This window comes from Somniosus microcephalus, chromosome 5, assembly GCF_052327205.1.
Source record: "Somniosus microcephalus isolate GS21.2 chromosome 5, FLI_Smic_1.0, whole genome shotgun sequence".
NCBI lineage: Eukaryota > Metazoa > Chordata > Chondrichthyes > Squaliformes > Somniosidae > Somniosus > Somniosus microcephalus.
This window is the reverse complement of record NC_140991.1, coordinates 273,253,308-273,325,396: the sequence shown is the minus strand read 5'-3', so window position 1 is coordinate 273,325,396 and position 72,089 is coordinate 273,253,308.

Below are 72,089 nucleotides of genomic sequence, written 5' to 3'. Positions count from 1 at the left end.
GCTGCAAAGTACTTTGGGAAGCCCTGACGAACTGTTAAGATGCTCTATAAATGCAATTATTTTCTTTCCTTCTTTCTTTTCCCAGCGTTCTGTAAATGATGTGCATGAGCACGTTATGGGATGCAACCTGACAGTCCTTAAGGGCTGCTGGGAAAAATTACAGGGATGCAGACATCTAGAAGTGAAATAGCCATATGGGGGAGATTCTTTTCATTCTTTTTAATGCTTTTAAACATCTTTTAATTTTTTTTAAAAATCTTTTAATTATTCTTGGCCTTTCTAAAGGCTGCATGGAATGGGTAGCAAAGAAGTGGGTGGTGAGTGTGGGGGGGTCGTCGTTGTACGTGTCTTCACACTGTTCCCTTTGGGGAACTATATGAAGTGGTGGAAGGATTTCTGGCCGCGATTAACGCTCCTTCCGTGACCGTTACCATCTTCGTACCAGCCATTAGGGTGGTTAGTCCTATGGCGGGAGGGTTTTACGGGCTCCCACAACCCATACGGGGGGGGGGGGGGCCACCCACACCCACGGACGCAAATATCCCGCTGGATGTCAACCCAGAATTTAGAGCCGGAGCTCCGACTCCACTTGCCGGGACTGTCTGGAGCGGGGTTCGAAACCCTACGCCTTGTGGCCCAGCGGCGGGGATGCTACCGCTATGCCAAAGGCCCACTCTGGTGGGGGGGTGAATAGTGAGAAACCAAAAGCAACCCAATATTGAGGTACAAAATGAAGTGAATAAATTGAACATTAGCTTGCATTTCTTTTGCAACAAAGATATTTTACACCATCTGAAAAATAGTTAACTGATACCTCTCGTTCTCCATTAGCTAGTAGCATAGGTGCTTGCTTATATGGTAGTTATGCTTATATGGCAGACTTGTTATGGAGTGACATAGATCCCCAACTCAGGTTTGATGACTGCCAAAGTGGATGTGATGCTGAATGAGGAGAATGAGAGGGGGCACTCCAGGGCACCTTTCCCACAAGGTGGCAATGCACCATGTCTGGTAGAAGGTGGCAGGCAGGCTCAGCAGCGTGCACAGCAGCTGTAGGACCTAGGAACAGATGTGGGAGGAGATGACATACTATAAGGAACCTGGTAAAGGTAAAATTACTCAACAGCACCATGTACTTGGTGTTGAATCACATGCTACAAAATGTTGTTTTTCAGCTTTTCCCCACAAATAACACTCATCCATAACAAAGCATTACAGCTCTTTCATTGTATGCCATGCATGCATACCCATACTTCAGAAGGGCATACATTCAAGCTGCAACTTACAATGGAAAGCCTTTTCACTCTCACATCTTTCAAACCACTGTACTTTCTAAATGGTAAAAAGCTAAAAACAGCAGAGGTCCAAAGAGACTTGGGGGTCCAGGTACATAGGTCATTAAAATGTCATGAACAGGTACAGAAAATAATCAAAAAGGCTAATGGAATGCTGGCCTTTATATCTAGAGGACTAGAATACAAGGGGGTAGAAGTTATGTTACAGCTGTACAAAACCCTGGTTAGACCACACCTGGAGTACTGTGAGCAGTTCTGAGCACCACACCTTAGGAAGGATGTATTGACCTTGGAGGGAGTGCAGCGTAGGTTTACCAGAATGATACCCAGGCTCCAAGGGTTAAATTATGAGGAAAGATTACACAAATTAGGGTTGTATTCCCTAGAATTTAGAAAGTTAAGGTGATTTGATCAAAGTTTTCAAGATATTAAGGGGAACAGATAGAGAGAAACTATTTTTGCTGGTTGGGGAGTCTAGGACTAGGGGATATAGTCTAAAAGTTAGAGCCAGACCTTTCAGGAGTGAAATTAGGAAACACAAAGGGTGGTAGAAGTTTGGAACCCTCTTCCACAAATGGCAACTGATACTAGATCAATTGTTAATTGTAAATCTGAGATTGATAGATTTTTGTTAACCAAAGGTATAAAGGGATAAGAGTTAGGTCGCAGATCAGCCATGATCTCATTGAATGGCAGAACAGGCTCGAGGGACTAAATGGCCTACTCCTGCTCCTATGTACCTATGTAACACAAATGTGGTCACTTGCTGAAACCAAGGATGGGCTTCAAGTTGGTCATATGGCAGACCAAAATTTACCTTCTGTAGTTTGGAAAATACAGCAGTGTTCCAAATGGGTGCTGAAGAAAAAAGTGCCAAAAACGACTATGGGAGTGGGAACCAGCATTATCTGCAGAGCCAAGAGCAGCAGCAACATGGTGATTGGGAGTGGTGCCGAGAGAGGAGCAGCCAGTAAAGGGGTGAGTGGGAGCAGCACCGAGAGAGGAGCAGCCAGTAAAGGGGTGAGTGGGAGCGGCACCGAGAGAGGAGCAGCCAGTAAAGGGGTGAGTGCGAGCGGCACCGAGAGAGGACCAGCCAGTAAAGGGGTGAGTGGGAGCGGCACCGAGAGAGGACCAGCCAGTAAAGGGGTGAGAGGGAGCAGCACCGAGAGAGGACCAGCCAGTAAAGGGGTGAGTGGGAGCAGCACCGAGAGAGGAGCAGCCAGTAAAGGGGTGAGTGGGAGCAGCACCGAGAGAGGAGCAGCCAGTAAAGGGGTGAGTGGGAGCAGCACTGAGAGAGGAGCAGCCAGTAAAGGGGCAATTGGGAGCAGCACCGAGAGAGGAGCAGCCAGTAAAGGGGTGAGTGGGAGCAGCACCGAGAGGAGCAGCCTGAAAAGGGGCGAGTGGGAGCAGCAGCGAGAGAGGAGCAGCCAGTAAAGGGGCGAGTGGGAGCGACACCGAGACAGGAGCAGCCAGTAAAGGGGTGAGTGGGAGCAGCACCGCGAGAGGAGCAGCCAGTAAAGGGGTGAGTGTGAGCGACACCGAGAGAGGAGCAGCCAATAAAGGGGCGAGTGGGAGCAGCACCGAGAGAGGAGCAGCCAGTAAAGGGGTGAGTGGGAGCAGCACCTGTAATGATATCAGCAAATAGTGATGTTATTTGCCTGTTCGATTATGATGCCTTAATAGCATGTTTGCAGGTATTAATTACTTATGCCTGACCAGCAGAGGTCATGTGACCGAGAGAAGCAAGGCAGTTACTTTAGTTTCAGTTTCGTGCTAGATGCATCACAGCATCGTTTCTCCTGTAAAAGCTGTATAAAAGAGTTGAACAGACTTTAGATTAAAACTCATTCTCTTTCATAAATGTCTCATCATTGAACCCACAAAGAAATCAATACATGGTGTCAGAAGTGACTGAAAGAGATGAAGAGAAAACATCTGAAGTTAAATCAGCTCTCCACAAATTAGCAAGCCAAAAGAGAACATCGTTGCTTACCATTAGAGAATAGCTAACGAAGTGAAAAATGGAAGGTTTACTCCCACCGGCGACGCTTCAGTTGACAGGTAATGTGGCTGAAAATTGGAGGAGATTCAAACAACGTGTGGGGTTGTATTTATCAGCAATCGGAGCTGATGAGAAAAGTAATAAAAGGAAATCGTCACTGTTCTTACATGTCGTGGGTGATGAAGCGCTGGAGGTGTATAATAACTTCACATTCGCTGCTGATGGAGACAAAATGAAGCTAGATAAAATAATGGAACAATTTGAGGCCTACTGCATACCTAAACGTAACGTGACGTTTGAGAGGCACAGATTTTTCACATGTGTACAGAAAATGGGTGAGACTATTGATCAGTATGTGACTGAACTGAGAAACAGAAGCAAATCATGTGAATTTGGGGGACTGACAGACTCTCTGATAAAAGACAGACTGGTGTGTGGTATTCCAGATAATGGTCTAAGGGAAAGACTGCTAAGAGAGCAAAATCTAGACCTGGGAAAAGCCATAGCACTGTGTAGGGCTACAGAGACTGTGAAGTTGCAGGCAAAGGTGCTGTTCAGTGACAATAGCTGCAACGTGGCTGCAGTGAGTAAGAACGGACACAAACCGTTTAACAAAAAGAGCGCCAATGTGAAAAAAGAGGCGTGGCCAGCGAACGAAAATGAAAGGGACAATCGAAAGTCATGTAGTCGCTGCGGTACACAGCATCCACCAAAAAAGTGTCCAGCATATGGTAAAACATGCAATAGTTGCAACAAAAACAACCATTATGCCCGTTGCTGCAAGAACCAAGTGCAACAAAGCAAGGTCCATGCAGTAGATGAAAGCGACATAGATGAGTTCTATGTAGATGTTGTGTCTGAAAACAAACAAGAAGAAAGAGACTGGATGTTGACACTAAAAGTGAATGACATACACATTCCATTTAAATTGGATACTGGAGCACAAGTTAATGTGATATCAGAGACTGATTTTAAGAAAATTAGACCCAGACCAAAGATACATGGAATCAAAGTGAAAGTGACAGGATACTCAGGTACTGAAATATCAGTGAAAGGAAGATGCATTGTCAAAGTGACACACAAGGACAGAGAGCACACGTTAGCATTAATCGTGGTGCCAAAGGATGTGCAAGCCATACTAGGTTTAAAAGCCTGTGAGAGACTGAACCTGGTAAAGAGAGTCCTCGTTGTGGAAAGCGAAGGAGAGACAGTCTATGATGAACTGAATGTTGCGTACACACCGGGTAAGCTGATGTATACAGCAGACACGTTGTCCAGAGCTGTAGACCCAAGTGAGCCCGCAAACACCACAATGGATGACAAAGTGAACGCCTACGTGGACATGATCACAAGTGCACTGCCCATAGCAGATGCAAAAATGGAGCTCATAAAGACTGAGATAAACAAAGATGAAACAATGAGACGACTGAGAAAAAGCATCTTGGATGGATGGCCCAACATGAAGCAAGACTGCTCACCTGATATAGCAGAGTACTGGAACTGCAGGGTGGAACTATCAGTGGTCGAATACATCATCTACAAAGGAAGTAAAATAGTTATCCCAAAGAGTCTGAGAAGAGAGATGCTAAAAAAGATACATGGAGGACATCTGGGAATCGTAAAGTGTAAGAAAAGAGCACGAGAGGTGATGTACTGGCCACGAATCAACCAAGATGTGACAAATGAGGTGTCAAACTGCACAATATGCCTGAAATATCGAGCAAGCAATCCGATAGAACCACTATAGCCACACCCAGCACCAGACAGACATTACCAGAAGGTAGGCGCTGACCTATTCGTATGTCAAGGGAAGGACTATCTTGTAGTCACAGACTATTACTCCCTGTATCCAGAGGTTTGTAGACTGCACACCACCACTGCAGATGCTGTGATAACATGTATGAAAGCCATATTCTCCAGACATGGCGTGGCAAGCGAGGTCTTCACAGATAATGGACCTCAGTTTTACAATGCAAGTTTCCAACACTTTGCCAAAGAGTGGGACTTTGTCCACACAACGCCAAGTCCTCACTTTCCACAGTCCAATGGACTAGTGGAAAAATCGGTCCAGACAGTGAAAAGACTGATGTACAAGGCAACAGACAGTGGAACTGACTTCTACCAGAGCATGCTTGTATACCGCACAACGCCGCTCGAGTGTGGTATGTCACCAGCCCAACTGCTGATGGGACGTTGGCTAAGGTCAAACCTACCCATCCCGGAGAACCTCCTGAAAACAAAAGAGGGGGAGAAAGTGAGGAAGTTCAAAGAACAACAGAAAGAAAAGCAAAAGTACTACTATGACAGGGGAACACAAAACCCATCTGAACTCCACACTGGTGACCAAGTAAGGTTCAAAGACAAAACAAACACATGGACTCAGAAGGGAACTGTCCTGAGTGAAGTTCAACCAAGATCATACACCATTCAGACAGATGAGGGTGCTGTTCTGAGAAGAAATCGTAGGGATCTTCTCATGGGGCCAGCCACAGCAGGTCAAGAGACTGATACTGTTGAACAACCTGATCACACAGCTGAGAACACATCATCTGAGGCAACAACTCAGATTCAAGGACAATCAATCAGAAAATCCTCAAGACACGTGAAGCCTCCTGAGAGACTCATTGAGCAAATTTAAGGACTATTGTTATAGAAGGAAGTAATGTTATCTTATTTTTTCTTCAAGTTCTAGTGTATTGACATATTTCATGTGAACACACAAAGCAAGGTTAAAAAACCTTGATCATGATAATGATAATGTAAGTTCATTAAGTGTTACAGTTAAAATGCAGATTAATACAAAGAAAACATGTTGTTAGTTAAATGTAAAATACTTTTGTTTTAAGGAAAGGAGATGTAATGAAATCAGCAAATAGTGATGTTATTTGCCTGTTTGATTATGATGCCTTAATAGCATGTTTGCAGGTATTGATTACTTATGCCTGACCAGCAGAGGTCATGTGACCGAGAGAAGCAAGGCAGTTAGTTTAGTTTCAGTTTCGTGCTAGATGCATCACAGCATCGTTTCTCCTGTAAAAGCTGTATAAAAGAGTTGAACAGACTTTTGATTAAAACTCACTCTCTTTCATAAATGTCTCAGCATTGAACCCACAAAGAAATCAATACAGCACCGAGAGAGGAGCAGCCAGTAAAGGGGCGAGTGGGAGCGGCACTCAGAGAGGAGCAGCTAGTAAAGGGGCGAGTGGGAGCAGCACTCAGAGAGGAGCAGCCAGTAAAGGGGCGAGTGGGAGCAGCACCGAGAGAGGAGCAGCCAGTAAAGGGGCGAGTGGGAGCGGCACTGAGAGAGGAGCAGCCAGTAAACGGGCGAGTGGGAGCAGCACCGAGAGAGGAGCAGCCAGTAAAGGGGCGAGTGGGAGCGGCACCGAGAGAGGAGCAGCCAGTAAAGGGGCGAGTGGGAGTGACACCGAGAGAGGAGCAGCCAGTAAAGGGGTGAGTGGGAGCAGCACTGAGAGAGGAGCAGCCAGTAAAGGGGTGAGTGGGAGCGGAACTGAGAGAGGAGCAGCCAGTAAAGGGGTGAGTGGGAGCAACATCGAGAGAGGAGCAGCCAGTAAAGGGGTGAGTGGGAGCAGCACCGAGAGAGGAGCAGCCAGTAAAGGAGCGAGTGGGCGCGGCACCGAGAGAGGAGCAGCCAGTAAAGGGGCGAGTGGGAGCGGCACCGAGAGAGGAGCAGCCAGTAAAGGGGTGAGTGGGAGCAGCACCAAGAGAGGAGCAGCCAGTAAAGGGGCGAGTGGGAGCAGCACCGAGAGAGGAGCAGCCAGTAAAGGGGTGAGTGGGAGCAGCACCGAGAGAGGAGCAGCCAGTAAAGGGGTGAGTGAGAGCGGCACCGAGAGAGGAGCAACCAGTAAAGGGGCGAGTGGGAGCGGCCCCGACAGAGGAGCAGCCAGTAAAGGGGTGAGTGGGAGCAGCACTGAGAGAGGAGCAGCCAGTAAAGGGGTGAGTGGGAGCAGCACCGAGAGAGGAGCAGCCAGTAAAGGGGTGAGTGGGACCAGCACTGAGAGAGGAGCAGCCAGTAAAGGGGCGAGTGGGAGCAGCACTGACAGTGGAGCAGCCAGTAAAGGGGCGAGTGGGAGCAGCACTGAGAGAGGAGCAGCCAGTAAAGGGGCGAGTGGGAGCAGCACTGAGAGAGGAGCAGCCAGTAAAGGGGTGAGTGGGAGCGGCACTGAGAGAGGAGCAGCCAGTAAAGGGGCGAGTGGGAGTGGCACCGAGAGAGGAGCAGCCAATAAAGGGGCGAGTGGGAGCGGCACCGAGAGAGGAGCAGCCAGTAAAGGGGCGAGTAGGAGCGGCACTGAGAGAGGAGCAGCCTGTAAAGGGGAGAGTGGGAGCGGCACCGAGAGAGAAGCAGCCAGTAAAGGGGTGAGTGGGAGCGGCACCGAGAGAGGAGCAGCCAGTAAAGGGGCGAGAGGGAGCAGCACCGAGAGAGGAGCAGCCAGTAAAGGGGCGAGTGGGAGCGGCACCGAGAGAGGAGCAGCCAGTAAAGGGGTGAGTGGGAGCAGCACCAAGAGAGGAGCAGCCAGTAAAGGGGCGAGTGGGAGCAGCACCGAGAGAGGAGCAGCCAGTAAAGGGGTGAGTGGGAGCAGCACCGAGAGAGGAGCAGCCAGTAAAGGGGTGAGTGAGAGCGGCACCGAGAGAGGAGCAACCAGTAAAGGGGCGAGTGGGAGCGGCCCCGACAGAGGAGCAGCCAGTAAAGGGGTGAGTGGGAGCAGCACTGAGAGAGGAGCAGCCAGTAAAGGGGTGAGTGGGAGCAGCACCGAGAGAGGAGCAGCCAGTAAAGGGGTGAGTGGGACCAGCACTGAGAGAGGAGCAGCCAGTAAAGGGGCGAGTGGGAGCAGCACTGACAGTGGAGCAGCCAGTAAAGGGGCGAGTGGGAGCAGCACTGAGAGAGGAGCAGCCAGTAAAGGGGCGAGTGGGAGCAGCACTGAGAGAGGAGCAGCCAGTAAAGGGGTGAGTGGGAGCGGCACTGAGAGAGGAGCAGCCAGTAAAGGGGCGAGTGGGAGTGGCACCGAGAGAGGAGCAGCCAATAAAGGGGCGAGTGGGAGCGGCACCGAGAGAGGAGCAGCCAGTAAAGGGGCGAGTAGGAGCGGCACTGAGAGAGGAGCAGCCTGTAAAGGGGAGAGTGGGAGCAGCACCGAGAGAGAAGCAGCCAGTAAAGGGGTGAGTGGGAGCGGCACCGAGAGAGGAGCAGCCAGTAAAGGGGCGAGAGGGAGCAGCACCGAGAGAGGAGCAGCCAGTAAAGGGGCGAGTGGGAGCGGCACCGAGAGAGGAGCAGCCAGTAAAGAGGTGAGTGGGAGCGACACCGAGAGAGGAGCAGCCAGTAAAGACATGAGTGGGAGCAGCACCGAGAGAGTAGCAGCCAGTAGAGGGGCGAGTGGGAGCAGCACCGAGAGAGGAGCAGCCAGTAAAGGGGCGAGTGGGAGCAGCACCGCGAGAGGAGCAGCCAGTAAAGGGGCGAGTGGGAGCGGCACCGAGAGAGGAGCAGCCAGTAAAGGGGCGAGTGGGAGCAGCACTGAGAGAGGAGCAGCCAGTAAAGGGGTGAGTGGGAGCAGCACCTGTAATGATATCAGCAAATAGTGATGTTATTTGCCTGTTCGATTATGATGCCTTAATAGCATGTTTGCAGGTATTAATTACTTATGCCTGACCAGCAGAGGTCATGTGACCGAGAGAAGCAAGGCAGTTACTTTAGTTTCAGTTTCGTGCTAGATGCATCACAGCATCGTTTCTCCTGTAAATGCTGTACAAAAGAGTTGAACAGACTTCAGATTAAAACTCATTCTCTTTCATAAATGTCTCATCATTGAACCCACAAAGAAATCAATACATGGTGTCAGAAGTGACTGAAAGAGATGAAGAGAAAACATCTGAAGTTAAATCAGCTCTCCACAAATTAGCAAGCCAAAAGAGAACATCGTTGCTTACCATTAGAGAATAGCTAACGAAGTGAAAAATGGAAGGTTTACTCCCACCGGCGACGCTTCAGTTGACAGGTAATGTGGCTGAAAATTGGAGGAGATTCAAACAACGTGTGGGGTTGTATTTATCAGCAATCGGAGCTGACGAGAAAAGTAATAAAAGGAAATCGTCACTGTTCTTATATGTCGTGGGTGATGAAGCGCTGGAGGTGTATAATAACTTCACATTCGCTGCTGATGGAGACAAAATGAAGCTAGATAAAATAATGGAACAATTTGAGGCCTACTGCATACCTAAACGTAACGTGACGTTTGAGAGGCACAGATTTTTCACATGTGTACAGAAAACGGGTGAGACTATTGATCAGTATGTGACTGAACTGAGAAACAGAAGCAAATCGTGTGAATTTGGGGGATTGACAGACTCGCTGATAAAAGACAGACTGGTGTGTGGTATTCCAGATAATGGTCTAAGGGAAAGACTGCTAAGAGAGCAAAATCTAGACCTGGGAAAAGCCATAGCACTGTGTAGGGCTACAGAGGCTGTGAAGTTGCAGGCAAAGGAGCTGTTCAGTGACAATAGCTGCAACGTGGATGCAGCGAGTAAGAACGGACACAAACCGTTTTACAAAAAGAGCGCCAATGTGAAAAAAGAGGCGTGGCCAGCGACCGAAAATGAAAGGGACAATCGAAAGTCATGTAGTCGATGCGGTACACACCATCCACCAAAAAAGTGTCCAGCATATGGTAAAACATGCAATAGTTGCAACAAAAACAACCATTATGCCCGTTGCTGCAAGAACCAAGTGCAACAAAGCAAGGTCCATGCAATAGATGAAAGCGACATAGAGGAGTTCTATGTAGATGTTGTATCTGAAAACAAACAAGAAGAAAGAGACTGGATGTTGACACTAAAAGTGAATGACATACACATTCCATTTAAATTGGATACTGGAGCACAAGTTAATGTGATATCAGAGACTGATTTTAAGAAAATTAGACCCAGACCAAAGATACATGGAATCAAAGTGAAAGTGACAGGATACTCAGGTACTGAAATACCAGTGAAAGGAAGATGCATTGTCAAAGTGACACACAAGGACAGAGAGCACACGTTAGCATTAATCGTGGTGCCAAAGGATGTGCAAGCCATACTAGGTTTAAAAGCCTGTGAGAGACTAAACCTGGTAAAGAGAGTCCTCGTTGTGGAAAGCGAAGGAGAGACAGTCTATGATGAACTGAATGTTGCGTACACACCGGGTAAGCTGATGTATACAGCAGACACGTTGTCCAGAGCTGTAGACCCAAGTGAGCCCGCAAACACCACAATGAATGACAAAGTGAACGCCTACGTGGACATGATCACAAGTGCACTGCCCATAGCAGATGCAAAAATGGAGCTCATGAAGACTGAGACAAACAAAGATGAAACAATGAGACGACTGAGAAAAAGCATCTTGGATGGATGGCCCAACATGAAGCAAGACTGCTCACCTGATATAGCAGAGTACTGGAACTGCAGGGTGGAACTATCAGTGGTCGAATACATCATCTACAAAGGAAGTAAAATAGTTATCCCAAAGAGTCTGAGAAGAGAGATGCTAAAAAAGATCCATGGAGGACATCTGGGAATCGAAAAGTGTAAGAAAAGAGCACGAGAGGTGATGTACTGGCCACAAATCAACCAAGATGTGACAAATGAGGTGTCAAACTGCACAATATGCCTGAAATATCGAGCAAGCAATCTGGTAGAACCACTATAGCCACACCCAGCACCAGACAGACCTTACCAGAAGGTAGGCGCTGACCTATTCGTATGTCAAGGGAAGGACTATCTTGTAGTCACAGACTATTACTCCCTGTATCCAGAGGTTTGTAGACTGCACACCACCACTGCAGATGCTGTGATAACATGTATGAAAGCCATATTCTCCAGACATGGCGTGGCAAGCGAGGTCTTCACAGATAACGGACCTCAGTTTTACAATGCAAGTTTCTGACACTTTGCCAAAGAGTGGGACTTTGTCCACACAACGTCAAGTCCTCACTTTCCACAGTCCAATGGACTAGTGGAAAAATCGGTCCAGACAGTGAAAAGACTGATGTACAAGGCAACAGACAGTGGAACTGACTTCTACCAGAGCATGCTTGTATACCGCACAACGCCGCTCGAGTGTGGTATGTCACCAGCCCAACTCCTGATGGGACGTCGGCTAAGGTCAAACCTACCCATCCCGGAGAACCTCCTGAAAACAAAAGAGGGGGAGAAAGTGAGGAAGTTCAAAGAACAACAGAAAGAAAAGCAAAAGTACTACTATGACAGAGGAACACAAAACCTACCTGAACTCCACACTGGTGACCAAGTAAGGTTCAAAGACAAAACAAACACATGGACTCAGAAGGGAACTGTCCTGAGTGAAGTTCAACCAAGATCATACACCATTCAGACAGATGAGGGTGCTGTTCTGAGAAGAAATCGTAGGGATCTTCTCATGGGGCCAGCCACAGCAGGTCAAGAGACTGATACTGTTGAACAACCTGATCACACAGCTGAGAACACATCATCTGAGGCAACAACTCAGATTCAAGGACAATCAATCAGAAAATCCTTAAGACACGTGAAGCCTCCTGAGAGACACATTGAGCAAATTTAAGGACTATTGTTACAGAAGGAAGTAATGTTATCTTATTTTTTCTTCAAGTTCTAGTGTATTGACATATTTCATGTGAACACACAAAGCAAGGTTAAAAAACCTTGATCATGATAATGATAATGTAAGTTCATTAAGTGTTACAGTTAAAATGCAGATTAATACAAAGAAAACATGTTGTTAGTTAAATGTAAAATACTTTTGTTTTAAGGAAAGGAGATGTAATGAAATCAGCAAATAGTGATGTTATTTGCCTGTTCGATTATGATGCCTTAATAGCATGTTTGCAGGTATTGATTACTTATGCCTGACCAGCAGAGGTCATGTGACCGAGAGAAGCAAGGCAGTTAGTTTAGTTTCAGTTTCGTGCTAGATGCATCACAGCATCGTTTCTCCTGTAAAAGCTGTATAAAAGAGTTGAACAGACTTTTGATTAAAACTCACTCTCTTTCATAAATGTCTCAGCATTGAACCCACAAAGAAATCAATACAGCACCGAGAGAGGAGCAGCCAGTAAAGGGGCGAGTGGGAGCGACACCGAGAGAGGAGCAGCCAGGAAAGGGGTGAGTGGGAGCAGCACTGAGAGAGGAGCAGCCAGTAAAGGGGTGAGTGGGAGCAGCACCGAGAGAGGAGCAGCCAGTAAAGGAGCGAGTGGGCGCGGCACCGAGAGAGGAGCAGCCAGTAAAGGGGTGAGTGGGAGCGGCACCGAGAGAGGAGCAGCCAGTAAAGGGGCGAGTGGGAGCAGCACCGAGAGAGGAGCAGCCTGTAAAGGGGTGAGTGGGAGCGGAACTGAGATAGGAGCAGCCAGTAAAGGGGTGAGTGGGAGCAACATCGAGAGAGGAGCAGCCAGTAAAGGGGCGAGTGGGAGCGGAACTGAGATAGGAGCAGCCAGTAAAGGGGTGAGTGGGAGCAACATCGAGAGAGGAGCAGCCAGTAAAGGGGTGAGTGGGAGCAGCACCGAGAGAGGAGCAGCCAGTAAAGGAGCGAGTGGGCGCGGCACCGAGAGAGGAGCAGCCAGTAAAGGGGTGAGTGGGAGCAGCACCGAGAGAGGAGCAGCCTGTAAAGGGGTGAGTGGGAGCGGCACCGAGAGAGGAGCAGCCAGTAAAGGGGCGAGTGGGAGCGACACCGAGAGAGGAGCAGCCAGTAAAGGGGTGAGTGGGAGCAGCACTGAGAGAGGAGCAGCCAGTAAAGGGGTGAGTGGGAGCGGCACCGAGAGAGGAGCAGCCAGTAAAGGGGTGAGTGGGAGCGGCACAGAGAGAGGAGCAGCCAGTAAAGGGGTGAGTGGGACCAGCACTGAGAGAGGAGCAGCCAGTAAAGGGGTGAGTCGGAGCGGCACCGAGAGAGGAGCAGCCAGTAAAGGGGTGAGTGGGCGCAGCACTGAGAGAGGAGCAGCTAGTAAAGGGGCGAGTGGGAGCGGCACCGAGAGAGGAGCAGCCAGTAAAGGGGTGAGTGGGAGCAGCACCGGGAGAGGAGCAGCCAGTAAAGGGGTGAGTGGGAGCAGCACCGAGAGAGGAGCAGCCAGTAAAGGGGTGAGTGGGAGCAGCACTGAGAGAGGAGCAGCCAGTAAAGGGGCGAGTGGGAGCGGCACCGAGAGAGAAGCAGCCAGTAAAGGGGTGAGTGGGAGCAGCACCGAGAGAGGAGCAGCCAGTAAAGGGACGAGTGGGAGCAGCACCGAGAGAGGAGCAGCCAGTAAAGGGGTGAGTGGGAGCAGCACTGAGAGAGGAGCAGCCAGTAAAGGGGCGAGTGGGAGCGGCACCGAGAGAGGAGCAGCCAGTAAAGCGGCGAGTGGGAGCGGCACTGAGAGAGGAGCAGCCAGTAAAGGGGTGAGTGGGAGTAGCACCGCGAGAGGAGCAGCCAGTAAAGAGGTGAGTGGGAGCAGCACCGAGAGAGGAGCAGCCAGTAAAGGGGCGAGTGGGAGCAGCACCGAGAGAGGAGCGGCCAGTAAAGGGGAGAGTAGGAGCAGCACTGAGAGAGGGGCAGCCAGTAAAGGGGCGAGTGGGAGCAGCACTGAGCGAGGAGCAGCCAGTAAAGGGGCGAGTGGGAGCGGCACCGAGAGAGGAGCAGCCAGTAAAGGGGTGAGTGGAAGCAGCACCGAGAGAGGAGCAGCCAGTACAGGGGTGAGTGGGGGCAGCACCAAGAGAGGAGCAGCCAGTAGAGGGGCGAGTGGGAGCAGCACCGAGAGAGGAGCAGCCAGTAAAGGGGCGAGTGGGAGCGACACCGAGAGAGGAGCAGCCAGTAAAGGGGCAAGTGGGAGCAGCACTGAGAGAGGAGCAGCCAGTAAAGGGGGGAGTGGGAGCAGCACCGAGAGAGGAGCAGCCAGTAAAGGTGGGAGTGGGAGCGGCACCGAGAGAGGAGCAGCCAGTAAAGGGGCGAGTGGGAGTGGCACCGAGAGAGGAGCAGCCAGTAAAGGGATGATTGGGAGCAGCACCGAGAGAGGAGCAGCCAGTAAAGGGGCGAGTGGGAGCGGCACCGCGAGAGGAGCAGCCAGTAAAGGGGCGAGTGGGAGCGACACCGAGAGAGGAGCAGCCAGTAAAGGGGCGAGTGGGAGCAGCACCGAGAGAGCAGCAGCCAGTAAAGGGGCGAGTGGGAGCAGCACCGAGAGAGGAGCAGCCAGTAAAGGGGTGAGTGGGAGTGGCACCGAGAGAGGAGCAGCCAGTAAAGGGGCAAGTGGGAGCAGCACTGAGAGAGGAGCAGCCAGTAAAGGGGTGAGTGGGAGCGACACCAAGAGAGGAGCAGCCAGTAAAGGGGCGAGTGGGAGCGGCACCGAGAGAGGAGCAGCCAGTAAAGGGGCGAGTGGGAGCAGCACTGAGAGAGGAGCAGCCAGTAAAGGGGTGAGTGGGAGCAGCACCGAGAGAGGAGCAGCCAGTAAAGGGACGAGTGGGAGCAGCACCGAGAGAGGAGCAACCAGCAAAGGGGTGAGTGGGAGCGGCACCGATAGAGGAGCAGCTAGTAAAGGGGCGAGAGGGAGCGGCACCGAGAGAGGAGCAGCCAGTAAAGGGGCGAGTGGGAGCAGCACCGAGAGAGGAGCAGCCAGTAAAGGGGCGAGTGGGAGTGGCACCGAGAGAGGAGCAGCCAGTAAAGGGGCGAGTGGGAGCGGCACCGATAGAGGAGCAGCTAGTAAAGGGGCGAGTGGGAGCGGCACCGAGAGAGGAGCAGCCAGTTAAGGGGCGAGTGGGAGCAGCACCGAGAGAGGAGCAACCAGCAAAGGGGTGAGTGGGAGCGGCACCGATAGAGGAGCAGCTCGTAAAGGGGCGAGTGGGAGCGGCACCGAGAGAGGAGCAGCCAGTAAGGGGGCGAGTGGGAGCAGCACCGAGAGAGGAGCAGCCAGTAAAGGGGCGAGTGGGAGTGGCACCGAGAGAGGAGCAGCCAGTAAAGGGGCGAGTGGGAGCGGCACCGATAGAGGAGCAGCTAGTAAAGGGGCGAGTGGGAGCGGCACCGAGAGAGGAGCAGCCAGTAAAGGGGCGAGTGGGAGTGGCACCGAGAGAGGAGCAGCCAGTAAAGGGGCGAGTGGGAGTGGCACCGAGAGAGGAGCAGCCAGTAAAGGGGCGAGTGGGAGCGGCACCGAGAGAGGAGCAGCCAGTAAAGGGGCGAGTGGGAGCAGCACCGAGAGAGGAGCAGCCAGTAAAGGGGCGAGTGGGAGTGGCACCGAGAGAGGAGCAGCCAGTAAAGGGGCGAGTGGGAGCGGCACTGAGAGAGGAGCAGCCATTAAAGGCGTGAGTGGGAGCGGCACCGAGAGAGGAGCAGCCAGTAAAGGGGCGAGTGGGAGCGGCACCGAGAGAGGAGCAGCCAGTAAAGGGGCGAGTGGGAGTGGCACCGAGAGAGGAGCAGCCAGTAAAGGGGTGAGTGGTGTAAAGTCTGTGGGTTGTGCAGTTAATAAATACACAGACTTCAGAAGTAACAAACAAACAGGTCTTTACTATTCGAAGGTCCGGGCGAATCTGCCCCAGTTATCCTGTCACAACACTTATATACTGGTGTGGTCACTGTCGGTATTACAGTATACAGAAGCCAAACAAGTAGTGCCACACTTAAAGTAGTTCCCTTAAAGGTGAACGGTTACATACAATAATTTCCTTAAGGGTAGACGGGTACATACACTACAATCCTCCCTTTTTAGCTTTCAACATACTGAGTCCATAGTGGACATACATTATCACATATATATATATACAGATTTATTTAAGACAGTTCATAGATTCAGTCTTTCGGGAGGTTTCCGGACTCTGTCCGGGTAACGCCGCAGTGGTGTCGTCATTCCAAGCGGGCTAGTAGGTGTTTCTGGTAAAGTTGAATCGGCTCGAAGCACAGTGTCAGGTTCCTCTGACTCCAGAACTACCAGATCGGATGTAGGTGTTCTGGGTAACTCAGTCTCAACCTTATCCGGGTAAGGTGGTGAAGTCGGGGGCCCATTTGTGGCGGACCCTATGATCTGGTCAACATGGCGCCTTATTATATTGTCTCCAATGTCCACAGTGTACATCAACAGGCCTAGCCTTTTTCCAATCGTTCCAGGCTGCCATTTCTCAGTACGATAGTCCCGGGCCAAAACTCGTTGACCGGTCTGGAAGGATCTAGTGGCCCTTTCGTTCATGCCCTGGAATTGCCGGTTCTCTACGTCCCTTCTGACGTTTGGTTTGAGTAAATCCAGCCGACATCGTAGGCATCTATTACAAAACATCATCGCGGGAGTTTGATTTGTGACCGCATGGGTTGCATTTCGGTATGCCAACAAAAAACTATCCACCTTATGCTGTAAACTTATGTCTTCATTACTCATGGCCTTTACGGCCTTCTTGAAGGTCTGGACAAACCTTTCAGCCAATCCATTGGAGGCGGGATGGTATGGGGCTGACGTGTAATGTTTAACCCCATTGCTCTTTAAGAATTTCTTAAATTCCTCAGATACAAATTGCGGTCCATTGTCAGAACAGATCTGTTCTGGCAGGCCATTCCGAGCAAACATAGTCCTTAACACCGTGATGGTTTTTTCCGTCGTGGTGGTGGTCATCTTAATTACTTCTGGCCACTTGGAGTGGGCATCTACCGCTATTAGGAACATCGAGTCCATAAATGGACCAGCAAAGTCGATGTGTACTCTTTGCCAGGGAGATGAGGGCCACTCCCATGGGTGCAGAGGAGCCTGTGGTGGCGCATTCTGAACCCTCTGACATCCTAGGCAATTCTTCGTGATCTCCTCTATGTCCCCATCGATGCCTGGCCACCACACAAACGCCCTTGCTAGATTCTTCATCTTTACGCCACCCAGGTGTCCTTCATGCAGCTCCTTGAGTACCTTCTTTTGGAGTTTGGGTGGAATCACCACTCTAGACCCACACATCAGGGTTCCTCAACACACTGACAGTTGTTCTTTCCTCTGTGAGAATGCTTGCAGTGTTGGTTCGCACTGTGCTGGCCATCCCTCCACCGTTAAATCATAGACTCGTGAAAGAGTCGGGTCATTCCTTGTCTCATTCTCAATCATTGAGTTTGTTATCGGCAGACACTCCACTATTGATGAGTGGAACAACTCTACTGGGTCCACTGTCCTCGCTTCTTCTACCATCGGCAATGGCAAGCGTGATAGCCCATCAGCGTTTCCATGCTGTTTGGACCGTTTGTATTCAATATCATACTGGTGTGCCCCAAGTAAGACTGACCATCTTTGCAACCTTTGTGCCGTCATGGTAGAAACGGCCTTGTTTGGGTTGAATATGGACGCCAACGGCTGGTGGTCCGTCAGCAATGTGAACCTCTTACACTGCAGGTAATGGTTGAATTTCTTCACGCCCCACACAAGACTGAGGGCCTCCCTATCTATCTGGGCGTAATTTCGTTCCGGTGGTGTCAATGATCGGGACGCGAATGCCACTGGCCTTTCCGAGCCATTTGGTAGTCTGTGCGAAAGTACTGCCCCAATTCCGTACGGGGAAGCATCACAAGCTAGCCGAAGGGGTAATGCTGGGTTGAAATGAGCCAACACTTCTTCAGAGGTAATCAACTCCTTGCTCCTGCGAAAAGCCTTTTTGCATTCTTCACTCCACCTCCATGGTGTTTCTTTCCGCAACAGCTCATTTAGCGGATGCAGCACCGTAGATAAATTTGGCAGAAACTTGTGATAATAATTAATCAACCCCAAGAATGACCTTAGCTGTGACACGTTTCCTGGAGCGGGGGCCTTCACGACCGCTTCTATCTTTTCCGGTGACTTATGTAGTCCCTCTCGGTCAATGACATGACCGCAGTATGAGATCCGTTTTTGGAAGAACTCACACTTCTTGCGATTAACCCGAAGGCCATACTCCTTCAACCTGGTGAGTACCAGTTTCAAATTCGTGAGGTGTTCTTCCTCATCTTTTCCCGTGATTAGAATCTCATCTAAGTAGCACTACGTGCTTGGAATTCCTTGTAACACCTGTTCCATGGCCCTCTGCCAAATTGCTGGCGCCGAAGCTACTCCAAAGACCAGTCTATTATAGCGATACAAGCCTCTGTGAGTGTTGATGGTGAGGTATTGGCGTGACTCTTCCTCAACCTCCATCTGTAAATATGCCTGAGCCAAGTCTATCTTCGTGAAGTGCTTCCCACCAGCCAATGAAGCAAAAATATCTTCAATCCGCGGAAGCGGGTATTGTACCGTGTGAAGTACCGGATTCACTGTGATCTTGAAATCTCCGCAGATACGGACCTTCCCCGGTCCCCCTGGCTTATTACTTGGTGAGGATTTCATGACGGGAACAATGGGCGTGGCCCACTCACTCCAGTCTACTTTTGACAGAACCCCTGATCGTTCAAGTTCTTCTAGTTCTGCCTCTACTGCTGGTCGTATTGCGTACGGTACCGATCTGGCCTTAAAAAACTTTGGGCTTGCATGTTCTGCAATCTTGACCTTTGCTTTAATACCTCGCAGCGTTCCCAGTCCTTGCTGGAATACCTCTTTAGCTTCGTCTAATATTCTGGACAACCGTTCAGGTTTGACATCCTCTTTTTCGGACTCCACCGTCATGGTGTTTAGTGCATGCCAGTCCATCTTTATTTTTCGGATCCACTCTCGTCCCAGAAGTGGTGGACCTCCCTCAGGCAACACATACAGATCTAACCGGTGGTGAACTTTATCCTGGTATCTCACCTTAACCTCTAGTTTTCCGATGGGGAATACTTTGTGCCCCGTGTATGTCTGCAGCACTAGATCCGTATTCCGTAGTGGAATATGCTTGAAAAACTTTTTATAGTCATGCTTATTCATGACAGTCAACGCCGATCCGGTGTCTACTTCCATTTTTACTTGGACCTTCTCAATCTGTAACGTTATCCAAATAGTTTGTCGGTCGGCTTCATTGCTCACGTTGTGGATTCTCAGACTGTCCAGTCCTTTGTGTTTGGAGTGTGCGTCCGACTTCTGTTCCTTCAGACTCTTCCTAGTCGCCTCTTGTACCTTTCTGTACCATTTTTGTGAGGACTCGTTATTGTTGTACGTCGTTCCTGACCGGCACACTTTAGCTATGTGCCCGATCTTGCCACATTTCCGGCATTCTTGGTTTTTACCCCAGCAACGCTTCTGGTCGTGTGTTGTCTTCCCACAACGATAGCATTTCATAGTCCTCGAGGTGATGTGGTCCACCCCTAGTGCCACCGCCTTCCGCTGCATTACCGCCGTTCCTTTTGCTGCGGCTTCGTATGATGCGGCTATAAGGACAGCCCTGTCAAGTGTGAGGTTGTTCTCTTCCAGTAGTCGCTTTTGCGTCCCTTCTTTGGACAATCCACATACGAACTTGTCTCGCAGTGCCTCTGTCAGATTCCCTCCGAACTGGCAGTGTTTCGCTAGCCTCCGCAGTTCGACCAAGTATTCCGCGTTGCTTTCGTCTTTCTTCTGCGTTCTCGCATAGAATCTGAATCGTTCAGCCAGCTTCAACGGTGTGGGGTTCAAGTGATCCTTCAGCACTGCTACTATATCCTCGAAAGTCTGATCCGCCGGTTTAGCTGGAGAGAGATGTTTCAACAACCCGAATGTTTTCGCACCCATCATGTTAAGTAAGGTTACAGCTTTTTCCTCCTTAGCTATTTTGTTAGCCTTACAATGTATCTCAATACGTTCCACGTACGTGGGCCAGTCTTCTATTTCGGAGTTAAAATCGTTGCTGTCCCCACACTTAGGCATCTTCCTTTCTTTGGGTACAACACAAATATTTCTTTAAATTCTTATGTATTTTTTTTTTTCCTAAGATGGCGGCTTTTCCCGCGAATTTGGCGGTTTCCCGCTCTTCCTTTCTCTCCCCGCCCACTTCAATGGCGGTTTCCCGCTTCTGTCGGCTCCTCCGCCTACTGGCGGCTTCCCGCGTTTCTCCCTGGTGGAAGGGGTACGCTTTCCCCGCAGCGGACAGGTTCAGCCGCTGGGCTGGCTCTCGCACAGCTCCCCCGACTCAGCTCTGTCTTCTCCTCCCGCCCGCACGGCTCTACCGGCGCTGGGTACACCCCGTTAACGGAGGACAGTTCAGCCGCTGGACTGGCTCTCGCGCAGTCTCTCACCCCGTTTTCGGCTGTGTCTCTCTCCCACTCCCGCACGTTCGGTTTTGCCGGCTCTGAGTACCCCGTTGGTGGGGAACAGCTCAGCCACTGGACTGGCTCCTCGCAGTCTCTCTCTCCGCACCCGGCTCTCACCCGCACGGTTCTCGTTCGCCTCCCCAGCCCTCTCGCAGACCGGTGTTTCCCTCCCCGGCTGCGGCTGGGTTTCTCTTCCCGCGCCTACTCGCAGGCTCAGCGCTTCGTGGCTGCGGTCGCTGCCCGGATTTTTCCCGCCGATCGCGGTCCGGCTGTCACCCGACGCCGTTGGACCCGACTTTTGACCGGCTCAGCTCCCCCTCGACTGAGGTCGAGTGCTCTGCCCTTATCCTCCGGATATTCTCTACACCTTCCCCTACTCACAGTCTCTTCGGCCGCCTTGTTCCCTGCTGATCGGCTCACTCCGCACCGTGGTAGAAGGGTAGTCAGTGCCTGTTGCAGACGGAAGCTTTTGTTGCTAAAGTCTTCCACCTTTCTCCTGCTGCAGCCTCGTGTTTTCTTCCAGCAGCACGACGAGGGCGGTTGCCTCTCTTCGACGCTCTTCTTGCTTTGGTAATCTTGCGGCAGGGTACGATCAGACTCGTCGCCACTGTAAAGTCTGTGGGTTGTGCAGTTAATAAATACAGACTTCAGAAGTAACAAACAAACAGGTCTTTACTATTCGAAGGTCCAGGCGAATCTGCCCCAGTTATCCTGTCACAACACTTATATACTGGTGTGGTCACTGTCGGTATTACAGTATACAGAAGCCAAAAAAGTAGTGCCACACTTAAAGTAGTTCCCTTAAAGGTGAACGGTTACATACAATAATTTCCTTAAGGGTAGACGGGTACATACACTACAAGTGGGTGCAGCACCGAGAGAGGAGCAGCCAGTAAAGGGGTGAGTGGGAGCGGCATCGAGAGAGGAGCAGCCAGTAAAGGGGCGAGTGGGAGCAGCACCGAGAGAGGAGCAGCCAGTAAAGGGGTGAGTGGGAGCGGCACCGAGAGAGGAGCAGCCAGTAAAGGGGCGAGTGGGAGCAGCACCGAGAGAGGAGCAGCCAGTAAAGGGGCGAGTGGGAGCGGCACCGAGAGAGGAGCAGCCAGTAAAGGGGCGAGTGGGAGCAGCATCGAGAGAGGAGCAGCCAGTAAAGGGGTGAGTGGGAGCAGCACTGAGAGAGGAGCAGCCAGTAAAGGGACGAGTCGGAGCAGCACCGAGAGAGGAGCAACCAGTAAAGGGGTGAGTGGGAGCAGCACCGATAGAGGAGCAGCCAGTAAAGGGGCGAGTGGGAGCAGCACCGAGAGAGGAGCTGCCAGTAAAGGGGCGAGTGGGAGCGGCACCGAGAGAGGAGCAGCCAGTAAAGGGGCGAGTGGGAGCAGCACCGAGAGAGGAGCAGCCAGTAAAGGGGCGAGTGGGAGCGGCACCGAGAGAGGAGCAGCCAGTAAAGGGGTGAGTGGGAGCAGCATCGAGAGAGGAGCAGCCAGTAAAGGGGTGAGTGGGAGCAGCATCGAGAGAGGAGCAGCCAGTAAAGGGACGAGTGGGAGCAGCATCGAGAGAGGAGCAGCCAGTAAAGGGGCGAGTGGGAGCGGCACTGAGAGAGGAGCAGCCAGTAAAGGGGCGAGTGGGAGCGGCACCGAGAGAGGAGCAGCCAGTAAAGGGGTGAGTGGGAGCGGCACCGAGAGAGGAGCAGCCAGTAAAGGGGCGAGTGGGAGCGGCACCGAGAGAGGAGCAGCCAGTAAAGGGTTGAGTGGGAGCAGCACCGAGAGAGGAGCAGCCAGTAAAGGGGTGAGTGGGAGCGGCACCGAGAGAGGAGCAGCCAGTAAAGGGGCGAGTGGGAGCGGCACCGAGAGAGGAGCAGCCAGTAAAGGGGCGAGTGGGAGCAGCACCGAGAGAGGAGCAGCTAGTAAAGGGGTGAGTGGGAGCAGCACCGAGAGAGGAGCAGCTAGTAAAGGGGTGAGTGGGAGCAGCACCGAGAGAGGAGCAGCCAGTAAAGGGGCGAGTGGGAGCAGCACCGAGAGAGGAGCAGCTAGTAAAGGGGCGAGTGGGAGCAGCACCGAGAGAGGAGCAGCCAGTAAAGGGGCGAGTGGGAGCAGCACTGATAGAGGAGCAGCCAGTAAAGGGGTGAGTGGGAGCAGCACCGAGAGAGGAGCAGCCAGTAAAGGGGTGAGTGGGAGCGGCACTGAGAGAGGAGTAGCCAGTAAAGGGGTGAGTGGGAGTGGCACCGAGAGAGGAGCAGCCAGTAAAGGGGTGAGTGGGAGCGGCACCGAGAGAGGAGCAGCCAGTAAAGGGGCGAGTGGGAGCAGCACCGAGAGAGGAGCAGCCAGTAAAAGGGTGAGTGGGAGCGGCACTGAGAGTGGAGCAGCCAGTAAAGGGGTGAGTGGGAGCGGCACTGAGAGAGGAGCAGCCAGTAAAGGGGCGACTGGGAGCAGCACCGGGAGAGGAGCAACCAGTAAAGGGGCGAGTGGGAGTGACACCGAGAGAGGAGCAGCCAGTAAAGGGGTGATTGGGAGCAGCACCGAGAGAGGAGCAACCAGTAAAGGGGCGAGTGGGAGCAGCACCGAGAGAGGAGCAACCAGTAAAGGGGCGAGTGGGAGCAGCACCGAGAGAGGAGCAGCCAGTAAAGGGGTGAGTGGGAGCAGCACCGAGAGAGGAGCAGCCAGTAAAGGGGCGAGTGGGAGCAGCACCGAGAGAGGAGCAGCCAGTAAAGGGGCGAGTGGGAGCAGCACTGAGAGAGGAGCAGCCAGTAAAGGGGTGAGTGGGAGCAGCACCGAGAGAGGAGCAGCCAGTAAAGGGGCGAGTGGGAGCAGCACTGATCGAGGAGCAGCCAGTAAAGGGGTGAGTGGGAGCAGCACCGAGAGAGGAGCAGCCAGTAAAGGGGTGAGTGGGAGCGGCACCGAGAGAGGAGCAGCCAGTAAAGGGGTGAGTGGGAGCGGCACCGAGAGAGGAGCAGCCAGTAAAGGGGCAAGTGGGAGCGGCACCGAGAGAGGAGCAGCCAGTAAAGGGGTGAGTGGGAGCGGCACCAAGAGAGGAGCAGCCAGTAAAGGGGTGAGTGGGAGCGGCACTGAGAGAGGAGCAGCCAGTAAAGGGGTGAGTGGGAGCGGCACCGAGAGAGGAGCAGCCAGTAAAGGGGTGAGTGGGAGCGGCACCGAGAGAGGAGCAGCCAGTAAAGGGGCAAGTGGGAGCGGCACCGAGAGAGGAGCAGCCAGTAAAGGGGCGAGTGGGAGCAGCACCGAGAGAGGAGCAGCCAGTAAAGGGGCGAGTGGGAGCGGCACCAAGAGAGGAGCAGCCAGTAAAGGGGTGAGTGGGAGCGGCACTGAGAGAGGAGCAGCCAGTAAAGGGGCGAGTGGGAGCAACACCGAGAGAGGAGCAGCCAGTAAAGGGGCGAGTGGGAGCAGCACTGAGAGAGGAGCAGCCAGTAAAGGGGTGAGTGGGAGCAGCACCGAGAGAGGAGCAACCAGTAAAGGGGCGAGTGGGAGTGACACCGAGAGAGGAGCAGCCAGTAAAGGGGTGAGTGGGAGCAGCACCGAGAGAGGAGCAACCAGTAAAGGGGCGAGTGGGAGTGACACCGAGAGAGGAGCAGCCAGTAAAGGGGTGATTGGGAGCAGCACCGAGAGAGGAGCAACCAGTAAAGGGGCGAGTGGGAGCAGCACCGAGAGAGGAGCAACCAGTAAAGGGGCGAGTGGGAGCAGCACCGAGAGAGGAGCAGCCAGTAAAGGGGCGATTGGGAGCAGCACCGAGAGAGGAGCAGCCAGTAAAGGGGCGAGTGGGAGCGACACCGAGAGAGGAGCAGCCAGTAAAGGGGTGAGTGGGAGCGGCACCGAGAGAGGAGCAGCCAGTAAAGGGGCGAGAGGGAGCAACACCGAGAGAGGAGCAGCCAGTAAAGGGGTGAGTGGGAGCAGCACCGAGAGAGGAGCAACCAGTAAAGGGGCGAGTGGGAGTGACACCGAGAGAGGAGCAGCCAGTAAAGGGGTGATTGGGAGCAGCACCGAGAGAGGAGCAACCAGTAAAGGGGCGAGTGGGAGCAGCACCGAGAGAGGAGCAACCAGTAAAGGGGCGAGTGGGAGCAGCACCGAGAGAGGAGCAGCCAGTAAAGGGGCGATTGGGAGCAGCACCGAGAGAGGAGCAGCCAGTAAAGGGGCGAGTGGGAGCGACACCGAGAGAGGAGCAGCCAGTAAAGGGGTGAGTGGGAGCGGCACCGAGAGAGGAGCAGCCAGTAAAGGGGCGAGAGGGAGCAACACCGAGAGAGGAGTAGCCAGTAAAGGGGTGAGTGGGAGCAGCACCGAGAGAGGAGCAGCCAGTAAAGGGGTGAGTGGGAGCGGCACCGAGAGAGGAGCAGCCAGTAAAGGGGCGAGTGGAAGATGGGGGAAACCAACATTTTTTTTTCTTTATTTACTGCTGCTATTCGCTTGACCTATTACTGTTTAATAAATTTGTTCAGCAGTTAAAGCCTGAGACAAAGTCTTGTGCAGTGTCATTCTGCTACCTTCTGCACACAAGGAGGATTGAGTGAAAGCACGTAATGGAACCAGTAACTGAAAGAATCTTAAAGAAAGGTTATCTGTTTGTTACCCTGGGCACATTGCAAGTTTTACCTGGATATCAGAACTCACAAAGGTGCAGGGGTCTAGAGCTCATCTATAACAGTAAGCTAATATCTGGAATCCAAAAATATCTGAAGTAAGAAGGGTAAAAGAAATCCCAAAACATAACAATCCCCACTGAAAAATATAAATCCTTACAGGGGTGGAGAGCAGGTCACCCATATGAGGGTGGAAGAGACCTAATTGACTGACTCCTCTCATCTTAGAGAGTTAACTTACAATATATAAGCAATCTTAATATCATATCGCTCACAATACACGCAGGCCAAATACGTGCCACTATGAAGACAAGTGTGGTTTGGCAGGAGCTACTGACAGGAGGCAATTCTGTAAGTGCCATGTCAATTATGTTTTTAAAATCGGTGTAGACTGCCCTGACTTGGAGCTTATTCTGTCTGTTACTGTTTATTTCTTGTGCTGTGCTTTGCGTCAGGCTGCTGACTCCACAATGCACTCAGATTATTGCACTCAAGCCATTTTCTACCATCATTCAGCAGTATAATAGACCCTAAAATGAACTCTGGCATACATTTGATTAATCTGACAGCCGCATATACACTGTAGATTCATAAGAACTGTCCGCAGGTTTAGCAGCATTATGTGGGCACATAACATGGGAAATACTCATGTATTGTATTGCTACATTGATAGTGGATATTTAAGCTGACATTACAAGGAGGCAAATCTTCAGGTAGACAATCTGTTCAGATAACCTTTATTTTATTTGGGGGTGGATGGGGAGGGGACACGACAGAGAGAAATGAGAATGTTGATAAAAAGTGGTGTTTTTTTTATTCGTTCATGGGATGTGGGCGTCGCTGGCAATTCCAGCATTTAATGCCCATTGCTAATTGCTCTTGAGAAGGTGGTGGCTAGCCACCTTCTTGAACTGCTGCAGTCTGTGTGGTGAAGGTACTCCCACACTGCTGTTAGGTAGGGAGTTCCAGGATTTTGACCCAGCGACAATTAAGGAATGGCGATATATTTCCAAGTCAGGATGGTGTGTGGCTTGGAGGGGAACTTGTAGCTTACAGTTTTCCCATGCGCCTGCTGCCTGTTGTATCTATGCTTTAATACGTTCAATCAAGCATGTAGATAGGTAAAATTAAATCAGAGTCAGGCAGACAGGCTTCTAACTGTGATCTTTACTTTATTGGTAAAATGGCTGACTGCTGCTTCCCCGGGTAATTCCCATAATGCATTGCACATTACATTACCGTATTAACTGGTGTTAAACTCGCACATTACATTACTGTATTAACTGGTGTAAAACTCGCAATCAATACACGACATCCCCCTTTTCCTTGGAAACAAACTTGCAGTTTACAAACAGTTGCTTACAATAACACTGCATAACTTATTTGGTTTATAAACATTTTACAAACTTGTGTCTTACCACACAACTAAATAATTCCCAGGTTTAAACATTTAACATCACCCATGCAGTTCTCGCACAGTTTATGTTGTGACATAATCAGACAGTCTTTGGGGTTTTCTTTTAACCCTTTGAGGTCTGGCTGTATTGGGTATGCCTGACATGTTGGTGTCAGTGGGTATTGCCTGTGTCACAGTGGTATGTGTGTCAGGGTCCACTATACTGTCCTCAGTCCCTTGTGTTTCCTCCTGCTCATGGAGTGTCTCCTTTGGTCCATTGGTTCTGTATTTCTTCGCAAACGTAGTGTCTCTCGAGTAGTGTGCTCCGTCTGGAGATTCTACTACTACCTGACTCCCTGTTTTACTCAAAACTTTGTGGGGTGTGGCATTAAAAGGAGTGGTGAACTTGTCCACTTTGTCCTGCCGTACCAGCACCGTGTCGCCAACTTCCACCTCTGAGTATTGTGTTCTCCGCTGTTCATCTGCATACAGTTTGGACTTGCCTTTTTGTTCTGCGTCCCGGTCACGTACTTCCATGTCTGCGCACGACTCTGTGATGTCTGGCAGCTTTCCTCTCATTTTCCGTTTAAAGAGCAGCGCTGCCGGGCTCTTTCCTGTCGTGGCATGGTCAATGCTCCTGTACATAGTCACATATTTTCTAAGTTCACGTTTCCAATCTAGTCCTTCTGACTGAGCAATTCTGATTCTCTTCATCAGCGATGCATTCTGGCGCTTGACTTCTCCATTAGCCTGAGCCCATTTTGCTGTCATTTTCAGGTGTTTGATTCCGTTGTTTTCACAGTATTCTTTGAATAATTCAGATCTGAATTGGGGACCATTATCAGATTTGCAGGTGATTGGCAAACCATGACGGCTGAAGATTGACTCTAAACTATCAATAACCTTCTCTGCTGTTGTGGAGGTCATGATGTCGTATTCATAGTAGCGACTATAATAATCAACTACCACAAGAATGGAGTGGTTGGATGGCAAGGGTCCCAGTAAGTCTATAGCTACATCCTGCCAAGGGCCCTCCGGTAATGGTGTTGGTCTCAGCGGTTCAGGTGGGTCGGGTCTGGCTACTATCTGACAGCCGTGGCACGCTTTACAGTGTTTTTCAGCTGCCTTGTCCATGCCAGGCCACCAAACCTTGGTTCTGAGATGTTGCTTTGTTCCAACTATTCCCAAGTGTCCTTCATGTGCTAACACCAGGGCTCGTGCGTGTAACACTGTGGGTAGCACGATGCGTGTTCCCCGAAGAACTAGGTACCCCACTACGCACAGCTCATTTGCAATTGCTGCATAAGCTTTACAGTTCTCAAAATGTCCGTTTGTGATTGCCTTCCATACCTCAATCAGCTCTGGGTCGGTAGCAGAGGCTTCTTCCACTCTCTAGTAGTGAGTGCTTTTGGTGTCGCACTCACAGCTACAAATCTCACATATTCATCTGAGCCATGAGAATGTCTCTCCTGTTTTGCTGTCTCCCCCAGCAATCGTGACAGTGGGTCTGCAATGTTTTGCTTGCCTGGAATGTGTATCACCTTAAAATCATACGGCTGTAATCTAAGTACCCATCTCTCTATACGGGCACAGGGTTTAGAGTGTGGGCCATATATCACTTGCAATGGCTTATGGTCAGTTACCAAGTTAAATTTTCGGCCATACACATATGGATGCAGCCTCTCACAAGCCCATACAAGAGCTAAGGCCTCTCTCTCTGAGAGTATTTCCTCTCACAGTCTGTTAAACTACGACTTACATAGCATATTGGCACCTCTTGTCCCTGTTGGTCCTGAACTAGTACTGCGCCTAAACCTACAGGACTGGCATCTGCTATCACCTTGGTTGGTGCGTCCTTATCAAAATATGCTAAAGTGCCGGCTCTGGCCAACTCTTCCTTGAGTGCACTGAATGACTGTCTCTGTTGTGATCCAAATTTAAATGGTGTGTCCTTTCTCGTCAGGTGTCGCAGTGGCTCTGATAGCGTTGCAAACTGCGGGATGAATCTGCTACTGTAGCCAACAAGTCCCAAGAAACTCCTCACCTCTGTAGCATTCTCTGGTTCCCGAGCTTCTGCCACTGCTCGCACTCTCTCTGCTGTTGGTCCGATGCCCTTTTCAGACAACAGGATTCCCATGAAAATCAATCGGTCCATATTGAATTGGCACTTCTCTGAGTTTAGCGTCAGTCCACTTTCCATTAGTCTGGTCATGACAGCGTGCAGGCGTCTGTCGTGTGTTTCCTGGTCGTGTGTGTTGTGTCCGAGAGTAATAAGACACAAGACTGCAGGGAACGGTACAACAGGTGTTTGCTCAACGTGGCTCACTCTGGAACTGAACTGTACAGATTACTACTCAGTGCTATATACAGGTGTGGTTACTGCCGGTACTGCAGTATACATGAGCTGTAAAAAGTAGTTCCCCCCTTAAAGGTATATACATTACAATTCCTCCCCTTTTAGATTAACAGTACCATAACACTCATTTAACAATTAAATATCAAACTAATTACAATTAACACTTTTAACATACAATGTTAGCTGAAAATAGTCCATTTATATATTCAGTCTTTGGGGAGGCTTCCTGATCCTTTCTGGATAGCGCCTTTCCCGAGTGTCTTGCTCTTGGTGCGGAGGCGATTTGGGCACCCTGTCGTCGGTTGGGTCATCAGCTTCCGATGCTACTGTTTCTGGGGTAGATGCGACCTGTACGTCGGGTTCCTCACCAGGTACGTATGGGCGAGACATGGGGTTGACTTGTTCCTGTGACTCTAGGATCTGGTCAGCATGGCGTCTCACGATGTTTTCCCCAACGTCCACTGTGTACATTAGTGGGCCCTGCCGTGTGCATATCGTTCCTGGCTGCCATTTTTCTGTTCGGTAGTCGCGGGCCAAGACTGGTTGCCCTACATTGAAGCTCCTTGTTGGCTTCTCATGGATGTGCTGGAATTGCTTACTCTCAACATCTCTTCGTACGTTTGGTCTGAGCAAATCCAGGCGAGATCTTAACCTTCGGTTAAAGAACATCATGGCTGGGGCCTGGTTGGTGACTGCATGTGTCGCAATCCAGTAGGCGAACAAGGAATTGTCCACCTTATGCTGCAGTGGAATGTTGTCATTGTACATAGCCTTTATTGCCTTCTTAAAGGTTTGTACGAACCTCTCAGCCAATCCATTTGTGGCTGGATGATACGGGGCGGATGTGTAATGCCTTACCCCATTCTTCTTCATAAACCTCCGGAACTCTTCGGACACAAACTGTGGTCCGTTACCGGAGCAAATCTGTTCTGGCAAGCCATTCCTGGCAAAAATGGTCCATAGGACAGCAATAGTTTTCTCCGTGGTGGTAGAGGACATTTTGATGACCTCAGGCCATTTCGAGTGCGCATCCACGGCTATTAAAAACATTGAGTCCATGAATGGACCTGCAAAATCAATATGCACCCGTTGCCATGGAGATGAGGGCCACTCCCATGGGTGTAGAGGGGCATGTGGTGGTGCATTTTGGACTTTCTGGCATCCTGAGCAGCTCTTGGTCAGGTCCTCGATTTGTTTATCGATTCCCGACCACCACACATAGGCCTAGAAATTGAGTGCCCTTAGCGCCGATTTTGCGGCGCTAGAGGGCCTAGCGCTGCAATTGGCGCCGGCGCCGAAATTGCCTGGGGCCCTTCCGCCGCGGTAGACCGGTAGCGCTGCGCCGGCACCGATGACGTCATCGGTGTGCGCAGCGTCCCGGTTGCCATGCCGACGGGCCCCAGCGCCGAAATTCAGTTGCGGCCGCCTCGCCCGTGGCAGCCGCAACTAAGACTCTGGCAACAGAGTCTTACAAGTCTTTGCGCCGGCGCATTAAAGGCCCCGCGGCGGCCGGCCGCTTTCCCGCCGGCCGCCTGGCCGCAGCTCGCTCCCCGGACTTCCCCCACCCCCCCCCGGAACAGAAGCAAGCCCGGCACTTGTCCGAGGTGCCGGGCTCATTTTTAAAAAGATTTTCGCGGGCCGCGGCCGGGTGCAGGCAGCTCCTCCTTAAGGGAAGGAGGAGGCCTGCACTTCCCGAGCCTGCCGCACCGCATCGGGTGCCGCAGCGCCGGAATTGCGGCGCGAAACGGCAGTTAGCGCCGATTTACCGCCGCAAAGACCCTTCAGTAGCGCCGGCAGCCGTTTGGGCGCGGCCCTGCTGAATTTTTGGCGCACGCAGGGGGACTTAGCGCCAGCACTAACTTCCGGCGCTAAAGCCCTGGCTAAGCCAAAACTCAATTTCTAGGCCATAAGCCCTGGCAAGGCTGTTCATTTTTACCCCTCCCAGATGACCCTCATGAAGCTCATTGAGCACTCTATCCCTTAACTTGGGTGGAATTACCACTCGGGATCCACACATCAAGGTCCCCCGGCACACTGACAGCTGTTCTCTTCTTGTCGAGAATGCTGGCAACAGTGAGTCGCCATGTGCTGGCCATCCCTTCACCGTCAAATCATATACCCGAGAGAGTGTCGGGTCATTTCAGCTCTCCTGTTCTATACGAGCGTTAGTTACCGGTAGGTATTCAACTATAGTCGAATGAAATATTTCGACAGGATCCACTGCTGGTGCTTCCTCCGCAGTAGGCAACGGCAGGCGTGATAGCCCATCAGCATTTCCGTGCTGTTTCGTGCCCTTATATTCAATCTCATAGTGGTGCGCCCCTAGAAAGAGTGACCATCTTTGTAGTCGTTGCGCAGTCATCACCACAACGCCCTTCTTCGGATTAAAAATGGAGACAAGAGGCTGGTGGTCAGTCAGCAAGGTGAATTTCTGCCCGTGCAGATAGTGATTGAACTTTTTCACTCCCCACACTAGGCTGAGGGCCTCCCTGTCAATCTGGGCATAGTTACGCTCGGCTGAGGTTAGTGATCGTGACGCAAAGGCTATTGGTCTCTCTGAGCCGTTCGAGAATTTGTGCGACAGCACCGCTCCAATGCTGTAGGGTGACGCATCACATGCCAACCGAATTGGTAGTGCTGGGTTGAAATGGGCCAATACCTCTTTCGATGTGATTAGTGTTTTGCTCTTCTGGAAAGCTCGTTTACATTCGTCACTCCACTTCCATGGCACCCCAGTTTGCAGTAGGGTGTTCAGTGGGTGTAGTATTGTGGACAAATTTGACAAGAACTTATGGTCGTAGTTTACCAGCCCGAGGAACGACCTCAGTTGTGACACGTTTTCCGGTGCTGGAACCTTGACTACTGCCTCAATCTTTTCTGGGGACTTATGTAACCCCTCTTTACCGATAACGTGGCCACAATACGAGACCTGTTTTTTAAAAAACTCGCATTTGGGGCGGTTAGCTCGGAGCCCATATTCCTTCAATCTAGTGAGCACCTGCTCCAGGTTGGTGAGGTGATCTCTGTCATTCTCGCCCATGACCAGGATGTCGTCCAAATAACACTGGGTCCCTGGGATCCCTTGCAGGACTTGTTCCATTGCCCTTTGCCAAATAGCCGGAGCTGATGCTACCCCGAATACCAGCCGATTGTATTGGTAGAGACCTTTATGGGTGTTGATTGTGAGGTATTTTTTTGATGCTTCTTCTACCTCCATTTGCAGATACGCCTGGGCCAGATCAATCTTAGTGAAGCATTTCCCTCCAGATAGCGAGGCGAAAATATCTTCAATCCGCGAAAGTGGATATTGTACGGTGTGAAGGACCGGGTTCACTGTTACCTTAAAGTCCCCACAGATGCGAACCTTCCTTGGTTCCCCAGGCATGCTGCTCAACGACTTTTTCATCACAGGGATGATGGGTGTAGCCCACTCGCTCCAGTCTATCTTGGACAGTACTCCTGAATGTTCCAAACTCTCCAGCTCTGCTTTGACGGCTGGGCTGATCGCATAATGTACCGGTCTGGCCTTAAAAAATTTTGGGCTTGCCTTTTCTTCGATTTTAATTGTTGCTGTCATGCCTTTTAGTGTTCCGAGTCCTTGCTGGAACACTTCTTGCGCGTCGGTTAGGATCTTTGACAGTCGCCCAGGTGTGACGTCGTCATCCTTTTTGGCAGCCACAGTCAGTGCTTGTATGGAATGCCAATCCAGCTGTATTTTCCGGATCCATTCACGTCCCAGTAATGGTGGTCCTCCATCTTGCAATACATACAGGTCTAGTTTTGGTGTTTCCTTACCGTTATATATAACGGTCACCCTTATTTTTCCTTTGGGGTAGACTTTTTGCCACGTGTACATCTTCAAAATAATTTTTGTGTCTCTCAAGGATATGTGTGAGAATAGCCGCTCGTAGTCCCATCGGTTTATGACTGTTAGGGCTGATCCTGTGTCCAATTCCATTTTTACCTGGACTCCTGCTATCTTGAGAGTGACCCAAATGGTTCGGTGATCCTCCGTTTTGATCACATTATGTAGTTTCAGACAACTCAGCTCCCTGTTTTTGGAGTCGGTATCACTCTTTTGTTCGTCTGAACTATTCTCCGTCACCTTATGTACCTTCTTGTACTTTTCTTTTGGAGATTTCTTATTGCTGGTTTTCTTTCCCGACCTGCAGACTCGTGCTATGTGTCCTACTTTTCCACACTGTCTGCACACTTTGTCTTTGAACCAGCAGTCATTGTGGTCGTGTGTTGTTCTGCCGCAGCGATAGCACTTCTCTGTTCTGTATGACATTTTGTTTGTGCCATATTCTTGCGGTCTCTGTTGTATCTCTGCAGCGCCCCATGCTGCTGCTTCATATGATACCGCAATGCTGAAAGCCTTGTCCAGCGTAAGGTCCTTTTCAGATAAAAGCCGTTTCTGGGTTCCTTCACTTTGAAGCCCACACACCAACCTGTCCCTTAAGGTATCTGCCAGTCCCGTTCCAAATTGGCAGTGTTTCGATAGTTTGCGCAGTTCTGTTAAATATTCAGCATTGCTTTCATCCTTATGCTGGTTCCGTTTGTGAAACTTGAATCTTTCTGCTATCAGCAGTAGTGTGGGGTTTAAATGTTCCTGTAGTATCATCACTATGTCTCCAAAACTCTTTTCCACTGGCTTTGCTGCGGTTACTAGATTTCGTAATAAGCCATACGTCTTTGCACCCATTAAATTTAACAATACCGACGCTTTCTTGTCATCCGACACCTCATTTGCCTTGCAGTATACCTCTATTCGTTCGACATATGTAGTCCAATCTTTGACTTCATTGTCAAATGCAGTGATACTGCCAGTCTTCGGCATTTTGGGTGTGGTTTAAAATGGCTTAAAATGGCGTCTCCCGCGCTTTCCTTCCTCCCCCGCTGCTGCCAACGCCGCTCTCGGCGGTCCTCCTGGCAATGGTGGTGCCCTGTAGTTTTCGCGCGCTTCTCCTGCGCTGCTGCCAACGCCGCTCTCGGCGGTTCTCGTGGCAATGGCGGCGCCTCGCGGGTTTCTGTGCGTCTCTCTCCCTCTCCTCGACGCTGCTCGGCCCCTGAACACCGGCTGCGCCCTGTGCGCTCTGCCCTCTCTCTCTCTCCCCCGTCGACGCTGCTCAGCCCTTTGCTGTGCCGCTCGGTCGGGCTCTAGCCCGCTGCTGTCCGGGAAGGGTCTGCGCACTACCTGTTGCCAGCCCGTTTCGCTGGACCACCGCGACTGGAAAGCCAAGCCTGGCTCTCAACAGCCTCCCCCGCAATTCTCGAGTCTCTGCTGGATGACTGGGCGGTTGCCCATGGTCGACGCCCGTGTCTCTGGCCTTGACCTCCAATCTACTGGTCTCCAAGAATGAATCCCTGGGAGGTGATGCAGAGTTGCAGGTAGGATCGAATTTGTCTCGTCGCCAATGTTGTGTCCGAGAGTAATAAGACACAAGACTGCAGGGAACGGTACAACAGGTGTTTACTCAACGTGGCTCACACTGGAACTGAACTGTACAGATTACTACTCAGTGCTATATACAGGTGTGGTTACTGCCGGTACTGCAGTATACATGAGCTGTAAAAAGTAGTTCCCCCCTTAAAGGTATATACATTACAGTGTGCATGCACGATAATGTCGTCTGAGACATTTTCAACACCCTCTATTCCAGCTAAGGCATTAGCTATCTCGTGCTGATATTGCTCACTAGCTGAAGATACACCGAATATCAGCCTCTTGTACCTGTATACTCCGTTATGTACTGCAAACGTTGTGATTTCTCGTGACTCAGGGGCCAGTTTTAGCTGGTGATAACCCCATTTCAGGTCTAGCTTACTAAACACCGTCGAGCTATTCATACCTTGGAGTATCTCATCAACGGTGGGGATTGAATATCGTTCCCTCACTATTGCCTGGTTTGCTCGTCTCATGTCTAGGCATAACCTTACATCCTTATCCGCTTTTGGTACAATAACCACAGGATTTACCCATGGGGTGGGACCAGTTACAGGTTCAATAATGTCCATGTCCCTCAATTGTTTTATTTTGGCCTCTACTGCCCCCCTTAAGTTGAATGGTATACGCCTGAGTGGCTGGGCCACAGGCTTCACTTGTGGGTCGATATACAAACTGATCTGTTTTGTGTTCAGCCTTCCTATTCCCTGGAACACCTTTGGATACCGCTGTTCTAGTAGCTGTCTTACATCTACCACAGCTGAGGCATCTGCGCCTATTTTTAAAACTCCCAGTTTCATGGCTGTCTCCCTTCCTAGCAGCGGCTCTCCATGGCCTTTAACCACAATGATCTCCGCCTGCTCAGTTCTCTTACCTATTGTAATCCCACATGTGAATACACCTTTAACTGACAGTTGTCGGCTAGAAGCATAAGAGAATAACTTTCTCTCTGTCTTAGGGACATGTGACTGACACTTAATGTGTTCTGACTTTAATCCTTCCCATGTATTCTCATCTATCACATTATTAGTTGCACCCAAATCAATTAACATTCTCAGGTTTACTCCCCCTACACAAAAGGTAAGTCTCTCTGTCATGTTCTTTCCAGTAACAGCAAATGCACAGTTATTTTGTTCCTCTACATTGTTCACACTGTGTTTCTTTGTACCCTTTGTGCGGCATACTTTGGAGAAATTATCCTTTCCCTTGCACTTATGACACGTTTGTCCACTTGCTGGGCATTTCAGATCTCTGCCCATGTGGTCTGTGTGTCCACATCTGTAACATTTCCTTTCGTTCCTATCGCCATTTCCCTTTGGTTTCTCCGTCGAGCTTTTCGCACAATACCCTCTTTTCTGTGTAACACGACGAACAGTATCTGTCTCCGCCTTCTCTGTACATGACATGGCTGACATCTGCTCCTCGACATTTTCACAATGTGAGGCCACTTGTAATGTGCGGGCGAGCATTAGACCATACCCTTCCTCTAGCAATTTCTGCCGCACATAGGCTGACATGCACCTACTCAGGATAGCGTCTCTTATTTGATTATCCGCATCTCCCCCAAAAGCACAGTCTTTAGCAGCCTGCCGCAAGCGAGTAGCAAATTGTTGCACAGCCTCACCTGCCTTCTGGGACAACTTATGAAAAGTCTGTCTAGCAAATGCTGCGTTGACCTGGGGCACGAAGTAGTGATTCAAAGCACTAACCGCCGCCGTGTAGTCTGCTGGCTCTCCTGTGTCCGGTAGAGTCGAAAAGATGTCCTGGACATCTGGTCCTGCTAGGTGTAGAAGTAGAGCTCTTCTCCTCTGCTTTGTGGCAGCTGTAGAGGTATCGTCAATAATGAGTCCTTTGCCGTCGGCATAAAGCTCAAAAGACGTTAACCACCTCGTCCATCTTGGACCCAACGTGGCTGGCTCGGCGAAGCAAGCAAAATTCTTCTCCATCCTAGCTAGCTAAAACTTGGGCAACTACCTTTTTAAAAAGATTCTGTCCGTTATCGTCGCCAATGTTGTATCTATGCTTTGATACGTTCAATCAAGCATGTAGATACGTCGAATTAAATCAGAGTCAGGCAGACAGGCTTCTAACTGTGACCTTTACTTTATTGGTAAAATGGCTGACTGCTGCTTTCCCGGGTAATTCCCATAATGCATTGCACATTACATTACCGTATTAACTGGTGTTAAACTCGCACATTACATTACCGTATTAACTGGTGTAAAACTCGCAATCAATACACGACACTGCCCTTCTCCTTCTAGGTGGTAGAGGTCATGCATTTGGGAGGTGCTGTTGAAGAAGTCTTGGCGAGTTGCTGCCGTGCAGCCATGAAGCGCCGTTGGTGGAGGGAGTGAATGTTTAAGGTGGTGGATGGGGTGCCAATTAAGCTGGCTGCTTTGGCCTGGATGGTGTCGAGCTTCTTGAGTGCTGTTGGAGCTGCACTCATCCAGGCAAGTGGAGATTATTCCATCACACTCCTGACTTGTGCCTTGTAGATGGTGGGAAGGCTTTGGGGAGTCATGAGGTGAGTCACTTGCTGCAGAATACCCAGCCTGTGACCTGCTCTTGTAGCCACAGTAATTATGTGGCTGGTCCAGTTAAGTGTCTGGTCAATGGTGATCCCCAGGATGTTGATGGTGGTGGATTCGGCGATGGTAATACCGTTGAATGTCAAGGATGCAAAAGTTACTTTTCACTTATCAGCCCAAGCCTGAATGTTGTCCATCTCTTGCTGCATGCGGGCACGGACTGCTTCATTATCTGAGGAGTTGCGAATGGAACTGAATACTGTGCAATCATCAGTGAACATCCCCACTTATGACCTTATGATGGAGGGAAGATGGTTGGGTCTAGGACACTGCCCTGAGGAAAACCTGCAGCGATGTCCTGGGGCTGAGATGATTGACCTCCAACAACCACAACCATCTTCCTATGGGCTAGGTATGACTCCACCCAGTGGAGAGTTTTCCCCCCGATTCCCATTGACTTCAGTTTTACTAGGGCTCCTTGATGCCACACTCGGTCAAATGCTGCCTTGCTGTCAAGGGCAGTCACTCTCACCTCACCTCTGGAATTCAGCTCTTTTGTCCATGTTTGGACCAAGGCTGTAATGAGGTCTGGAACCGACTGGTCCTGGCGGAACCCAAACTGAGCAGCAGTGAGCAGGTTATTGGTGAGTAAGTGCCACTTGATAGCACTGTCGACGACACCTTCCATTACTTTGCTGATGATTGAGAGTGGACTGATGGGGCAGTAATTGGCCAGATTGGATTTGTCCTACTTTTGTGGACAGGACATACCTGGGCAGTTTTCCACTTTGTCGGCTATATTGGTTTGTACAAAAATGCTTTTAAAATCAGCTCAGTTTCATTAAAACAAGATGTGAGAATTCTTCCTAGCTTTAGATGATTAAAGTAAGATTGAAACTACTACCCTGAAGGATTAACATTGACCTACTACTTTTGAGTTTTAGTAAACATTTAATAGCAGATTGTCTCAGGGTACCAGGTTTTCAATGCTGAAAGCTATTTGCATGAATTTCGCAAACAGTCAGACCTGTAAAGAATATCTTCATCAGCATTTTTGCATTATATTTTTCAACCTGCAGACTGGAGTGGGCCTTTGGCGTAGCGGTAGCATCCCCACCGCTGGGCCAGAAGGCGTAGGGTTTCGAACCCCGCTCCAGACAGTCCCAGCAAGTGGAGTCGGAGCTCCGGCTCTAAATTCTGGGTTGACATCCAGCGGGATACTTGGGTCCGTGGGTGTGGGTAGCCCCCCCCCTCGTATGGGTTGTGGGAGCCCGTAAAACCCTCCCGCCATAGGACTAACCACCCTACTGGCTGGTATGAAGATGGTTACGGTCACGGAAGGAGCGTTAATCGCGGCCAGAAATCCTTCCACCACTTCATACAGTTCCCCAAAGGGAACAGTGTGAAGACACGTATGACGACGACCTGCAGACTTTCATTATGATGCCCTGGCCAACATTCCTCCCTCAATCACCAGCACTGAAAAAATCATTTAAAAAATGTTTTATTCATTTATGGGATGTGGGCGTCGCTGGCAAGGCCAGCATTTATTGCCCATCCCTAATTGCCCTTGAGAAGGTGGTGGTGAGCCGCCTTCTTGAACCGCTGCAGTCCGTGTGGTGAAGGTGCTCCCACAGTGCTGTTAGGGAGGGAGTTCCAGGATTTTGACCCAGCGACGATGAAAGATCGGCGATATACTTCTAAGTCAGGATGGTGTCCTGACTTAGAAGTCATACAAGTCATTCATCTCATCCACTGTTTGAGAGGTCTGGCTGCTGCATTTGCCTACATAACGAATGTGATGTTGGCCAGCAAACCATAAGAAACTCTGCAGGTTGAAAAATTTCATGCAAAAAACACTGATAAATATTTTACAGGTCTGACTGCTTACAAAATTCATGTCAAAAAGTGACTGCAACTAGCAGTCAGCATTGAAACCTGGTATATTATTTCCGACATGACAACAGTGATTATGCTTCAAAAGTACTTCTTTGGCTGTAAAGGACTTTGGGGTGCCTCGAGGTGCTCAAAGGTGCTATATAAATGCAAGTTGGTTCTTTTTTTCTTTAACAGTGACTGCATTTCAAAAATAATGAATTGGATATGAAGCACTGAGAACATGATAAAGTGTTACGGCCCAGAAATTCGGGTCTCCACGGGTGAGTATGCATGGGGTACTCACCCGTAGGCCCAACGGAAGTGCCGGTTTCGTGCATGCACTGCGTATGCACGGGAAACCGGAACTTCTGTTCCCTTAAAGGAAGGGGTTCAGAGGTCAGAGGTCGAACGCGTGCGCTGGAGAGGCAGCGTGTGCGCATGGAACTTATGTTTTTTTTCCAGGTTTCTCCGGGAGGGTAAGTCTCCAGGAGTTACACATGTAAAAAGCAGGCGCAAGGCCTGTTTTTAACAAGGTAAGTGGTGAATTAATTAAAATTAAAACATTTTTCCCACAGGTTTATTATTTTTAAATACTTTAAAGAAAGGTAAGTTTATTTTTAGCCCCGTTAGAAAATGTAATAAATTTTTTCAAAAATTTAAATGATTGTTTAAAATAGTTATTTTATGTAATTTATAGTTATTTTAAAAATGTGATTTAAAAAAAAAATTATTTGAAGTTTTAGTGATGTTTTAGGGCTTATAGTATTTATAGTTTTGACAGCTCTTCCTGTCAATTTTATGAATGGGCATTTCCCTGCTACCATTGGCTCCCCATGGCCCACGTGATCCCAGGGGACGCATCGAACTAACTGCGGCCCTGGGATACGCAAGCACTGCACGCCGGCAGTTGGAGCAGGTCCAGGATCGGAATCCCACGTGGGCCCACAGCTCAACGGCCGGCGCGCAAGGTAAGTGCAGGTCGGAGGTTTGCACCCGCGGGAAGCCCCCGACCCGAATTTCTGGGCCAATTAAGTTCTTGCTTTCTATATTTATTCTGTGTTTATATTATATATTACACAGCCTCTATCTTAGACCCTTTTGTACTGTAGATAATGTGTGTTTGCAGTCTGTTTGTAGACGAACTGTTTTGTTCAATGCAAACAGAGCCTGAATAACACAAAAGAGCCAATAGCCGGGCTGCAAACAAATTATTCCCATAGCTACCAATAACATAGTGCAGAATCCTTTTCTCCTGCACTATGCCAACACACTCATTACTTTAGTGCCGCTTTCTTCTGGCAACTCTAAGATACAGGGCTCCCTGTGCTGTGAAACCATCTTGTTCACACAGGGATGTGCATCTCATGGCACTGGCAGCCACAGAGACACAACTGCTAGTCTGCAAGCTTGCACGCCTGAATGAGTCACTGGCCACTGGAGAGGTACCAGTAGATTGGGAACAAGCAATATGTGGAGCTCATATTCAAAAAGGGGGACACAGTAGATACAGGCAACTATAGACCAATTAATCTTACTTTTGTGTAAAATTTGTAACTTTCATTTTGTGGCAGCAAATCATACCCAATCTCTGATGATGTCCAACATCCATGTTGCTGGCCTGTACTGGTTGGCCAGCAGCCAGCCAATGCTCAAAAAACCCAAAATGACTGCCAGTGTCACGTGCAGCAGGTGTTTCCATTCGCTGTTGTCAGCACTGCTGCCTCTCAAGGATCCTTGGACATTCGCCTCTCCCGGTGGCACTTCACTCCTCCAGAGCACCCCCTGACTTGTATTACAGCACTGCCACCAGGATCAAGGCTGCCACTGGCAGCAGGCCTGAAGTACAAAGGGGTATAAAATGGAATAATTTGTTGCTACAATTATTGAAGAACAAGTAGGGAAAAGACATAGCTAATTAGGATTTACCCCTAGATTTAAAAGTTCCTTTCAGTGCGTAGTGTACACCACATTGATTACATTAAGGTATACAATGTGAGGCCTGTACTAAATAGAATAAGGTTTTCTGGTTTCTTATCTGCTTGCATGAACTAGGGAATTTTGCGAGCAATCTGCTCCAGAGAATGGCTTAATAACATCTTCAAAGCCGAACATAACAGTAAAAACTTACTTCCTGAGAAGAGAGGAGAACCACAAACGATCATAAAGGGCTCAAAACTGAGGATGAACACAACACAGTAAATATTCTGAATGATTACTTCCTCTAATTATTCACTAGGAACGCATGAGCAACATTTTCTCCCCAACCAGCACTAACCAAAGCAAAATTAATGGTGTTAATAAAAGAGATGGAAGAACTAGACAGGCTGAGAGGGCTCAAAATAAATAAACGGTATTTATCCCATAGTGCTGAGAGAGACAGGAAAGAAGATTGGTGAAGCATTGAGCATCATCATGAAGGAGTCACTGGCCACTGGGGAGGTACCAGTAGATTGGGAAGAGGCAAAAAGTGGGACAAAACAGACACGGGAAATTACAAACACATTACTTGTGTAAATTAATAAAATTGCTCATCAGGAGTAAATTTGAAGATTATGGGCTCGATTTTCATTGAGCCGTGGAGTCGGGCTTGGAGGCGTGTGGGGGGTTAAAATTGCAAAAACTGGCGGGCGGGACCCCCCCCCCCCGCCTGGTTCCCGACTCCGAGCAATTTTAACTCAGGCGTGTCTGATGGTCCCGACTCCGTCCCGCATCCAACAGGCGGGACTGGTCTTTAAGGCCCTTAATAACCACTAAATGACCTCTATAATCCTATTTTAACAGGCCCTTGCAAATTTAACCCTTTTCCCACGTAAAACACGCCTGGTGGGAAACACGAATGTGAAACCTGGCGGGAGCACTATTGGATTGCTGACTATCAACTGCAGGTCAAGCATTAAAGAGGAGATTTGATCAGCCATCATCTGCAGGTGGCAGGACTTAGTGGTCTCAGGCCTGGGGCAACTTTTAGAAGGCTTAACCACACCTGTGGAAGGTTGGAGCCTCACACCATCTCCAGTGTGGCCTCCTGGGAAACCCCTCTCGCCACCTTCACTCAGCGCTTCCTCAACGGAGGCATATACCAGAAGCATGGGAGCCATTTATTTCCTTCCCATCTGGGCATTAGAGGAGCTCAAGCACCAGCCGCGGCACCAGCAGAATCAGGAACAACAGCAGCACCAGCAACAGCAGCAGGAGCAGGAGCGCCAGGCTGCTGCTCACCACCTGGGCTGCACAGGCCAGAAGGGGCCAGCGCCTGGAAGCCCGTCGGCGCAGGAGATACCCCCCAAACAGGGTCTACAGGCGCAGGGTCACCTATCTCAACATGTCTGAGCAGCAGTGCCAAAGGCGACTCCGACTTTCGCGAGAGGTAGTGACTGACATCTGCGCAATGCTACAGCAAGACCTGCTGCCCAGAGGACCAGGTGGACAAGCATTACCAGTGGCCGTCAAAGTCACCACCGCACTCAACTTTTTTGCCTCAGGCTCATTCCAGGGATCAGCAGCAGACATCAGCGGCATCTCCCAGGCGGCCGCACACACTTGCATCACGCAGGTAACCGATGCCCTCTTTGCCCTCACGCACAATCACATCCATTTCACCAAGGATCGAGCAAGTGTTACGGCGCGAGCGGTTGGATTAGCTCATCTGGCAGGCTTTCCAAGGGTGCAGGGCATCGTTGACTGCACACGTGTCCCTTACGGCACCCCATCGCAATCCAGGTATTTTTGTCAACCGCAAGGGCTTCCACTCCCTTAATGTTCAGCTGGTGTGTGACCACAAGAAGGAAATTTTGCATTTTGTGCCATGTACCCTGGCAGTTGCCATGACTCCTTCATACTGCGCCAGTCTAGTGTGCCTCCGCTACTCAGTCCGCCAAACCAACTTAACGGATGGCTACTTGGAGACAAGGGCTATCCCCTGAGGGCGTGGCTGATGACGCCGTTGAGGAGACCATCCAATGAAGCTGAGGAGAGCTACAACTCCAGCCACATCTCCACCAGAGCCATAATCGAGCAAATCATCGGTTTGCTAAAGATGCGCTTCAGATGCCTGGATAGATCAGGTGGAGCCCTGCAGTACTCCGCAGCCAGGGTCTCCAGAATCGTCGTAGTTTGCTGTGCACTTCACAACATGGCACAGCGTCGTGGCTTGCAGATTCCTGAGGACCAAGCGGCTCCTCACATATCCTCCTCAGATGAGGAGGAGGAGGAGGAGGAGGAGGGCGAAAACAAACATCCTGCAGAGGCCCATCAACCAGCGCCAGCATTACGCGAGAACATTGCTGCCCGGGATGCAAGGAACGCACTCATCCTGGCCAGATTTGCTTAGCCTAGTCAATCAAACACTTTTGCCTCGCAGCTTCTTACCAGAGCATTGACAATGGCCAAGAACCAGAGGATTCCTAGCACTCTGACCACCATACTGACAGTTGCAAGTATTCCTAAGGCCTCAATGTGGAAGTCACAATAGCGAAATGACAGATGCCACAACTGCAACATTTGCCATCAGAATTTTTATGTACAATTACGACGTGATGGCATTTTTAAACTAAACACAAAATTCCACCCAAGTGACTACCCTTGTGACTACTTGTGCTTTATCTTCCTCTTACACGTGCTCCTACGTAGTGCTTCCCCCGTGGCTTCAGCAGATGTGGAGGCCCCTTGCTCACTTTCCTGCTGCTCCTGTCTCAACACCTTTGGCGGGTGTCCTCTAGGGTTGAGAGCCTGTGAGGGCTCGTCAACAGTCTGCTGCTCCTGTGGCTGTGCAGGGGTTGAGACGTCTATCTCACTTGGGTGTAGACTCCGGTGGGGCTCTGACCGAGGGCTCTGCAGTGGCATGGAAGTGTGAGCGCTTGGAGAGCAGCCCCCACTTCCTTGAGGTATGCCACCAACTTCCCTCTCATGGGTCAGGTCCCCCTCAGTGCCTGCAAGTGGCTGGAGAGCACCTTGCTGTACATCAGGGGGGCCATGGGGACCCGTCTCAGCACTGGAAGTCCTGCTCAGAGGGACTTTCATGAAGGTCTGGTTTCGGTGCTCAATAGATGCCCATCGCTCCTCAAGAGATGTCATTCTATTCTGAACAATGACCATGTTTTCCATACACTGGCGACTAAGCTCCTCCATGGCCGTAGCCCTCTTCTCCTCTACCATAGCCATCCTCTCCTGTACGGTAGCCAGCCTTACCACGGAGGTAGCAATTGTTTCCACGGAGGTAGCCATCCTTTCCGTGGTGATGCGTTCATGCGCCAATGACTCCACAAAGGCTCTGCTCATGTTTGCTATGCGCTCCTCCATTCGCTCCACACTCGCAGCGACCCTAGAGACAAAACCTGCCAGGGACTCCTGCATCTGTGCCTGGAGTTCCATCACCTCTGATCTTATGGATGGACCCAGAGGCAGAGGGTCGACATGCTGCTGAGCCGAGCTGGCAGAGTCCTGCGCCCTCCGACTAGGACTCTCCACTGCTGTCCCTGTCTCCACAATCTGCTGATGCTCACTTGTGAGCTGTGATACACCAGGTGACAACACTACTCTATGTCCCGAAGGTCCCACCGAGGTGTGAGTGTCTGCGTTGGTGCTGGGTATGCTGAATTCTGGTGACGCTGTGCCCTCAGATGTTGCAGCTTCCTCTGAGGAGTCTGGCTGCTCAGCCTCTTCTTCCTGGCTAGGGGGGATGGATTCTTGTGATGGTCCTGTGGGGGAGTAAAGGAAAGAGTCAGAGATGTGATGCAAAGGCTACATGCACATAGCTTTTTGCAGATGCTCATAAGTCCATCAGTTACAGCTTCACAATTATTATCAGCGACTCATGCAATGTCAAAGAGAGAGATGGGAAACTTTTCTGTCACCAGCTTGCTGTGTTGCACCCGTCTGTCCGTCCCCCACATGCGAATCATCCTCAATGCCCAGGATTTCCAGGACGGCCTCCTCCCAGGGGGTCAGGTGGGCTAATGAGGCTGTCCCTCCGCCTGTCCTGGCTCGCTCTCTCTTGTTGTGGGCTCTCTTTTCCTGCAATGAGGGAGACAAGTGGAGGTTGAGTGAGAATGAAGGAGTGAGTGTAGAGATTGCATAGCATAGATACTTAGAAGGAGACAAAGATGGAGTGAGGTTGCAAGGCCAAGGGCCCTCCCTGTGTGTTGTCAGTTGTTTTCATAACATCACAGTGATAGGGAGTGTGAGGGCTGCATGGTCAAATAATTATGTGAATGTGAGCATAGAAAGAGAGATGGAATGGGTAAGGATGCATGGATGTCAGTGTCAAGTGGGATGTGGAGGAAGCGATTGCTAAAGCTGAGTGCTGGTGAGGAAAGGCAATGGGGATCAGATTGAGGGTGATGGGAAATTCATACTCACTTTTCCAGTGCGCTGAAGGTCATGAAATCTTTTCCTGCACTGTATCCAGGTTCTGCGGGTGACCCCCAAGGAGTTGACCTCCTCAGCCACCTGCATCCACACTGCCTTGGTCTGAGTGGGAGGCCTCTTCCTCCCTGATGAAGGGAACAGCACCCCCCTGTTGGCCTTAATTCCATCCACTAATGCCTGCAGTGCCGCCTCGTCAAAGCGAGGAGCTGATCTTGCCCTCCCGCTTGTCATCTTTCCTGCAGGTCCCTCTGACACCAAATGGAGAAAGCTTGTAAGCCTGCAGAAGAAGCAAGGCTTGCTGTGGACCTTAAATGCAGCAGCAATGATGACATCATCGGAGGGGACTTTCAGTCATGAAAAACCCCTTTGCAAAGGCTTCCCACACGTTGGAAATCAATTGGCCAATAGAGTTAAAATTGCAGCAATCTCCCACATCCATTTAGATTCGTGTGGGAAACACGAAATTCGAATAACACGACAACAGCCCGCACCTGAGTTAAAATCCAGCCCTATGTGTGCAACAATAATCTAATAAACAGAAGTCAGCATGAGTTTGGAAAGAAACGATCCTACCTGACCAATCTCCTCAAATTCTTTGACAAAATGACAACTCAAGTGGACTATGGAAACCCCATAAGGTGGTAGACCTAGATTTCCAAAAAGGCACTTGACAAAATTTCACACAAAAAGCTAACTGTTAAATGCAGGAATTCAGAGAAAATCTTGGGAATGGATAAGACGTTGGTTGAAAAGGAGAAAACAATGGGTGTTTGTTAGAGGAATTGTGCAGCAATTACAGGGTGGTGGATGTACTGAGTGCCACAGGTCTCATAGAATCATAGAAATTTACAGCACAGAAGGAGGCCATTCGGCCCATCTTGTCCATGCCGGCTGACAAAGAGCTATCCACCCTAATCACACTTTTCAGCACTTGGTCCGTAGCTCTGTAGGTTATGGCACTTCAAGTGCATTTCCAAGTACTTTTTAAATGTGATGAGGGTCTCTGCCTCTACCACCCTTTCAGGCAGTGAGTTCCAGACCCCCACCAACCTCTGGGTGAAAAAAATTGTCCTCAAATCCCCTCCGACCAATTACTTTAAATCTATGCCCCCTGGTTATTGACACTTCTGCTAAGGGAAATAGGTCACACACACACACACACACAGAAACCCCACAGTGCAGATAGAGGCCATTTCGGCCCATCGAGCCTGCACCGACACATATCCCACCCGATCCCCGTAACCCCTACACCAACACATATCCCACCCTATCCCCGTAACCCCACGTATTTAATCCCCCTAACACTAAGGGTCAATTTATCATAGCCAATCAACCTAACCCGCACATCTTTGGACTGTGGGAGGAAACCGGAGCACCCGGAGGAAACCCACGCAAACACGGGGAGAATGTGCAAACTCCACACAGACAGTCACCCGAGGCCGGATTTGAACCCGGGTCCCTGGCGCTGTGAGGCAACAGTGCTAACCACTATGCCACTATGCAATCGATCTAGGCCCCTCATAATTTTATACACCTCAATTAGGTCTCCCCTCAGCCGCCTCTGTTCCAAAGAAAACAACCCTAGCCTATCCAATCTTTCCTCATAGCTAAAATTCCCCAGCCCAGGCAACATCCTCATAAATCTCTCCTGCACCCCCTCTAATGCAATCACATCCTTCCTGTAATGTGGTGACCAGAACTGCACGCAGTATTCTAGCTGCAGCCTAACTAGTGTTTTATACAGTTCAAGCATAACCTCCTTGCCCTTATATTCTATGCCTCAGCTAATAAAGACAAGTATTCCGTATGCCTTCTTAACCACCTTATCTACCTGTCCTGCTACTTTCAGGAATCTGTGGACATGCACTCCAAGGTCCCTCTGATCTCCTGCACTTCTCAGTGTCCTACCATTTATTGTGTATTCCGTTGCCTTGTTAGCCCTCCCCAAATGCATTACCTCACACTTCTCCAGACTGAATTCCATTTGCCACTGCTCTGCCCACCTGATCAGTCCATTGATATCTTCCTGCAGTCTTCAGCTCTCTTCTTCATTATAAAGCACATGGCCAATTTTTGTATCATCTGCAAACTTCTCAATCATACTTCTTACATTCAAGTCCAAATCATTGATATATAACCACAAAAAGCAAAGGATCCAGTACTGAGCCTAGCGGGACCCCACTGGAAACAGCCTTCCAGTCACAAAAACACCCTTCGACCATTACCCTTTGCTTCCTGCCTCTGAGCCAATTTTGGATCCAACTTGCCACTTTGCCTTGGGTCCCATGGGCTTTTATTTTCATGACCAGTTTGCCATGCGGGACCTTATCAAAAGCCTTGCTAAAATCCATATAGACTACATCAAACGCACTATCCTCATCGACCCTCCTTGTTACCTCCTCAAAAAATTCAATCAAGTTAGTCAGACACGACCTTCCCTTAACAAATCCATGCTGACTGTCCCTGATTAATCCGTGTCTTTCTAAATGAAAATTTATCCTGTCCCTCAGAATTTTTTCCAGTAATTTTCCCACCACCGAGGTTAGGCTGACTTGCCTGTAATATCCTGTTCTCCCTTTTTAAACAACGGTACCACATTAGCAGTCCTCGAGTCCTCTGGCACCACACCTGTAGCCAGAGAGGATTGGAAAATGATGGTCAGAGCCTCTGGTATTTCCTCTCTTACTTCTTGTAATGTATGTACCTTTAAGGGGGGGAACTACTTTTTACAGCTCATGTATACTGTAGTACCGGCAGTGACCACACCTGTATATAACGTTGAGTAGTAATCTGTACAGTTCAGTTGCAGTCTGAGCCACGTTGAGTAAACACCGTTTGTACCGTTCTCCGCAGTCTGTGTCTGATTATACACGGACGTAGCATTGGCGACGAGGCAGGTTCGAACCTACCTGCAACTCTGCATCACCTCGTGGGGATTCGTTCCTGGAGATCAGTGGATTGGAGGTCAAGGCCAGAGACTCAGGCGTCGACCACGGGCAACCGCCCAGTCATCCAGCAGAGACTCGAGAATTGCGGGGGAGGCTGTCGAGAGCCAGGCTTGGCTTTCCAGTCGAGGTGGTCCAGCGAAACGGGCTGGCAACAGGTAGTGCGCAGACCAATCCCGGACAGCGGCGGGCTAGAGCCCGACCGAGCGGCACAGAAAAGGGCCAAGCAGCGTCGACGAGGGAGAGAGAGAGAGGGCAGAGCGCACAGGGCGCAGCCGGTGTTCAGGGGCTGAGCAGCGTCGGAGAGAGGGAGAGAGAAGCGCGCGAAACCTACAGGGCACCACCATTGCCATGAGGCCCGCCGACAGCGGAGTTGGCAGCAGCGCAGGAGAAGTGTGCGAAACCTACAGGGCGCCGCCATTGCCACAAGAACCGGCAGCAGCGGGGGAGGAAGGAAAGCGCGGGAGACGCCATTTTAAGCCATTGGGAGACGCCATTTTAAACCACACCCAAAATGCCGAAGAGTGGCAGTATCACCGCATTTGACAATGAAGTCAAAGATTGGACTACATATGTCGAACGAATAGAGGTGTACTGCAAGGCAAATGAGGTGTCAGATGACAAGACAGCGTCGGTATTGTTGAATTTAATGGGTGCAAAGACGTATGGGTTATTGCGAAATCTAGTAACCCCAACGAAGCCAATGGAAAAGAGTTTTGAAGACATAGTAACAATACTAAAGGAACATTTAAACCCCACACTGCTGCTGATAGCAGAAAGATTCAAGTTTCACAAACAGAACCAGCATAAGGGTGAAAGCAATGCTGATTATTTAACAGAACTGCGCAAACTATCGAAACACTGCCAGTTTGGAGCGGGACTGGCAGATACCTTAAGGGACAAGTTTGTGTGTGGGCTTCAAAGTGAAGGAACCCAGAGACGGCTTTTATCTGAAAAGGACCTTACGCTGGAAAAGGCTTTCAGCATTGCGGTATCATATGAAGCAGCAGCACGGGGCGCTGCAGAGATACAACAGAGACCGCAAGAATATGGCACAAACGAAATGTCATATGGAACAGAGAAGTGCTCGCTGCGGCAGAACAACACACGACCAGAATGATTGCTGGTTCAAAGACAAAGTGTGCAGACAGTGTGGAAAAGTAGGACACATAGCAGGAGTCGGCATGTCGGGAAAGAAAACCAGCAATAAGAAACCGACCAAAGGAAAGTACAAGAAGGTACATAAGATAACGGAGAATAGTTCAGACGAACAAAAGAGTGATAACAACTCCGAAAGCAGGGAACTGAGTTGTCTGAAACTACATAATGTGATCACAACAGAGGATCACCGAACCATTTGGGTCACTCAAGATAGCAGGAGTCCAGGTAAAGATGGAATTGGACACAGGATCAGCCCTAACAGTCATAAACCAACGGGACTACAAGCGGCTATTCTCACACATACCCTTGAGAGACACAAAAATTATTTTGAAGACGTACACGGGGCAAAAAGTCTACCCCAAAGGAAAAATAAGGGTGACCGTTATATATAACAGTAAGGAAACACCAAAACTAGACCTGTATGTATTGCAAGATGTGAATGGATCCGGAAAATACAACTGGATTGGCATTCCATACAGGCACTGACTGTGGCTGCCAAAAAGGATGACGACGTCACACCTGGGCGACTGTCAAAGATTCTAACTGATGCGAAAGAAATGTTCCAGCAAGGACTCAGAACACTAAAAGGCATCACAGCGACGATTAAAATTGAAGAAAACGCAAGCCCAAAATTTTTTAAGGCCAGACCAGTACCTTATGCGATCCGCCCAACTATCGAAGCAGAGCTGGAGAGTCTGGAACATTCAGGTGTACTGTCCAAGGTAGACTGGAGCGAGTGGGCTACACCTATCGTCCCTGTGATGAAAAAGTCGTTGAGCAGCACGCCTGGGGAACCAAGGAAGGTTCGCATCTGTGGGAACTTTAAGGTAACAGTGAACCCGGTCCGTCACACTGTACAATATCCACTTCCGCGGATTGAAGATATTTTCGCCTCGCTATCTGGAGGGAAACGCTTCACTAAGATTGATCTGGCCCAGGCGTATCTGCAAATGGAGGTAGAAGAAGCATCAAAAAAATACCTCACAATCAACACCCATAAAGGTCTCTACCAATACAATCGGCTGGTATTCGGGGTAGCATCAGCTCCGGCTATTTGGCAGAGGGCAATGGAACAAGTCCTGCAAGGGATCCCAGGGACCCAGTGTTATTTGCACGACATCCTGGTCACGGGCGAAAATGACAGTGATCACCTTGCCAACCTGGAGCAGGTGCTCACTAGATTGCAGGAATATGGGCTCCGAGCTAATCGCCCCAAATGCGAGTTTTTTAGAAAACAGATCTCGTATTGTGGCCACGTTATCGATAAAGAGGGGTTACATAAGTCCCCAGAGAAGATTGAGGCAGTAGTCAAGGCTCCAGCACCGGAAAATGTGTCACAACTGAGGTCGTTCCTCGGGCTGGTAAACTACTACCATAAGTTGTTGCCAAATTTGTCTACAATACTACACCCACTGAACACCCTACTGCAAACTGGGGTGCCATGGAAGTGGAGTGACGAATGTAGACGAGCTTTCCAGAAGAGCGAAACACTAATCACATCGAAAGAGGTGTTGGCCCATTACAACCCGGCATTACCAATTCGGTTGGCATGTGATGCGTCACCCTACGGCATTGGAGCGGTGCTGTCGCACAAATTCTCGGACGGCTCAGAGAGGCCAATAGCCTTTGCGTCACGATCACTAACCTCAGCCGAGCGTAACTACGCCCAGATTGACAGGGAGGCCCTCAGCCTAGTGTGGGGAGTGAAAAAGTTCAACCACTATCTGCACGGGCAGAAATTCATCTTGCTGACTGATCACCAGCCTCTTGTCTCCATTTTTAATCCGAAGAAGGGCGTTCCGGTGATGACTGCGCAACGACTACAAAGATAGTCACTTTTTCTAGGGGCGCACCACTATGAGATTGAATATAAGGGCACGAAACAGCATGGAAATGCTGATGGGCTATCATGCCTGTCACTGCCTACTGCGGAGGAAGCACCAGCAGTGGATCCTGTCGAAATATTCCATTCGACTATAGTTGAATACCTACCGGTAACTAACGCTTGTATCGAAAAGGAAACCCGAAATGACCCGACACTGTCTCGGGTATATGATTTGATGATGAAGGGATGGCCAGCACATGGCGACTCACTGATGCCAGCATTCTCGACAAGGAGAGAACAGCTGTCAGTGTGCCGGGGGACCTTGATGTGTGGATCCCGAGTGGTAATTCCACCTAAGTTAAGGGATAGAGTGCTCAATGAGCTTCATGAGGGTCATCTGGGAGGGGTAAAAATGAAAAGCCTAGCCAGGGCTTATGTGTGGTGGCCGGGAATCGATAAACAAATCGAGGACCTGACCAAGAGTTGCTCAGGATGCCAGAAAGTCCAAAATGCATCACCACAGGCCCCTCTACACCCATGGGAGTGGCCCTCATCTCCATGGCAACGGGTGCATATTGATTTTGCTGGTCCATTCATGGACTCAATGTTTTTAATAGCCGTGGATGTGCACTCGAAATGGCCTGAGGTCATCAAAATGTCCTCCACCACCACGGAGAAAACTATTGCAGTTCTACGGACCATTTTTGCCAGGAATGGCTTGCCAGAACAGATTTGCTCCGACAACGGACCACAGTTTGTGTCCGAAGAGTTCCGGAGGTTCTTTTAAAAGAATGGGGTAAGGCATTACACATCCGCCCCGTATCATCCAGCCACAAATGGATTGGCTGAGAGGTTCGTACAAACCTTTAAGAAGGCAACAAAGGCTATGTACAATGACAACATTCCGCTGCAGCACAAGGTGGACAATTTCCTGTTCGCCTACCGGAATGTGACACATGCAGTCACCAACCAGGCCCCAGCCATGATGTTCTTTAACCGAAGGTTAAGATCTCGCCTGGATTTTCTCAGACCAAACGTACGAAGAGATGTTGAGAGTAAGCAATTCCAGCACATCCATGAGAAGCCAACAAGGAGCTTCAATGTAGGGCAACCAGTCTTGGCCCGCGACTACCGAACAGAAAAATGGCAGCCAGGAACGATATGCACACAGCAGGGCCCACTAATGTACACAGTGGACGTTGGGGAGAGCATCGTGGGACGCCATGCTGAACAGATCCTAGAGTCACAGGAACAAGTCAACCCCATGCCTCGCCCATACGTACCTGGTGAGGAACCCGACGTACAGGTAGCATCTACCCCAGAGACAGTAGCATCGGAAGCTGATGAACCAACCGACGACAGGGGGCCAGAATTGCCTCCGCACCAAGAGCAAGACACTCGGGAAAGGCGCTATCCAGAAAGGATCAGGAAGCCTCCCCAAAGACTGAATTTATAAATAGACTATTTTCAGCTAATGTTGCATGTTAAAAGTGTTAATTGTAATTAGTTTGATATTTAATTGTTAAATGAGTGTTATGGTACTGTCAATCTAAAAGGGGAGGAATTGTAATGAATGTACCTTTAAGGGGGGGAACTACTTTTTACAGCTCATGTATACTGTAGTACCGGCAGTGACCACACCTGTATATAACGTTGAGTAGTAATCTGTACAGTTCAGTTGCAGTCTGAGCCACGTTGAGTAAACACCGTTTGTACCATTCTCCGCAGTCTGTGTCTGATTATACACGGACGTAACACTTCTCTTAACAGTCTGGGATACATTTCATCCGGGCCTGGAGATTTATCCACTTTCAAAGGTGCTAATGTAGGAGTCTCTGCACTCCTAGCAAAGAATCTATAAACTCACTAGTAGTTAACAAACTGAGTTTAATGTACTAAAACTTTACAAAACAAGAAAATGCAGGAGAAGCTCTAAACAGGTCTATTCACTATCACTCCACACGAGGACTAGCTGGAAATGCCCTCTACCTCTGACGTCATGACGTCATCACGTTTCCCGCCGTTGGGACGTCACATGACCCACGTGATGACGTCATCGCGTCAGATCGCGATTTTGTCGATCTAGCTCTGTTTAACCAGAGCCAACAATAAAAGGTAATAAACATGATTAAAGGCAATTGTACAAGTCACTGTGAGAGTCTCTTAGTGGCTTTGCCACATACGCCCCCCCAGAATTGTCTTTAACGAGAAGAGTCAATCGCTGAGGAGGTCGGACAAGCCTGTTGGACCGACTCCTAAATTCCCGGAGGGGAAAACGTTGAGCAGGCGGCGGGCTGGCAGGTAACACGGCGCTGTCAGGTGTGGCGGTGGCCGGCGGCCGGCCGCAGCGCGGAGGCTGCGCCAGCTTGATCGGTCGTTCGAGGTCCAGGTGCGCAGGCTTAAGGCGATCGACAGAGATGTGATCAGGCTTGCCCCCAACGTCGATCACAAAACTCTTGTCCCCTGCCTGCAAGACCTGGAAGGGCCCTGCATACGGAGGTGCGAGCGGGGTACGATGGCCGTCTTGACGCACAAAAACGAACTTGGCCTTCGACAACTCCCCCGGGACGTTGGACGAAGGCAAACCGTGCTGTGAGGTCGGAACTGAGCGGAAACACCGGGCTGCATCCCAGTGGGTCTCTCTTTGCCTGGCCGCAGACCATGGCCGCGTAGGGGATGGCAGGAATTCACCCGGAACTCGAAGTGGTTGCCCATAAACCATCTCCACCGCCGACTACTGGAGATCTTCCTTCGGCGCCGTGCGGAGTCCTAACATCACTCACGGCAGTTTGTCGACCCAGGATGCACCCAGGAGGCTGGCCCTGAGCGACGCCTTCAAGGAACGGTGGAACCGCTCGCACAAGCCGTTCGCTTGCAGGTGATAGGCCGTAGTGCAGTGAAGTTTACCGCCCAACACGGAAACCACCTCATTCCACAGTTCGGACGAAAATTGCGGCCCACGATCCGATGAAATATCCGCAGGGACACCAAACCGGGCTACCCATGATGAAACGAAAGCTCAAGCAACATCCGCAGAGGTGGTGGACGTCATGGGGACTGCCTGCGGCCACCTCGTGGTGCAATCCACCATTGTCAAAAGGTACGTAAAGCCCCGGGACGGTGGAAGCGGGCCCACTAAGTCAATGTGAATGTGATCAAATCGCCGCTCCGGGACCTCGAAGATGGCGAGCGGGGCCCTGACATGCCGCTGCACCTTGGCCCGTTGGCAAACAACACAGATGTTCGCCCAGTCTCTGACGTCTTTGCGTATTCCCCGCCATACGAATTTGGAGACCAGCAGCTTTTGCGACGCCCGCACCCCAGGATGCGATAGGCTGTGTATGGCATCAAAAACAGCCCGGCGCCATTTAGACGGGACAATTGGATGGGGTGCACCCAACGAAACATCGCAGAGCAGAGTAGTACCTGCGGCATGGAACGGCACATCCCTCGGCTGGAGGCTGGCTGGAACCGAACGAAAAACCTGGGTCTCCGGGTCGGCCGCTTGGTCAGCCACCATCTGTGTGTAGTCAATGCCCAATTGGATGGCCTGGACGGCGGTGCGGGATAGGCAATCGGCGATGACGTTGTCCTTACCGGCCACATGCCGGACGTCGGTGGTGAACTCCGATATGTACGTCAGCTGCCTTTGCTGCCGAGCTGACCATGGTTCCGCAGACTTGGCCATTGCAAACGTCAATGGCTTGTGATCAACAAACGCGATGAAGCGGCGCCCTTCGAGGAGGAAACGAAAATGGCGGATGGCCAGGAACAAAGCCAACAGCTCTCGGTCGAACGTACTGTACCGGCGCTCATGCCGTTGTAGCTGGCAGCTAAAAAGGCCAGAGGTTGCCACGCGCCGTCGACCCACTGCTCCTGGACGGCCCCCACCGCGTAGTCTGACGCGTCCGTCGTGAGGGCGATGGTGGCTCCCGGCAGGGGGTGTGCCAACATGGTCGCGTTGGCGAGCGCAGTCTTCACCTCCTCGAAGGCGCAATCCATGTCTTGTGACCATTCCACGGGCTCCTTTCCCGTCGTGCCCCTGAGGGCCTCGTAGAGCGGACGCATGAGCTGCGCTGCCCTGGGGATGAAACGATGATAGAAGTTCACCATCCCCAGGAACTCCTGTAAGGCTTTCACGGATTTCGGTTTCGGGAACTTCGCAATCGCCTCCACCTTGACTCGAAGAGGCATTGCCCCAGCGGGGGTTATTCGGTGGCCCAGGAAATCAAGTTGCGCTAGGCCGGAATGGCATTTGTCCAGGTTAACGATGAGGCCGTGCTGCTGAAGTCGTCGAAAAAGGACCCGAAGATGCTCGAGGTGTTCCTCCTTGGAGGTGCTGGCAATCAGAATATCATCCAAATAAACAAATAAAAAATCAAGGTCCCGCAGGACTGAATCCATGAGGCACTGAAACGCCTGCGCCGCGTTCTTAAGTCCAAAGGGCATTCATAGGAATTCAAAAAGTCCAAAGGGGGTAATGACCACCGTCTTTTCGACATCTTGAGGGTGCACTGGCACCTGGTGGTAACCACGGACGAGGTCGACTTTCGAGAAGATGGACGTCCCCGCCAAATGTGCTGAGAAGTCCTGTATATGGGGAATGGGGTAGCGGTCGGGCGTCGTTATCTCATTGAGGCAGCGATAATCACCACAGGGCCGCCATCCCCCGCCGGGCTTGGGGACGATGTGGAGCGGGGAGGACCAGGGACTACTGGACCGACGGATGATCCCCATTTTCTCCATCACGGCAAACTCTGCCTTCGCTGCCGCCAGCTTGCTGGGCTCTAAACATCGCGCCCTGGCGTAAACGGGAGAGCCGGTAGTCGAAATATGATGCTCCACCCTATGCTTGATGGTCGAAGCCGAAAAGGTGGGCTTCGTCAGCTCGGGGAACTCCTCGAGGAGACGGGCGAAATCGTCAGGTGGTGGCCGTGCACATGAAATCGTGTGTGACGCAGCCGTGCTGCGCGCCACTGAAATATCGTCGAGCGTGGCGGCGTGAACGAGGCATCGATTCTTCACGTCCGCCAACAGGCCGTTGGCGCCCAAAAAGTCGGCACCCAACAGGGCCTGCGAGATTTGAGCGGTGATGAAATTCCAGGTGAAAAGCTGTCCACCGAAACAGACTTGGACGAGCCGCTTTCCGCAAGTGCGGATCGAACCCCCGTTGGCCGCTTGCAGAGGGGGACCCCGTCCGCCGGACCGAAGGTCGATGACCGAGGCGGGAAGTATGCTGCATTGCGCCCCCGTGTCGCATAGAAAACGACGGCCCGAGATGGAGTTGGTTAAGTAGGTGAGATTCCCGGAAGCGCCGATCGCCATCGTGGCCACGGGGGAAGTACCTGGACCGGCGTGCTTGACTCGCGGCGGTCTATTCGACGGTCTGGAAATGAAACTGCACGGTGGGCGGCAGCAGCGGGCCTTCGGGCCGAAACGAGCATGGTAGTAACAGTAACCGGTCGTCGGAGGCGCCATGGTCGGAGCCGGGGCGGGGCTCCTCGTGGCGGGGCGTTGCGCGATGGCGCAGCATTGTTGCCGGACTGCGTAAATCTTATCCGCCTCTTCGGCGAGTGCGATGCAGTCTGCGGTTTCTGCTCGGGCGAGGGCTGCCTGGACTTGCTCGGGGAGCTGAGTAAGGAACAGCTCGCGAAACAGAAAGCACTGGGGCTCGGACCCCAGGAGAGTCAGCATGTGGCTCATAAGCTCCGAGGGTTTGGAGTCACCTAACCCTGGTAGCGTCAGTAAACAGCGAGCGCGCTCCACTTTGGTAAGACCAAATACCTGCAGCAATCATGTCTTGATGGCTACATACTTGTCAGCAGTCGGGAGACTCTCCAGAAGGCTGATGATTTTCGACGCTGTCGAGCTATCGAGGGCGGAGACCACATGGAGATATCTGGTCTGGTCCTGTACAACGTTGCGGAGTTCAAATTGCGCCTCGGCTTGCACAAACCAAGAGGCCGCCTGTTGTTCCCAGAATTGGGGGAGCTTCAAGGCCACTGCATTGGCCTCCATTCCTGGCCCGTGTTCTGCGTTCACCGTGAAAAACGATCGCGAGGATTCGGGGTCACCAATGTAGGAGTCTCTGCACTCCTAGCAAAGAATCTATAAACTCACTAGTAGTTAACAAGCTGAGTTTAATGTACTAAAACTTTACAAAACAAGAAAATACAGGAGAAGCTCTAAACAGGCCTATTCACTATCACTCCACACGGGGACTAGCTGGAAACGCCCTCTACCTCTGACGTCATCACGTTTCCTGCTGTTGGGACGTCACATGACCCACGTGATGACGTCATCGCGTCAGATCGCGATTTTGTCGCTCTAGCTCTGTTTAACCAGAGCCAACAATAAAAGGTAATAAACATGGTTAAAGGCAATTGTACAAGTCACTGTGAGAGTCTTTTAGTGGCTTTGCCACACTAAACCCCTTAATATGTAATTCTGTCACCAGGTTGCTGAAATGTCCCCTCTCTCCATCTCCCACCTCCAGCTGCTCGTCGACTCCAGATATTTCTGAAGCAGCTGTTGTAAGGTTTGCAAATGATGGAGGGCCACTGCCGGTTCTCCCGCTCTCTCTCTTACTGTGGGCTCTCTTTTCCTGCAAGGAGGGAAAGAAGAGAAGGTTGAGTGAGAGTGATGGAATGAGTATAAGGAATGGATGGGTTAGATATTTAGAGGGAGACTATGATAGAGTGGGGTGCCAAAGCCAAGTGGCCTCCTTGTGTGTTGTTAGTTGGTATGATTGCACAAGGATGAGGGTGAGTGTGAGGGGCGGCTAGTGAGATGGGGATTTGATAATGTAGGTAGAGAGAGAGGGATGGGTGGACGTGCAAGGTATGTTGGTGTGAGTAAGGATGTGCAGGGGTAGGGTTGGGAAGGCAGAGTGATGGGGATGTGATGAGAGGCACAGCAGGATGAAGTTTAGTGTGGCTTTGTACTCACAATTCCTGATCTAATGAGATAATTGAAACATCTGCGGCACTGCACCCAGGTCCTCCTGAACACATCCCTGCTGGTGACATCCTCTGCAATCTCCAACCAGGCTGTTTTGGTGTCCTGGGGAGGTCTCTTCTGCCCATTGGAAGGGAAGAGGACCTCCCTGTGTGCTCTGACTCCCTCCATAAGCATATGGAGGGAGTCATCGGAGAACCTGGGTGTAGCCCTTGGCCTCTGTGCAGTCATTGTCAGTGTTTGCAGCACTCCAATGCTGTAGTGCACTGACAGCACAAATGTTACATTGACATTCAAAACCAATGTGGCCATGGCCCCTTTAAAGACCCCGGCTGAAAACACGTCATCGATTACATCACCAGACCAGCACCATTTAATTGGGCCGGGCAACGCGCAGGACGGGCTTAATGGGCCCTATTAAGGGAAAGTTGTTTTCAGCAGCGGGATGGAGCCAACAGCGGGGTCGTGACCCGCCATGATCACCGCCCACACTGGACCCGCCCAGGTACGGAAAATTCCGGCCAATGTTGTACACCCAGGCGCAACTAATCAGTCCTTGGATTTTGGAAAAGTCAGCAGTAGAATTGCGTTGCCCTCTCACATTGTCGCTGTTGAACAGATGGTCAAAATGAAATTATTGGCCTTACTGAATAATCTATCTGTGATCTCCTTGATACATCGGCATGGGAAGCAAATTGGCTAGCAGTGCAGATGTCCTTGGTGCTGGCCAGGAAGGAGCCCGATGCTGAAAAATTGAGGACCGTGCTGAATTTAACTTTGTATCGTATGGATGTTACATGTTGTTGAGAGGTTAAATCTTCATCACAGATTAGCTTTCTTCGGCACACCTGCCATTAACAGGTAGCTGTGCCTGTTCAGAAGACCTGCTGTGTAGTGGAGCAGTGGAACTTGATGGTGTATCATTCGTGCTGTCTTACATCATAGGCAGCCTTTTCTGCTCTTGTTCAGCTTCCTCCACCAACTCGATGACTAGTGGAACACTGAATGCAGTTTCCACAGTGACCAAAGCCTACAATGTGGAAAGAACATTTGAAACAACCACCTTCAACTGAAGACTTTGTCAGTGCAGCATTTCCATTACTACCTGTCCTATTTGGTGACATTAAAGCAGCACACAATACTGAGGGGGTGCTGGATTGTCAGAGGTGCCAGCTTTCAGATGTGAGGTTAAACCGACGTCTGGCCTCTCGGGTGGACGCAATAGATCCCACAGCACTATTCGCAGAAGAGCAAGGAAGTTGTCCCTGGTGTCCTGGTCAATATTTATCCCACAACCAACTCCTAAAAACAGATTAGCTCATTGCTGTTTGTAGGACCGCGTTTTCTACATTACAACAGCGACTACACTTCAAAAGTACTTCATTGGCTGTGAAACACTTTGGGACATCCTGAGGTATTGAAAGGTGCTATATAAATGCAAGTTCTTTCTTTGTTTAATATACTGCAGAAATATGGAGCAAGAGATTTGGGTGTCCTCGTGCAAGAAACACAGAAAGCTAGCATGCAGGTAAAGCAAGCAATAAGGAAGTCAAATGGCATGTTATTGCAAGGGGGTTGGAGTATAAGAGTAAGGAAGTTGTGCTACAATTGTACAGGGCCTTGGTGAGACCACACCTGGAGTACTGTGTACAGTTTTGGTCTCCTTATCTAAGGAAGGATATACTTGCCTTGGAGGCGGTGCAACAAAGGTTCACTAGATTGATTCCTGGGATGAGAGGGTTGTCCTATGAGGAGAGATTGAGTAGAATGGGCCTATACTCTCTGGAGTTTAGAAGAATGAGAGGCGATCTCATTGAAAAATACAAGATTCTGAAGGGGATTGACAGGGTAGATGCTGAGAGGTTGTTTCCCCTGGCTGGAGTGTCTAGAACTAGGGGGCATAGTCTCAGGATAAGGGGTAGGCCATTTAAGACCGAGATGAGGAGGAATTTCTTCACTCAGAGGGTTGTGAATCTTTGGAATTCTCTGCCCCAGAGGGTTGTGGATGCTGAGTCTTTGAGTATATGCAAGGCTGAGATAGATAGATAGTTGGACTCCAGGGGAATCAATAGATATGGAGATCGGGCGGGAAAGTGGAGTTGAGGTCGATGATCAACCATGATCTTATTGCATGGCGCAGCAGGCTCGAGGGGCCGTATGGCCTACTCCTGCTCTTATTTCTTATGTTCTTATGTCCCCTCTGAGGTATCATTAATTGTTGTTTTTCATGATTTGAGCACCTTAGCCTTCACACATTATTTTTTCCCTACAGCAATTTCCTTTGTGTTAGAAAATGGGTACTAAGTGAGCACAATATTGCACTTCCCAACATTGGTGCTCAGGATCACACGATTACTGCCGGCATAAAGCTTTACAACAGCAATATCCAGGTTGTGTGTGTAATTTCAATAAAATATTTGCACTACCTAGTGATGAGAATGTATGTAGAAACTTGGCTTAGCTTTTAGATCTGGAGGTCCTAAGATTTGGTATCCAAACCCATTCACTAGCTCATGGGTCGCCCTAGACCACCAGGGAATACTGATGCATCCCTTTCACAAGTAAAACAGATGTACACTCAACTACACTCCACCAGGGACTGGAAGTAGGCCCTCCTGGCCTAGTCAGTACATCATCATCACCAGGAACATAGGCACCTAGAATTACGTAGCTCCTTGCTAAACTGCTAGAAACAATTAGCACATGCTCATCGCAATACATCATTGGATGTAGATGCTTTTCACAAATCACATGCAGATAAATGAAAATGGATCCCTACTCATCATTAAACACTGGGAGATTGAGCACTCCCCCAGTAGATAGACTAGAATTGGAATCACGTCCATTATACAGTCTTTGAAGTTTACTCCTCCAATGGACAATCTTGCATTGGTCATTCTTTCACTAGATAGCCCCTCCACTAGACATACAGGATTGATCTACAAAGAATCAGACATCCTGGGATTAAACACTGCTCCACTACACATCCTAGGATTGCACACTGCTCCATTACACATCCTGGGATTACACACTGCTCCACTACACATCCTGGGATTGCATACTGCTCCACTACACATCCTGGGATTACACACTGCTCCACTACACATCCTGGGATTACACACTGCTCCACTACACATCCTGGGATTACACACTGCTCCACTACACATCCTGGGATTGCACACTGCTCCACTACACATCCTGGGATTGCACACTGCTCCACTACACATCCTGGGATTACACACTGCTCCACTACACATCCTGGGATTGCACACTGCTCCACTACACATCCTGGGATTGCACACTGCTCCACTACACATCCTGGGATTACACACTGCTCCACTACACATCCTGGGATTACACACTGCTCCACTACACATCCTGGGATTACACACTGCTCCACTACACATCCTGGGATTACACACTGCTCCACTACACATCCTGGGATTACACACTGCTCCACTACACATCCTGGGATTACACACTGCTCCATTACACACCCTGGGATTACACACTGCTCCACTACACATCCTGGGATTACACACTGCTCCACTACACATCCTAGGATTACACACTGCTCCACTACACATCCTGGGATTGCACACTGCTCCACTACACATCCTGGGATTAGTCACTGCTCCACTACACATCCTAGGATTGCACACTGCTCCACTACACATCCTGGGATTACACACTGCTCCACTACACATCCTGGGATTAGTCACTGCTCCACTACACATCCTGGGATTGCACACTGCTCCACTACACATCCTGGGATTACACACTGCTCCACTACACATCCTGGGATTACACACTGCTCCACTACACATCCTGGGATTGCACACTGCTCCACTACACATCCTGGGATTACACACTGCTCCACTACACATCCTGGGATTACACACTGCTCCACTACACACCCTGGGATTGCACACTGCTCCACTACACATCCTGGGATTACACACTGCTCCACTACACACCCTGGGATTGCACAATGCTCCACTACACATCCTGGGCTTGCACACTGCTCCACTACACATCCTGGGTGATGTGCCTCAATGAATCCGAGACCCAACGTTAACGGAGCAAAGCAAGGCTTTTATTAACTCAGAAAGTAATACACAGTGGAGAAGTGTCTCTCATCCAGAGATCTGCTGTACTGCCTGTGAGACACGCTGGGGCTTGCTTAAGTAGGGGCCAGGTATGGGCAGAGCCCTACACACAATACAATACAGGTAAGGAAATGGAACTGAAACTAAACTCCCCTGCTTGTCACAGTCACAGGCACAATCAAACACAGAGAATACAGCGTGCCTGATGAATGGCATATTTCATCACATTCACCCCATCTACAGATTTAGTCTGTTCGGGGGTTTGGTAGTCCTCTGTGACCGACGTAGCTGTTGTGGTGCCGCGGGTGTCGGCTGGGTGTCCCCGGTGGCCTCCTGGGTCTCTGCCAGTGGCGCTGCCAGGGTTGTTGAAGGGGTAGTTGGTGGGGGCACCGTTGGTCGATGTTCTTCCGGGGGTAATGAAAGGATAGTGGGTGGGTAAGAGTTGCTGTGATCGTTGTTGCTGTTGTTGTCGTGGTTGCTGTCGTTACCGGCTGGGGCGACGTCTTTTATGGACACGGTGTCCTCCCTTCCGTCAGCGTGCCGGACATACGCGTATTGGGGGTTGGCGTGGAGTAGGTGCACTGACTCCACGAGAAGGTCCATCTTGTGGCCCCTCACATGCCTTCGTACAAATACCGGACCTGGGGTGGAGAGCCATGACGGCATGGATACGCCTGAGGTGGATTTCCGGGGAAAGACAAACATTCGTTCATGGGGCGTGACATTAGTGGCAGTACACAATAGCGACCGTATCGAATGGAGCACATCTGGGAGGACTTCCTGCCAGCGGGAGATAGGGAGGCCTTTGGTCTTTAGAGCTAGAGTGACTGCTTTCCATACTGTCCCGTTCTCTCGCTCCACCTGGCCGCTACCCTGGGGGTTGTAGCTGGGGGTATGGCTCGTGGCGATCCCCCTGGACAGCATGTACTGGCGTAGCTCTTCACTCATGAAGGATGCCCCCCTATCCGTATGGATGTAGCTCGGCATACCGAACAGGCAGAACAGGCTGTTGAGGCATTTAATGACCGTGGCGCTGGTCATATCTGGGCAGGGGAAGGCGAATGGGAAACGAGAGTATTCGTCCACAATGTTCAGGAAGTAAACATTGCGGTCGACTGATGGGAGGGGGCCCTTGAAATCTAAGCTGAGCCGCTCAAAGGGCCGTGAACCGAGGCTTGCACTCAGCGCAAGTGCGGCAGTTCCTGGTCAGAGACCGAACTTCCTCAATCGAGTAGGGTAAGTTGCGGGACTTTATGACCCCTGGGTGGCAGGTCGTTGTGGAGGGTCTGTAGCCGATCCCCGGTGGCGCTGGCACACATCCCTCGTGAGAGGGCGTCGGGGGATTCGTTAAGGGCCCCTGGCCGGTAAATGATGTCATACTCGAAGGTGGAGAGCTCGATCCGCCACCTGAGAATCTTATCATTTTTAATCTTCCCCTTCTGTTTATTATTAAACATAAACGCTACCGACCGCTGGTCGGTAAGTAGGGTGAAGCGTTTGCCGGCTAGGTAGTGGCGCCAGTGGCGCACTGCCTCCACGATGGCTTGGGCCTCCTTTTCCACGGAGGAGTGTCTGATCTCGGGCCCTTGGAGGGTCCTCGAGAAGAAAGCTATGGGCCGCCCCGCCTGGTTGAGGGTGGCCGCCAAGGCAAAGTCAGACGCATCACTTTCCACTTGAAAGGGAGCGTTCTCGTCCACTGCCTGTAGCGTGGCCCGCTCAATATCCCGCTTAATGCTTTTGAAGGCGGCGTGGGCCTCAGCAGAGAGCGGAAAAGAGGATGCTTTCAAGAGGGGGCGGGCTTTGTCGGAGTAGTTGGGGACCCATTGGGCATAATAAGAAAATAACCCCAGGCACCTTTTCAGGGCTTTGGGAGTGTTGGGCAGGGGCAGCTCCCGTAGGGGGCGCAATCGGTCGGGGTCTGGTCCGATTTCCCCATTCTCCACCACGCTGCCTAGTATGCAGAGGCGCGTGGTGTTGAAAACGCACTTGTCCTCATTGTAAGTGAGGTTGAGTTTTTGTGCGGTTTTCAGGAACCTCTCGAGGTTCGAGTCGTGATCCTGCTGGTTGTGACCGCAGATGGTGACGTTGTCGAGGTAGGGGAAGGTTGCCTGCAAGTGGTGGTCATCGACCATGCGGTCCATCTCCCTCTGGAAGACCGAGACCCCATTCGTCACCCCAAAGGGGACTCTGAGGGATTGGTAGAGGCGTCCGTTCGCCTCGAAGGCGGTGTACGGGCGGTCCTCTGGTCTGATAGGGAGCTGGTGGTACGCTGACTTGAGGTCGATGGTGGAGAACACCCGGTATTGGGCAATTTGGTTCACCATTTCTGATATGCGGGGTAGCGGGTAGGCGTCTAGTTGGGTGTACATGTTGATCGTTTGGCTATAGTCGATCACCATCCATTTCTTCTCGCTACCCCTCACCACCACCACTTGGGCACGCCACGGGCTGTTGCTGCGTTCAATAACGCGCTCCCTCAGCAGCCTGTCCACTTCGGTCGCGATAAACCGCCTGTCCTCCCAGCTGTACCTCCTGCTTTTGGTCGCTATTGGCCGGCAGTTGGGAGTAAGGTTCGCGAATAGCGAAGGCGGCTTTACCTTCAGGGTAGCCAGACCACACACTGTGAGGGGCGGCTGGGACCCACCGTAATTGAGCGTGATGCTTTGGTGGTAGCACTGGAAGTCCAGGCCCAAGATCACGCTCGCACATAGACTCTTCATGATTAGTAATTTAAAATTATCGTATACAGTTCCATTAACGGACAATTGTACCGCGCAGTAACCCATAATGGTCGATGTCTGGGTTTTATCAGCCATAGAGATGGTGCCCCGAACAGGGACCACCGTTAGAGAGAGTTGTTGTACTAGTCCAGGGTGAATAAAACTCTCCGTGCTTCCACTGTCAATTAAACATTTAACCCCGCACCCGTTTACCTCGATGTCCACCATTGATTTGGATAGCGGGTGCGATCTGGTCTGGTCCACTGTGACCGATGCCACTGTAGGGCCCTGATCGAGACAAGATGGCGTCCACGCTGTCTGCTCACAAGATGGCGGACCCCACGAGGTCAGGCAAGATGGCGTCCAAGACGGCCGCTCCCAAGGCGCACATGCGGCGGTGGCGGGTTTTCCAGCGGGGTTCCCTCTGCACACCTTCCCGAAGTGCCCCTTCTTACCGCACTTAAAGCAGGTGGTGCCTTTCGCCGGGCACAGGTTTCTGGTGTGCTTCGGCTGCCCGCAGAAGTAGCAGTTGGGGCCCCGACGCGTCGCGGCTGTCGTAGGGCTTCTGGGGGGAGAGCGGGGCCCCGACGGTGTCGGGCTGCCGGGCGGGGAAGATGCCTTCCAAGATGGCGGCGCCCTTGGTGCACACGTGGCGGCGTGGGCGGCACGGGCTGAAGAGTAGGCGTCCGAGTTTCTCTGGGCCACATCCAGGGATCGCGCTGTGTCCACAGCCTGTTTCAGGTCCAATCCCGTTTTTTCTAGTAATCTCTGCCGGATGTAAGTGGAGCTGAGGCCTGTGATAAAGGCATCACGAACAAGCTCGTCAGTGTACACTGCGGCTTTTACATCTTGGCACTTGCAGTCTTTGCCAAGCGTTTTCAGGGTGACTAGGAACTCATCCAGCGATTCCCCAGGTCGATGTGTGCGAGTAGCGAGCAGATGCCTAGCGTACACCTCGTTCGTAGGCTGCTGGTAATGCGGCTTTAGGATGTCGCAGGCGGCCGGGTACGTGTCGGCGTCTTGGATGAGGGGGTAAACCCGGTGGCTTACCCAATTCCGCAGGATTCAGAGTTTCATACTTTCAGCGTCCGTAGCGTCTGTGATGGCTGCGGAATTGTCCAGGAAGAATTCCATACACTTAAACCAGTGTCCGAATCGTGCCGATGCGTCCGAAGCATGCGGGTCCAAATCCAAACGTTCGGGTTTCAAGAGTTGATCCATTGCGTTGAAAATTGAGTTAATAAAATTGATGCGCCTCAATGAATCCGAGACCCAACGTTAACGGAGCAAAGCAAAGCTATTATTAACTCAGAAAGTAATACACAGTGGAGAAGTGTCTCTCATCCAGAGATCTGCTGTACTGCCTGTGAGACACGCTGGGACCTGATTAAGTACGGGCCAGGTATGGGCGGAGCCCTACACACAATACAATACAGGTAAGGAAATGGAACTGAAACTAAACTCCCCTGCTTGTCACAGTCACAGGCACAATCAAACACAGAGAATACAGCGTGCCTGATGAATGGCATATTTCATCACACTGGGATTACACACTGCTCCACTGCACATCCTGGGATTGCACACTGCTCCACTACACACCCTGGGATTACACACTGCTCCACTACACACCCTGGGATTACACACTGCTCCACTACACATCCTGGGATTACACAGTGCTCCACTACACATCCTGGGATTGCACACTGCTCCACTACACACCCTGGGATTGCACATTGCTCCAGTACACAACCTGGGATTACACACTGCTCCACTACATACCCTGGGATTACCCACTGCTCCACTACACACCCTGGGATTACACACTGCTCCACTACACATCCTGGGATTACACACTTCTCCACTACACATCCTGGGATTACACACTGCTCCACTACACACCCTGGGATTGCACACTGCTCCACTACACATCCTGGGATTACACACTGCTCCACTACACACCCTGGGATTACACACTGCTCCACTGCACATCCTGGGATTACACACTGCTCCACTACACACCCTGGGATTACACACTGCTCCACTACACATCCCGGGATTACACACTGCTCCACTACACACCCTGGGATTGCACACTGCTCCACTACACATCCTGGGATTACACACTGCTCCACTACACATCCTAGGATTACACACTGCTCCACTACACATCCTGGGATTACACACTGCTCCACTACACACCCTGGGATTACACACTGCTCCACTACACACCCTGGGATTGCACACTGCTCCACTACACATCCTGGGATTACACACTGCTCCACTACACATCCTAGGATTACACACTGCTCCACTACACATCCTGGGATTACACACTGCTCCACTACACATCCTGGGATTACACACTGCTCCACTACACATCCTAGGATTACACACTGCTCCACTACACATCCTGGGATTACACACTGCTCCACTACACACCCTGGGATTACACACTGCTCCACTACACACCCTGGGATTGCACACTGCTCCACTACACATCCTGGGATTACACACTGCTCCACTACACACCCTGGGATTACACACTGCTCCACTACACACCCTGGGATTACACAATGCTCTGCTACACATCCTGTGATTACACACTGCTCCACTACACACCCTGGGATTGCACACTGCTCAACTACACATCCTGGGATTACACACTGCTCCACTACACATCCTGGGATTAGTCACTGCTCCACTACACATCCTGGGATTAGTCACTGCTCCACTACACATCCTGGGATTAGTCACTGCTCCACTACACATCCTGGGATTACACACTGCTCCACTACACACCCTGGGATTACACAGTGCTCCACTACACATCCTGGGATTACACACTGCTCCACTACACATCCTGGGATTGCACACTGCTCCACTACACATCCTGGGATTACACACTGCTCCACTACACACCCTGGGATTGCACACTGCTCCACTACACACCCTGGGATTACACACTGCTCCACTACACACCCTGGGATTACACACTGCTCCACTACACATCCTGGGATTACACACTGCTCCACTACACACCCTGGGATTACACACTGCTCCACTACACATCCTGGGATTACCCACTGCTCCACTACACATCCTGGGATTACACACTGTTCCACTACACACCCTGGGATTAGTCACTGCTCCAGTACACACCCTGGGATTGCACACTGCTCCACTACACACCCTGGGATTACACACTGCTCCACTACACACCCTGGGATTACACACTGCTCCACTACACATCCTGGGATTAAACACTGCTCCACTACACACCCTGGGATTACACACTGCTCCACTACACATCCTGGGATTACACACTGCTCCACTACACATCCTGGGATTACACACTGTTCCACTACACACCCTGGGATTACACACTGCTCCACTACACACCCTGGGATTACACACTGCTCCACTACACATCCTGGGATTACACACTGCTCCACTACACATCCTGGGATTACACACTGCTCCACTACACATCCTGGGATTAGTCACTGCTCCACTACACACCCTGGGATTACACACTGCTCCACTACACACCCTGGGATTAGTCACTGCTCCACTACACACCCTGGGATTACACACTGCTCCACTACACACCCTAGGATTACACACTGCTCCACTACACACCCTGGGATTACACACTGCTCCACTACACACCCTGGGATTACACACTGCTCCACTACACACCCTGGGATTACACACTGCTCCACTACACACCCTGGGATTACACACTGCTCCACTACACATCCTGGGATTACACACTGCTCCACTACACACCCTGGGATTACACACTGCTCCACTACACACCCTGGGATTACACACTGCTCCACTACACACCCTGGGATTAGTCACTGCTCCACTACACATCCTGGGATTACACACTGCTCCACTACACATCCTGGGATTACACACTGCTCCACTACACATCCTGGGATTAGTCACTGCTCCACTACACACCCTGGGATTACACACTGCTCCACTACACACCCTGGGATTAGTCACTGCTCCACTACACACCCTGGGATTACACACTGCTCCACTACACATCCTGGGCTTACACAATGCTCCGCTACACATCCTGGGATTACACACTGCTCCACTACACACCCTGGGATTACACACTGCTCCACTACACACCCTGGGATTACACACTGCTCCACTACACATCCTGGGATTACACACTGCTCCACCCTAAAATGGTATATTTTGCTATTTAATCCGCTTGATTGGTAGAAAAAATAATTAAAAAAGCTAATGGAATGTTAGCCTTTATCTGAAGAGGGCTGGAATAGAAAGGGGTGGAAGTGATGGTGCCGTTGTATAAAGCTCAGGTTAGACCCCATCTGGCGTGCTGCGTTCATTTGTGGAGATGCACCTCAGGAAGGATATATTGGCCTTGATGGGGGCGCAGCTAATGCGTTAAATTGTGTGGACAGGTTGCATAGACTTGTATTCTCTTGAATATAGAAGATTGAGGAGTGAGCTAATTGAAGTGTTTAAGGTGATTAAAGATTTGGTAGGGTAGATAAAGAGAAACTATTTCCTCTGCTGGGGGAGCCCAGAACAACGGGGCATAACCTTAAAACTAGAGCTAGGCTGTTCAGTGATGATGTCGGGAAGCACTTCTTCACACAAAGGGTGGTGGAAATCTGGAACTTCCCCCAAAAAGCTGTTGGGGCTAGGAAATTGAACATTTTAAAACTGAGATTGATAGATTTTTGTTAGGCAAGGGTGTATTTGGACTTTCAGAATGCTTTCGATAAGGTCCCACATAAGAGATTAGCGTGCAAAATTAAGGCACATGGGATTGGGGGCAAGGTATTGACTTGGATAGAGAACTGGTTGGCGGACAGAAAGCAAAGAGTTGGAATAAACGGGTCATTTTTCCGAGTGGCAGGCAGTGACTAGTGGGGTACCGCAAGGATCGGTCCCTAGAACCCCAGCTGTTCACAATATATATTAATGATCTGGACGAGGGAATTGGATGTAATATCTCCAAATTTGCAGACGACATAAAGCTGGGTGGGAGGGTAAGCTGTGAGTGTAGTGTCCGAGGATCAATAATACTCAGACTGCAGGAGAACAATAAAACAGGTATTTACTGAACAGAGAGTAATTCAAGACTGATGTACAGAAGCCTGCTATGGTTTTATATACAGGGGTGGTCACTGCCGGTACTGCAGTATAGAATCAGTTCTTCTCTTAAAGGTACATACACAACAATTCCTCCCCTTTTAGATAAACAGTACATAACATTCATTTAACAACTAAATAATAACTAATTACAATTACAATTTTCTCTGTACTATATATATCAACTGAAATAATCATTTATAAGTTCAGTCTTTGAGGAGGCTTCCTGATCCTGACTGGATAGCGCCTTTCTCGAGTATCCTGTTCTTGCGGCGGAGTTGATTCTGGTTCATTGTCATTGGTTGGTTCGTCAGCTTCCAATACGACTGCTTCTGAGGTAGACGCAATCTGTACTTCGGGTTGATTACCAGGTGCCCCTGCTCGTCGTATGAGTTTGGCTTGTTCCTGTGACTCTAGAATCTGGTCAGCATGGCATCTCACGATGCTCTCTCCAACGTCCACTGTGTACATTAGTGGTCCCTGCTGTGTGCATATCATTCCTGGCTGCCATTTTTCTGTTCGGTAGTCGCGGGCCAAGACTGGTTGCCCTATCTTGAAGCTCCTGGTTGGCTTCTCATTGATGTGCTGGAATTGCTTATCCTCAACATCTCGTCTTATGTTTGGTTTGAGCAAATTCAGGCGACATCTTAGCCTTCGGTTGAAGAACATTATGGCTGGAGCTTGGTTGGTGACTGCATGTGTCGCATTCCAGTAAGCAAACAAGAAATTATCCACCTTGTATTGTAGTGGTATGTCGTCATTATGCATTGCCTTTATTGCCTTTTTAAAGGTCTGAACAAACCTCTCAGCCAATCCATTTGTGGCTGGATGATATGGGGCAGATGTGTAATGCTTCACCCCATTATTCCTCAGAAACCTCCGGAAATCCTCTGACACAAACTATGGCCCATTGTCGGAGCAAATCTGTTCTGGCAAGCCATTCCTGGCGAAGATGGTCCGTGGTGGTGGAGGACATTTTGATGACCTCTGGCCATTTTGAATGGGCGTCCACAGCGATTAGGAACATTGAGTCCATAAATGGACCAGCAAAATCAATGTGTACCTGTTGCCATGGAGATGAGGGCCACTCCCATGGATGTAGCGGGGCCTGTGGTGGAGCGTTTTGGACCGTCTGGCAACCTGTGCATCTCTTGGTCATATCCTTGATTTCTTTATCGATTCCCGGCCACCACACAAACGCCCTGGCTAGGCTCTTCATTTTTACCCCTCCCAGATGACCCTCATGAAGCTCATTGAGCACTCTATCTCTCAACTTGGGTGGAATTACCACTTGGGATCCACACATCAAGGTCCCCCGGCACACTGACAGCTGTTCTCTCCTTGGCGAGAATGCTGGCAACAGTGAGTCGCCATGTGCTGGCCATCCCTTCACCGTCAAATCATAGACCCGAGAGAGTGTCGGGTCATTTCGGGTTTCCTTCTCTATACTTGAGTTTGTAACAGGTAGACATTCGACTATGGTCGCATGGAATATCTGAACAGGGTCCACTGCAGGTGCTTCCTCTACCGTAGGCAACGGTAGGCGCGACAGCCCATCAGCGTTTCCATGCTGTTTCGTACCCTTGTACTCTATGTCATGCTGATGTGCCCCTAGAAAAAGTGACCATCTTTGCAGCCATTGCGCCGTCATCACCGGAACGCCCTTCTTTGGGTTAAAAATGGAGACCAGGGGCTGATGATCAGTCAGTAGGGTGAATTTCTGCCCCTGCAGATAGTGATTGAACTTCTTCACCCCCCACACCAGGCTGAGGGCCTCCCTGTCAATCTGGGCGTAGTTACGCTCGGCTGAGATGAACGAGCGCGACGCAAAGGCTATTGGCCTCTCTGAACCGTCAAGGAATTTGTGTGACAGCACCGCTCCAATGCCATAGGGAGACGCACCACATGCTAACCGAATCGGTAGTGTTGGATTGTAGTGGGCCAATACTTCTTTTGAAGTGATTAGGCATTTACATTTCTGAAAGGCACGCTTACACTCATCACTCCATTTCCATGTTACTCCAGTTTGCAGCAGGGCGTTCAGTGGGTGCAGAATTGTAGGTAAATTCGGCAAGAACTTATGGTAGTAGTTCACCAACCCGAGGAACGACCTCAGTTGCGACACATTTTCCGGTGCTGGAGCCTTGACTACAGCCTCAATCTTGTCCGGCGACTTATGCAACCCTTCCTCATCAATCATGTGGCCACAATACGAGATTTGTCTCCTGAAGAACTCGCATTTGGGGCAGTTGGCTCGTAGCC